The sequence below is a fragment of the Diceros bicornis genome, chromosome 7, assembly GCF_020826845.1.
Source record: "Diceros bicornis minor isolate mBicDic1 chromosome 7, mDicBic1.mat.cur, whole genome shotgun sequence".
NCBI classification, from domain to species: domain Eukaryota; kingdom Metazoa; phylum Chordata; class Mammalia; order Perissodactyla; family Rhinocerotidae; genus Diceros; species Diceros bicornis.
Genome location: NC_080746.1, coordinates 60,832,802 through 60,904,890, shown reverse-complemented (window position 1 = coordinate 60,904,890; position 72,089 = coordinate 60,832,802). Strand labels below are relative to the sequence as shown.

General features: G+C 35.3%; 4 protein-coding genes and 1 pseudogene across 4 annotated transcripts; 3 read left to right on the top strand and 2 right to left on the bottom strand.

Annotated features, from left to right (window-relative positions):
• Nucleotides 1–2,738: 2,738 nt before the first annotated feature.
• On the top strand, nucleotides 2,739–3,677 carry LOC131409046 (olfactory receptor 52K2-like). The gene has a single exon (XM_058546249.1). It carries the CDS (start codon nucleotides 2,739–2,741, stop codon nucleotides 3,675–3,677), a length of 939 nt encoding a protein of 312 aa, XP_058402232.1.
• Nucleotides 3,678–18,191: 14,514 nt separating this feature from the next.
• Nucleotides 18,192–19,141, top strand: LOC131409045 (olfactory receptor 52D1-like; annotated as a pseudogene).
• An 18,810-nt stretch (nucleotides 19,142–37,951) lies between these two features.
• Nucleotides 37,952–38,898, top strand: LOC131409044 (olfactory receptor 52E4-like). The gene is given in 2 exon segments (XM_058546248.1): nucleotides 37,952–38,228; nucleotides 38,231–38,898. Coding segments are annotated over 2 exon segments (945 nt in total).
• A 10,089-nt stretch (nucleotides 38,899–48,987) lies between these two features.
• On the bottom strand, nucleotides 48,988–49,932 carry LOC131408004 (olfactory receptor 52E4-like). Its single transcript, XM_058544580.1, has one exon. The coding sequence runs from the start codon at nucleotides 49,924–49,926 to the stop codon at nucleotides 48,988–48,990; it is 939 nt and encodes a 312-aa protein (XP_058400563.1). The 5' UTR covers nucleotides 49,927–49,932.
• A 14,752-nt stretch (nucleotides 49,933–64,684) lies between these two features.
• Nucleotides 64,685–65,784, bottom strand: LOC131408003 (olfactory receptor 52E1-like). Its single transcript, XM_058544579.1, has 2 exons — nucleotides 64,866–65,784; nucleotides 64,685–64,719 (listed from the first exon to the last, which is right to left on the bottom strand). Exons 1-2 carry the CDS (start codon nucleotides 65,782–65,784, stop codon nucleotides 64,685–64,687), a joined length of 954 nt encoding a protein of 317 aa, XP_058400562.1.
• Nucleotides 65,785–72,089: the final 6,305 nt, after the last annotated feature.

The window sequence follows — 72,089 nt, the reverse complement described above, 5'->3', positions numbered from 1 at the left end:
ACTTCCACTGTTATGTTGAATACAAGTAGTAAAAGTGGGTATTCTTACCTTGTTCCTGACCATAGGGAATAAAGCTTTCAGTATTTCACCATTGATTACAAAATTAGTTGTTGGTTTTTCATATATGGCCTTTATTGTGTTGAAGTTGCTGATATCTTTTGATTATTCCCTTCCTAATATTTTAAAAGAGATAACTAGGAAGATAATACTCTATCATTTCTTTTAAATCAACCAGTTACCAGAGCCATTAGCCCTATATTATTATGAAAGGTGTCTGTGTTAGTCAGAATATAACCAGGAAACAGAATCAATTGAGTATTTAGTACAAGACATCTTTAATATAGGTAATTATTTACACAAATTATAGAACTTCTCAGAAGCCAAACATTGACAGTGAAGACTCCCAGAAATTAGAAACTACAAGAAGCTACACCAACTCTAGGCCAGCAAAACAGAGAGGCACCAGTAGTTTAATCATATCTCAGAGATATGAATCTCCCTGTGGAAGCTGAGTCGTAGAAGTCCCCTCTGGCAGGATCTGGAGCCATGACGTAGATGCAGTTGAAGAGAGTGAGAAATAGGAAGAAATGTCTTGGCTTTTCTTTTCTCTTTCCTAATATTTTCCTGCCAGTGTCCCCATTGAACAAACCCTGCATAAATACAGATGATCTGTGATCCTGGGAAACATAACCTATAAAGTCCACCCTTCTTGAAATACAGAGAAGAAGAGAAGGATAAGGAGGAACATATCTGTAGGAAAATATATCCAATCTTTGCATAATGTCCCAATCAAAACACAAATAATGATGATCTCATACATGGGGATAAGGCATGCCCTGTACTTGATCAAACAGGTAAGTTCAGGGGGATGCAGGAATAGGAACATGACTGGGAAATGTCCTGGAACTTTAATTGATTTCCAGAACTAAATCTGATTCAAGTGAGTTACTGAAGAAGATCTGGAGGCATATGGGGATGTTAATATGATCACCCTGATTAATTCATAAACTTGTCCCTCCATGATATCTTACACTCATTCTAGCTCTGATCACATATGTTGTGAGAAAGCATTTAGTTCACAGCATCTGCATGTGCTTAAGCCGCCCAAGTACAATAAATCAAGTATCTCATGAGGCCTGGGGTGCAGAGGCCATCCCCTATTGATTTCTAAGCTCAGAGCTCAGGTGGCATGGACACCAAGACTGAGTCCCTCCAAGAGACTAAATTGTGCCTGGAGAGACTGGGAGAGATTAGTGAAACTGCCTACAATCAGACAGCATTCTCATGAGAGGCTGTATAGAGGATATTCCTTGCAGGCCTCTGGTCTCGAAGATAAGAAGTATAATAGCACCTGTTATAGTTATAGCCAATATTATTTTGAGTCTCAGGCTGAGCAGTGATACCATCTGGTTGTAGAGGTAAGATAACTAGGTTATAGGCAGGAGAATTGTGGTTAAGGTGGGAAGGGGGAATTCAGTGCTTCCATGAGAAGGGAATAGTGGAGCCTAGGATGGAGGTTCTAGGTCCAGTCCTAAGTAGTAAAGACTTAGCCATTGTACTTATTTGAAAGATGGCTCAACTTGTTGACGACAAAAAGTAATGTAGAAGAAGGAGATTAACTTAAATATTTAAGCTGAGATGTACATGTTGTTCATAAATTTTGTTAACCTAACCCTAGAATTTAGTCCTGAAATTACATTGATCAAAACCTTATTTTTTTATTAAACTTTGCTTTATTCAGACTAAAAAGATGCCTTATATTATATAAGCTTATCATATACTGATATTGGAACCAAAGTAATGATTGACCAATTTAAAATTTAGTATTGTTAGGATACCTTTCCAAAATAATTGTTCACAACTCCAAGGCACGTTCTCTGGTAATCTGATATCTGGAGCCAAAAGTTGTATTTAGATATTTACTTGGGAAGCAAATATAAGCGTCAAGTGTATTATATGACTGAGGAATATATTCTTCACACACACTTTCTGGAAGAGTTTAATTGATCATTTACAAAAGAGCACAAATATCTAGTAAACTGAGCATCAATGTTTTTAAGACATAGTCATTTTCTCTATTGGGTTGTCTTTGCAAAATGATGATTTCTTACCATTAAGTTTGGTTGATTTTATGAAGATAAGAGTCCTTCCTTTATTAACATAATGACTCACCCTTCAGTATAAGACCAGTTTTGTTCACACTTCTTCATTGCCACAATTGTTCTATAGTATCTCTCAAGTCTTCTTTTCCTTATATCTATAAGCCCTATCATTAGGAAAGAGTAAGAGGGGTTAAATATACAAATGGTTGATCTTATCCATAATATTCAGCTTTTACTTTTTTGATTGTTTCAGATGATAGAAAACTGTATCTCCATATTCAGCAATATATCGACTACTACCTCTGTAGTACTATATAATATTACCAAACTTTATCTAGCCAACTGGACAACACATCCTGAAAAATAGGCAAGGGGGAGAGAGAGAGAGAAAGAAAGAAAAAAAGAGAGAAAGAATACCTTTCTGTTGTTTTTCTTACCCAAAAATGCACAGTCTAATGTATTTGATGCATTGAAAGATTATGTTACTGAAGAAATCATTCAATAGCCACTTATACATTATTGGATGTCAACATCTCTCCCAGCCAGTAATAATGAGAAAAACATTGGTCTTCATATATTCATAATCTTTGTGATTTTTAATTTGGACAGGATCATGTCATATCCATCGTTTGGATAATGTTAGGTCACAACAAGACCGATATTCAACCTACCTTCTTCCTACTGCTTGGCATTCCAGGATTGGAGGCTGCCCACATATGGATTTCTATCCCTTTCTGCCTGGTCTACCTACTGTCACTGATGGGAAATGTTACCCTTTTATTAATTGTCAAGAGAGATTGCAAACTTCATGAACCTATGTACCTCTTTCTATGCATGCTCTCAGTGGCTGATTTGATGCTTACTTCTTCTACACTTCCCAAGATACTCAGTCTCTTCTGGTTCAATGGTAGGAAGATCTACTTTGAAGCCTGCCTCACTCAAATGTATCTTATCCATTCTCTGTCTACTATGGAATCTGGATTTATCTTGGCCATGGCTTTTGACCGCTATGTAGCCATCTGCCACTCACTGAGACATTCCACTATCTTAACACCTGATGTGATTGTAGGCTTGGGTTTGCTCATTGTCTTCAGGGGAGCTGTCCTCCTCAGTCCACACCCCTTCCTATTGAGGTGGCTTTCCTACTGCAAAACTAATGTTATTTCCCATACTTATTGTGAGTTTATGGCCCTGATAAAGCTGGTTTGCACTGAGACCGAGATTCGTAGAGCCTACAGCCTAATTGTGGCATTCTTGACAGGGGGACTGGATTTCATATTGATCATCTGTTCCTATGTCCTTATTCTTTTCACGGTCTTCAGTCTCCCATCCAAAGCTGCTCGCCTCAGGACCTTAAGTACCTGTGTCTCCCATGTATGGGTCATATTGGTGTTTTATACACCAGCTTTTTTCTCTTTTCTCACGCATAGATTTGGTCACCACATTGCTCCACATATCCACATTTTTATAGCAAATATATATCTTCTTATTCCACCTATGATGAATCCTATTATTTATGGTGTTAAAACTAAAAGAATCAGGGAAGGATTCTTTAAATTCTTAACAATCAGATGAGTTTGACTTTGCAAGGTTTGTAATTCACCAGATCATCAACAAAGATAAGGATTTTATTAAACAGGAAACGTTGAAAATGAATTAGCATTTCCTTGAAGTGGAAAACTTTTCAATTAAATTTTGGATTCATATAGGCTAATGAAGCTTGGTAAGTATACTGACTTCAGTGAGTAGAAACAATATAAAAGATACATAGGAAGTAAAAAAAAATTACATCAAAACTTTAATTATTATTCATCTTTCAAAACCCAGTATTTAGTATAGTATTTGGGACTTGTTAAGCCATGAGTAAATTTATATTGAAATAATTTTATTCTAGTGAAGTCTAATTTATCTTCTTTTCTTTTATGGATCATGCTTTTTGTGTCACATGTAAGAAATTTATTGCCTAACTTTGGGTTATGAAGATTTTCTCTTATAAATTCTTCTAAAATTTTATATTGTCTAAGGTGTGAGATTTATGTTGAGGTTCATCTATTAGATGGTAGTAATAATCCGTAATTCATGGTTGTTAATTTGAGTCTCAAATAAAATAATGTACATTAATAATTCTGAACATAATCAAATCTAATTTCCTCTTTAATCATAATCATAATATAGTAGATTTTTTAAAAACAACATAATACCCAAGTAGTAATATAAATGTAAAAATCGCAGCCTGTGTACTTGTGCGTGACAGCATTAGATGACATAATAAAGTGGTCAGGTCCTTGTGCCAATGCATAGAACAGTTGTGAATGTGAAAGTTACAAATGCCAATTAATCCTGGTGTATTTTATTGATTCTTCAAACGCCTTGAGAAATGTTATTGTTTCTGTTGCTGATGTAATTTTCAAAAATGTTGAATAACTTTAGGTAATATTTTTAACACAGCAGTATACAATATTCTCTCAACATCTATGATAGTTACATTTCTAGAATATCTGGTGCATGTTTGTCTGTTAAAACCATGCAAAGATAATTTCTTATTATAAGCAAAGTAAAAAATCTACATTCAGAACAATAGTTATAAAGCAAAGTAAAATGTTACATTCAGAACATTACAGTTTTCTTTTTCACTACACAGTGTCCATTGCATACCTGAAATTCCTCTGACATAGAACATTTTGTGGAGGGTAGAAGTTTGGGAAGAATTATTCTATGTATTGCAGGAGGTTTTTCTCTGGTTTATATCCCCTAAATCTATAGTGCCTCCCAAATATTGTGATGACAATAACAGAAACACACCAAGAAATTTCCAAAATGGTCCCTAAATATCAGCATCACCATGCTTAGGAAACACTGACACAATCATAGTGCTAATCACAGTATCTTACTCACAGTAAGCACATCATAAATGTTAGCTACTCTCATAATTTTTATTATTATTGAAAATAGAGTGGGTAAAGTGTAATAAGAGAATGTCAAATGACATACATCTTTGCTATCTTGCTTCTTATTAGGTTTGAAATAAAACGTTTTCTTTTTAAATAATAGGGAGAAAACCCACATCCTCTAACAAGTTGTGCTCATGTAGAGAGTTTAGGATATGGTGGAAAACTCAAGTGATTAAATTCGAAATGTGAGTCTGAATAATTCAATACCAAACCAAAAAATAAACCCATGGACTTAGCTGAAGTGGTTGAAATGCCATGTTCTTTGGGGCACTAGATATTTGACCTTTGACTTCTCTACATCTGTCTATTTGTTTCAGACCACCATGAGTAGCTTCTGGGCTTGGGAAGAGGGATTATAGAAATAGTCCTGACCTTTGTGCCCGAGTCTCAAAAGTTTCTGATTAGACTCAAGAATCATACAGTTAACTCTGATCTGTGCAATTAGGAGGGTATGAAGTGTAAGATCCTTTTTAGTCTAGCTCTGATATGCTTTAAAAATAATTACACCACAAATTTTCTAGGCACACAACACTGCCTATTTCTAGTTGTAGTGCATTGACAATTTCTTGTTTCAATTTTATTTTCTCTCATTATGGGCCATGAAATTCAAGAAGCAGTTAAAGATAAGCTCTCAGGTATAAATGATAATATTTTTATGTATTTTAATAAACTATATTTCCTATTGAAAGCATGGTGGCTTTATGACATAACCCTCATAAAAGATCTTAATAATTACCAATTTTATACCTAACTCTTGTAACTAAAGTGACAACTCTCAGTGACTTATGTTCTAGGATAAAACTGTTGGAAAGAATATGTACCTATTGGTATATCAGAGGAAATTCCAACATGATAATAAAGTTTGGAGGAAGTCCCTAAGATATTTGCGAAGCAACATATCTCAAGTCAAGATCATAGGGATGTAAAGTAGTTTCCTGTGTCTGTGAGCCAATAGTGCTGCTCCAGAATCCTTATTTTAAGAATAAAGACAAAATGGAAAATATCCAAGAAAGTGTTTGAGATGATTAGGGATACAGACAACATCTCTTAAAAAAATAAAGCCTGCATGGCCTAAGGATGTTTATCTGAACGAAGAGAGAAGACTGAGAGGAAGCCATATAAATGTCTTCATATATTTGCAGGACCATGATGAGGAGAAATACATCTTTCCTTGTATGACTTTAAAAGGAAGCCAGTGTATCTTTAAGCATATGTTAAAAGGACAGATTGCAAGAAAAAAAAAAAAAAGATAAGAAAAGAAATTTAACTCTAAAATAAAATTTCAAAATTTCCTGTTGTTCACTTTGGTGAACCAAGTGCAAATCTCAATTTGAAACCCAAGGGGAGGAAGAGAGGTAGTAGACTTGAAGAACACCAGCATCACTGATGGGAGTCTCTCTGATCCTTCTGTGTGGTCAATCCAGGTCCATCAGAACACTCAATACAGTGAGCTGTATCTGTATCTTTAATCTCCCATTTATTTCAAAGTTTGAATATCACTGAGAGGGTATTTATCCCGTATTATTTTATAAAAATATAAATTATTATAATAAAATAAATATTTAATATATAATAAGTAATATATAACATATAATGTATAACAATATAATAAAATAATGCAAATTATTATATAATGCTATATTATTATATGTAATATAAATTATCTCAGTCATATAAGTAAAAATGATCCATGATTGCTCCATTATTTACCATTTCTGTTGACTTTCAACACTTAAACATATTCAATTTTTCTTCAGTCTTTAAAATTCATACATCATTTTTTAATCTAAAATACAAAAAACAGAATCCTGTTTGTTTTTTTAATTATAACAGTCCTCACTGGCCTATTACACCATAAACATTGTGTAAATACTTCCACACGGAACAAATAGAGGCACATAAGGGTCAATTATCAGCTCTGGCCCTGAAGCTCTCCCTCCTTACTTTACGCCAAAGCAGGAGTGCCATCAGTTGTTGGTTACAGACTATATTCAGATTTTTTAAAATCATCTTTTCAGAGTTTGGTAATTAATTTAATTTCTTGTGCTCCCTCCACCTATTTACCTGGATGCTGTCTTTCGTCTGTCTTTAATCCATGCATTGTAAAAATGGGCCAGTCAACAGGATTTACTCTCTCAGCCTTGATTTCAAAAAAACACTGTAAAAACCCTTTCCCAAGAAGCAGGGTTTCCAGATAAAATACAGGATGTCATGTTAAAATGGAATTTCAAATAAACAACAAATATATTTTAATAAGATATTGTTAAATATTTTATGAGACACTCATGTTAAAATATTGTTTTAAAAAAGCTGTTTATTTTAATTTCAAATTTCACTGGGTGCTCAATTTTTTATTTGCTAAAGCTGACAACTCCTCCCACCAGGAGGGAGTTTGGACAATAATTCCCTAGGAAACACATTTGGTTTCTCCTCATTATCTCCCCCATAGACCCAGGGCCAGAGGAGAGGCCTGACACCACTCTGCCAAATATAGTCCATCAGGAGAAATAGAAAGATGGGAATTCTAGACACCCTTGAGTTATCAAACCTGAATCCCCTTCTCCCAGTTTAACCACCCAGGCCATTCAGTGGATTAGAGATTCTTTAGCTAATGGAAAATAGAATGGAGCCTGGTCCTCAATTGCAAGACTTTACCCTATTCTGTGCTCCAATGGCGGATACTTCAATGTCAGTTAGTAGACCCAAATCTTAACATAATCTAGAAACATCTACCAGAAGCCAGTTACAAAGTCCCGTTGTTTAATTCATTCCTAAAAATCCTGCTGCTAAATAAAAAGCTGTTCAATGAAAAAATGAAAAACTACTATTTTCAATAATTAAAATTATGATGTATTCCATCCAATCAAAATGTCTAAGTGATTTTCACAGTAAAAAAAAAAAAAAAAGCTGCAATAAATGACAATTTAAATGTAAACAAATACAGTTTGTGTATAAAATTGTAATACACTAAAAGTGTACAGTACTTTCCAAAATACTTCATAGTAGGTTGTTGGTGGAGGAGTGGTGAAAGGGAGCTATTCACGAAGGTAGTAAAGTCAGATGGTTGACTCTCAGGAGAACAATATCTTTGAGCTCTTACTTATCTTGTCATTGGATTGCACTTAAATAAAATGTCACACAGAAAAACATCTTTATGAATATTTTAAGGCTAAATATTTCAATATTTGGAAAAAAATATAGTACGTGTTTACAGCAGGCTAGACAGGATTGGAAGATACTGTTTTTCCATTTCCAGTTTAATTCAAATAAGACAAAATTCAAATGTCTTCCTCATAATATTCCCTTACTAGAAACTTATGTTTCCAGCTTTATTGAGGTATAATTGATCAGGGTGTAGGGAAAAGGAAACTTTTATACACTATTGGTGGGCATGTAAACTGGTACAGCCATTATGGAAAACAGTACGGAGGTTCCTCAAAAAATTAAAAATACAACTATATTGGGGCCAGCCCGGAGGCACAGTGATTAAAGTTGCACACTCTGCTTCATCAGCCCAGGGTTTGCAGGTTCGGATTCCAGGCATGGACCTACGCACCATTCGTCTAGCCATGCTGTAGCAGCATACCACATACAAAATAGAGGAAGATTGGCACAGATGTTAGCTCAGGGCTAATTTTCCTCAGCAAAAAGAGGAAGATTGGCAATGGATGTTAGCTCAGGGCACATCTCCCTCACCAAAAAAAAAAAGAAAGAAAAAGAATACAACTATATTATCCAGCAATCCCATTTCTGAGTTTATATCCAAAGAAAATGAAATCAATACCTTGAAGAAATACCTGCACTCCCATGTTCATTGCACTGTTATTCACAATAGCTAAGATATGAAAACAACCTAAGTGTCTGTCCACAATGAATGGATAAAGAAAATGTGATATGTCTCACTAGAACCTTTGGTTGAGTAAGTTGGTGAGTGTGTCATGACTTTGCTTTAAACCATAATGTAAAAATATAATTTCTCATAAAATTATTCATTTAGCATATTTATTTAGTGTTTCATTTCCTTTGAATATATACTTAGAAATAGGATTGATGCATCATATGGTAGTTATATTTTCAGTTTTATGAGCAAGCTCTATAGTGTTTTCCATGATGGCTGTACCAATTTACATTCCCACCAACAACATACAAGAGTTCTCTTTTCTCTGTACTTTCACCAGCATTTGTTTTTTGACTTTTTGATAGTAGTCATACTAAGAGGTATGAGTGATATCTTATGGTAGTTTTGATTTGCATTTCTCTGATGATTAGTGGTATTGAGCACCTTTTCCTAAGGCTGTTGTGCATTTCTATGTCATCTTGGAAAAATGTCTATTAAGGTTTTGACTTGGCACTGGTAAGGGTAGATGGAATCTTCAGTGAGGAATACTAGTGGGATCCTCCTGTTCTCCTTTTCCCCATGGAGGGAAATCCTAGTCTAAGGAGTCCTTCTTGGTGCCGGGTCTAGTGTGCAGGCACTCAAACAACCATGGTGGTGTCAGGTTCCTGAGAGCAGAGACACTAGTGGTGTTAGTGGTGTCAGTGTTTTTGTGCAGGTGCCCAGGGTGGCAGTGGAGTCAGGGTCTTGGTTTCAGAGGTGCATGGAATTACTATGGCACCTGGGTCTTGGGGTGCAGTCGCACTCGCTGTGGCAGTGGCACAAGTGTCTGAGGCACAGACGTGCAGATTACCCATGGATCCAGGGTCTGGGTCTCTGCAGCTCATCACAGTGGCTTAAGCCTGGGGGTAGTGTTTGTGGGGAGATAGCATGCATCAGTGGTGCCTTAGGTCCTGGGGATGATAGGGTGCAGCAGCAGCTTGGTCTTGGGAAGGAATGTAGAGGTGGTTCCTTCTCCAGGGGGAGCACTACAGCATGGACTTCAGGCAGCTCTGTCAGCCGGATTCAGCATTGCTGAAGACCGTGGGGATCTTTGGTGTTGAAGGCTGCAGGTATTCATGGAGATAAGGAGGGATTCTGAGGTTCTCCTTCTTTCCTTTTCCTTGTGGGAGGAAATTTCTCAGAGGGAATCCCTCCTAGCATAGAGCCACTCCAGACCGAGGGACATGGTGATGCAGGCAAAACATTTCTTATGCTTTTCTATGTGTCCATCCTCAGTTTTCATGTTCCACAGAGTTTCTGCTGCTTCCTCGTTGTACTCCAGAGCTCTCTGAGAGCTATAGTCATTGGTATGTAGTTGTTTATTCATTGTTTTTGTAGGGGAGAGCATTGGAATCTTCTAGTCCACTATCTTGCTGACATCACTTCCTATTCTCTCAATTCCTGCCTTCGGATTGAAGAATTTAGTCCATTTACATTTAATGTAAATACTGATGAAGGTTTTATGATTGCCACTTTGTTTTTCTCTGTATATCTTTTGTCCGTTTTATTATTCTGTACCTCCATCAATGCCTTCTTTTCTGTAAAATATATTTTCTAGTATACCATTTTAAGTTCTTTGTTTCTTTTACTATATTTTATAGTGTTATTTTCTTATTGGTTTCCCTGGAGATTACAATTAGCAGATTAACTTCAAACAATCTAGTTTGGATTTATACCAATTTAATATCCACAGTATCATTGGTACTATTATTGCCACATAAATTATAATTTTATATATTATAAACCCATCAATACATTTTTATAACCATTTTTTAGCTAGTGTATTTTAAATCAAAGTGTTATAAGCAAAAATACATTTATACTTTATTTCATTTTTACCTATGTATTAAACTTTGCTCTTTATTTCTTCATGTGGATTCAACTTATTGTTTAGTTTCTTTTCTTTCTCACCTAATGAACACTCTTAAGTAGTTTTTAAGGCAATTTTGCTAGAAACAATTTGTCTGATTTTGTTTATTGGAGAGTGTCTTAATTTTCCTTCATTTTTGAGATTGTTTTGCTGGATACAGACTTCTTGACTGATAATTTTTTTTTTTCTTTCATTATTTTTGATATGTTGTCCCCCTGCCTTCTGGCCACCATAGTTTCTGATGAGACGTTAGCTTTTAATCTCATTGTGTATTCATGGTATGTAGTGAATCACTCTTTTCTCGCTAGTTACAAGAGTTTATCTTTGTCTTTTTCTTTCTGAAGTTTGACTATGATATCCTAGGTAAGAATAGCTTTTTTTTTCTTTAACTTGGAGTTTGCTGAGCTTCTAGTATGTGAAGATTGAAGTTTTTTATGAGTTTTGGAAGTTTTTTTATCCATTTTTTTTTAAATATTATTTCTGTCTCCCTCTCCTCTCATTCTGGGATTTCTTTTATAGATATATTGGTACGTTCATCGGTATGGCTGGTATTCTGCAAGTCTCTGAGGCTCTATACATTTTTCCTCATTTTTTTTTTTCTCCTCTGGTTGGATAGTCTCAATTGATTTATCTTGAAATTTTCTTATTCATTTTTTCTGCCAGTCCAAATCTGCTTTTGAGCACCCCTAGTGAGTTTTACATTTCATTCATTATACTTTTCCTTTTCAGAGTTTCTATTTGGTTCTTTTTTAATAATTCCTGCCTCTTTATTTATATTCTCTATTTGACTTGTATTTCTCAAGTTTTCTTATTATTCTTTAGATATGCTTTCTTTTGGTTCTGAGAATATATTTATAACAGCTGATATCAAGTCTTTGTCTAGTAAGTATGGCAGGGATGTTTCTATTGGTGTTTTTTTTTTAATCCTGTGTATATGCTGTGCACATAGGAGTGTGGCATTCTAGATTCCCAGAAATATGTTGGAACTTTTCAAATATCCCTCTGAAAATTTCATTCCCTGATTTTTCCTTTTAAGTTTTACGGTCAGCCTTTTGTTAGCCCAATCGGTAACACTGCCTCAGGACACTTTGGTGTTAAATAGTTGCCACTGAAAATGCCTTGTTCTCACAGACTGACTTCTGAATCAGATCAAATAAAAGCAACCCTCATGAACAGAATATTTTAGTGAGCTGCCAGAGGTATTCAATAGTGACAGTTTATTTCACTGGTGAATTTCGAAGCTCCAACCAATTATTTCCCTTCCTGTGGATACTAGGATGTTGGTTTCTAAAGAGACAGAATGCATTTATAATAACTGTTTAAACATCCTAGTTTATTAATTCTTGTATCTATGTCATTTCTGGGTCAGTTTCAATTGATTAATTTGTCTCCTCACTCAAAATTTATGAACTTTGTGTTCCTAGTTCTGACTGACAAGTTGGATTTTTCTTTCATATATCTTATAAGTATTTTAAAGCATTATTCTAGGACTTTATGAAGTTATTTGGAAATGGAGTTGATCTTTTGAGGTCTTGTTTTGAGGCTTTATTATGTGAAACCAGAACAATATTTTATCTAGAACTTATATTGCCTCACTATTTAGTCTTCCTTAGTAATCTCCATCCCCATAAATTGTGAAAAATTTCTGTATGGCTGATCAAAAAAGACTAGACTTCAAGTATTGTTCCCTCTAATCCTTTTGTGTGGTTCTTCCTCCAGTTTTGGGTAGGTTAGTTTACACACGTTTTGGGTAGAGTAGTTCACACTAATCTATAACTAATTAGTTTACACATGAAATAATCATACTGAAGTGAGTACTCAATGCAGACCTTTTGAACATCAATGGAGTTCCCTCTCTTTGCAGATTTCTTCTCTCTGGTACTCTGATTAGTCATTAAAATTGTTTTATTCTCCCTTGAATCCCAGATCTAGTTCCTGAACTTAGGAAATAAGCTGGGCTCTGCCTGGGTTCTACCTATCTCTAATTCACTGTGCAGGAACGTTGGGAAATTATAAGGATAACCTCGTCTGTTTCTAATATCTCAGGCTCTACTGTCTTTATTGCCTGGTGTCCAAAATCTTGAGAGTCTTGCTTCGTATTTGTGGTGGTATTTTCATTGTTTCATACAGGTCCTTGTTACTCTGACTTGTCCAGAAGTGAATGTGCCCACTCAATCCTTTAAATTCAGATTTTAGAAATCCTTAACTATCTGAACTCTTACATCTGAGTCTTCACTATGCAACTTGCAAACATTTTCCTAACCTATTCACTAGTTTAATGAAAACACACACACATACACAGTATATATCTCTATAGACGGCCATAAAATATTTAAATTGAGGATAGGTCTATACAAAAGGATGCAGAGTGGGCTGTAGACTTCTCTCTTTAAGGTATTATCCTTTCCTTGTATTCTTTAAGTGAATTTTGTTTTATAATCATCACTTTCCTTGCATTATTAAGTGAAAATATCTTCTAGGGAAGTGGAAAAGACCAAAGAGTGTTTATCAGGCTAAGAAAACTGGAAAGGCCCACACATTCTCATTCTCCTTACCCATTACTGAACAATCATAGTGACCAGAGCCCTATCTCTCTCTTATTGACACTAAACCTTATCCAGGTAATCTCAATAGGTAATTTATCATTTTAATTTGTCCTAATTATTCCATTTAATTTGTTAATGAAGTTAATAAAATTCATTGTGAGTTTTTTCATTGTTTAGTTATGAAACAATGTATGTTATTTATGACAAAGAAGGGTAGAATATTTATTGCCATTGAAATAAAGAAAAATCCATATTTAATATCAGATTTTGCTCATCCTTCTTGCATGCATATGCTAACTTACGAGTAATGAGGCAAATGTAAATAATTAGGTAATTGATGTTTAACATATCTATACTGAATAGAAATAATTGGTGTAACATTACATGGTTGTTTTAGGGTGTTTAGTGATGTCTAGGGAAATCTGGGAGAGTTTTTAAATGGGCTAGGAACAGGTTATTTTTTTTTTCATATAAATAATGAGATAGGGTATGATACTATTCTAAACTTTATTACCTACCATATTTTCAGTAACATATCATTTAATGATAAATGAATTTATCATTCAATTTTTCATGCAATTGTTTTCTTTGTCCTCGGAAAATAAAAGCCTACTACATGGAAGACTTGTTGTCAGGTATGAGACATAACATAGTGATAATATTTTCATCCTGCTTTCAGGAAATTCCAGTTTATTTAGAAGATTAAAAATTATACACTCTATATATACATAACATAGTACAAAAATTTCAATTGCTTGATGGTTTGTTCTGTGAGTGCAAATGAGGGTCAAATAACCTAGGCTTTATCGCCAGAGTCATTCAGAGATGGTTTCTTGGGGAGTTAAAATTAACTTCAATTGCTGAAATGAGTGAGGATGGGGATTTTCTTGATAGTGGGTGTTCTGGAAGAAATATGAATAAACAATAACTCATACAGAGGATCATAAATAATTCTAGATAATTATTATCTAGGAGTTCTAATTCTAATTATTAGATACCTGCATACCTGCCAAAAATAGGGTTTCCAATTTTCCTCCATAAATAAACCTGACAATTAAACCTCCCAGAAAATATGGGAGAGTATTCTGCATATCAAGGACCACTTTCAAATTTGTAAATATTTTTATCACATTTTGTCCTGTGGAAAGATGCCTATCCCTCCATCTTTTACCCAATACTCAATGCTAAACTCCTGAGAAGTTTTCTGGCAGATGTTACAGGCTTACAATGGAGTGAAAAGAAGAGAAAGGGACAACCTCACTACTTGAGAGTGGAGATGTGGGGCAAGGGGCACCATGACACCAATGTTTGCCCTATCTGCATATTGGGTCAACTGAGAGATAAGGACATTTCAGGCAGGCAATTTTGTTTTAAATTCACCTTTATTGAGTAGAGCCGGTTCTGGAGGATGATGCCTTTATCTGCATGAACTTTGGCTTTATTGTAATTTGTAATGAAATGCAAACTAGACATAATTACCCAATCAGTGACAATTAGGGCTTTATTGCTATTGATCTTTGCACAGGTGTTTGCCACTGTCAAATTTACAGCACATTAGTGCTGGCAGAATTTCATCCTCCTGAGGGCAGCTGGCTGCTGGGTGTAGGATTAGATTTCCCTTTCCAATAAGGAAATCTTTAATCCAACATATCCTCAAACAAGGAAAATCCACATACCATTCTGTTTAGAGATCCTGCTTCCCTCTACTAAAAGTAAAACAAAACCAAAAAATCTAAAAGCAAAATAAACAAACAAAAAACTCACTTGTGTTGTTCTAATTTTCATGCTAATGAATGAGGCATAACAGTTAAGAGTTATCCTCCCATAAAAACAAAGAGTATTAACACCACCACAACTCCCATCATCATTAATCACCACTACCACTTATCAATGTGGTTGTTATATGTTATTCATTTTATTTAATGATATAACCATGTTAATTTATTTAAGTTTCATTTGGAAATTCAAGATTGTAAAGATTAAATTATATTAAATAGGTTGCATTACTAATAAGGGGCAAAGCCAAGCCTGAAACCCGATGTTCCTTTGCAACATGAGGTTCATCACATACCTAAGGATGTTCATGTTGGAGTTAACAGCAAAAGGAAGCTTTATCCATTTAGAAGCCTTAGCCGTTTAGTTCCCCAGGGCAACAGATGAAGACTAAGAGCCTTTCATTCAAGGCATTATATGTTATTTTAATGATCTCAGAGATATATAAATACCGTATGCATATCTATCTATCTACATATCAATATATCTACATCTGTCTATTTAAATGTTTTAGAAAAAGAAGAGATAGAGTATAGAATTCCTGATATTTAACACATTTGTCTTATAATTTGACCTTCTATGGAATAGACTCCTGACATTAATGAGACTATGTTTTACTCACACTTTACAGAACAGGTAAGGGCTTTTTAAACTATACTAACTGAGAAAAAGGAAATAGGGGCATTTATCTTTGAGAAGGAGAACTCAGATGCTAAGTTATGGAGCATACGTAATGCTATACACAGTGTCTACACATTGTAGATGGTTATTTTTTTCCCGTTGACATATTTAATTCCTCATTAAATGTTTTCCTTTGAGACATCCTCAATTACTCTTTGTTTGATTTGGACAAATCACTTTGCCTGTGAAGTGATTAGTGAAGATATCTTGATGGATTAATTGTAAACATTATATTTAAAATAAATGATACTGTTAAAGGTTCAGGGAAGTCTGTAACTGGAGATTGGTCAGAAAAGACTAAAAGACTAATGACTAATGTGGTAGAAAAGGGGATGAATGATTCATTATACTTTCTGTTTTGACTTGTGTCTAGTACAACATCTCCTTCCTTGGTCATCAATGATCATCAGTGCTAATTTCACAGATTCTTTCCAAGGCTATCAATCAAAGAGCAACAGGGAATTTAATTACTCTGCTTGACATTATTTTGTGGTCCCTCATGTTCACTTGGAAATGGAAATGCCAGGCTTGCATTTTAACCACAATATTAAAATAACAACGGTGATAATAAATATAACTTTTTACTTGACAAACAGTATACAGGAAATTTTATTCTATATATTATTAAAGTATCACAAAACTTTTAAAAAGTAAATATTATTATCCTCCTTTTTAAGATAAGTAAATAACATCAGATAGGGAGATGTAACTGATATAATATGTGGAAATATGAAATTTTAGGGAATATCTTGGGAAATATAACCATTTTGGGTGATTTCAAGGCAGATATTACATGGATATTTTGTTGGCATTGCTCTAAATCATACTGATTCATAATTCTATTGTTCGAAAATGTGGGGCTATGGAAAGCTTAATCAATTTTATGCTGTGAAGACAAATGTTTCCCCTGTATCATCTGTACATGTTTAGTCCCACAGAAGTGCAATTGCACAGACCCTAATACTCCCAGACTCCTTAATTATTGGTTCCTGAGGCTAGTATTCCAGTGACTGCAAAATTCTCCAAGGATGTCATCTTCCCAATCAGTACGAATCCTCTAGAGGAACAAAGAGAGATTCATGATCATTGATAGCCATTCCCATGAGGCACTAATTTTGTATAACCCTCCTGAAAGACCTGTGGGCACTAGAGCAAGAAGTGGGAAGCAGCTGGTTTGCCTTATAGCCTTCTGAAAAATGATTGCAAACCAAGGCAAAAAGACCAGCCAGATGAAGAGGTAGGAGGACTACCTGAGACAGTGGGATTTCCACTTGAGAGAAAAACAGGAGAGGAATTAAAAATATTTAACAGTCAATGCAGCACGAATAGTCAAAGTTGAATGGACTCCAGCCATAGACCTGAAGCAGGGTGAGAAAGGTCTCTGCTGTGCCAGCCTTGACTACTTTAGTGGCGAAATCATAGGGGCAACTACAGGGTCTCCAATATAGGCTATGGTGGGTAAAAGAAAGGCAGCACTTAGGAAATTCAAAATGCAGGCTATTTATCAACATGAACAGAATTATTTAAACATGATAATTTTTTAGGGACTTACTGTTGCATGCAACTGAACAAAATATTTTGGAAATTTAAAGATATTTAAGACAAAGAATACTGATAAACGAAGTTAGTTATACTCTGAAATAGTGCACATTTGGCCACCCCTATGGAGATGTGTCTGAGAGATATGGCTGGATGCTTAGTTTGCACTTTATAAATGGTAGTAACATAGAGATCGAGCAAACTAAAATTCAAGCTCTTTTTAAATGGTCCAAATATTCAGATTTGTCCTTGCATATCAATCTGATCATATTCACAAAAACTGACTTATACTGGGTTCGGTTAAGTATTTTTAATCTAAAAAAGTAATTTGTTTTTAGTATAATTGGTTTATATGTAAATGACAATTTTCCAATGAAGAGAAAAAAAATGAGCCTCATAGGTGACAACATGTTTTAGAGACATAATCAGAGCAATAAGTTTCTAATTTTCACTTGATTTCAGCCTCTTTTGTTCTTATTTTTTTGCTTAATAAAAATGTAAGTGAAATAAGCATATGCTATATTCTAAGCACTTACTAGGTGGAATTTATATGGTGGAGGATAAAGGAGATGTGGAGCAAAACATATCCCAACTTTATGTTCCATTCTTTCTTTTCCCTAGAGTAGAGTCCACTTTCTCTTTTCCCTTTTCAATTTTGAGATTAAAATAAATATTACTGGCTAATTCCACATCTGCTCCCCCATACCTGAACCTGGCACAAAGTTTCCTACCACTGGTGGTCATAAAATATGTGTCCTATATTTTAAGTACAAACAGAAAGTATTTTTTTAAGCTCAATATATTGAAAATAATTTTGACAACACTTAGGCTAGAACGGGTTTAGTGACTCTCAAAATGTTAGTTCCAAATAGAACCAGTTTATACCCAACTACTTTCCTCCTCCTTGGAATCCCAGGGCTGGAAGGGCTGCTCATGTCTGGATCTCCATCCCCTTTTGCCTGGTCTATCTACTGGCACTGATGGGGAATTGTGTCCTTGTGTTCATCATCAAGACAGACCCTAGGCTTCGTGAACCCATGTATCTCTTCCTCTGCATGCTCTCTGTGAATGACCTGATGCTTTGCACCACTGCCCTTCCCAAGATCCTCAGACTTTTCTGGTTCAATGACAGTGAAATCGACTTTAAAGCTTGCCTCACCCAGATATTCTTCATCCACTCTCTCTCCACCATGGAGTCAGGATTCCTGTTGGCCATGGCCTTTGACCGATATGTGGCCATCTGCAACCCTCTGAGGCACTCCACCATCCTGACACATGGAGTGATCATGGCTTTGTGTTTAGCCATCATTCTACGTGGAGTAATCCTACTGACTCCTCATCCTTTCTTACTGATGAGGCTTCCCTACTGCAAAACCAATGTCATCGCCCACACCTACTGTGAATTTATAGCCTTGATCAAACTGGCCTGTGCCAATACCAGGATCCACAGACTCTATGGCTTAATTCTTGCCTTCCCTACTGGTGGGCTGGACTAAATATTGATAATTTGCTCTTATATTCTCATTCTTCATGCTGTGTTTCATCTCCCATCAAAGGAGGCCAGACTCAAGACCTTGAGCACATGTGGCTCTCACGTTTGGGTCATCTTAGTGTTTTACACACCTGCCTTTTTCTCCTTTATTACCCACAGATTTGGTCATAACGTAGCTCCACACGTCCACATCTTTATAGCCATCATTTATCTTCTTATCCCTCCTATGTTGAACCCTATCATCTATGGCGTCAAAACCAAAAATATTTGGGAGAGATTTCTTAAAGTTTTCACAAGTACATATGTTTGAGTTTGTAAGGTTTTTTAACTAACCAGCAAGACAGGTGATACCATGGAACTATGGTCTTGTTTATATTCAGGTAATTCTACATTATCTAAGAAGACAGAAACTACCCAGGTGTATATTGGGTCATATTTACTAGAAAAAAAGGATGGTTGATATATGGAATAGAATAGTTCATGCCGATCATACACTATTTTGTGAGAGACATTTCTATTTTCAGTACAGGGTAATTTATTAATTTGTGTCTGTCTAGCACCTAGAATCACGTTCAAGGTACATAAGTCATTTAGTATATTTTTTTAATGACAAATGTTCACTCATTCCATCATTTCTTGGCACAGGTACACGCACATTGACCTAGAGTGACTAATATGCAGGAGTCATACCAATTTATAGAGAGGCAGCATTTTCTCTCTTGTTTGTAACTGTTAAGGATCTAGGAACTGAAAGTAGAAAAATAACCAGAGGCAAAGTACATAACTGAGAATTGTATTCGTTTTAGAGAAACTGGGACTATGACTGAGGTTTAGCTTATCATATGTTCTTCGATATTTTCATTTTTTTTTTTTAGCTTATAATATAGGCTGATTCTGTGTAACTAATGTAAAATTTTATATAATGTCAGCGTGTGCCACAGCTAAAATTTAGGAGATGTTTTGCCTCAAGAATAGTATGTACCTTAGAAAATCTTAGCTGGAAAAAATATATAAAATGAAGAGAAAAGAACAAAAAAAGAAAATTATGGTGGTAGAAAAAAGATGGCGGCGTAGGCAGACTCTGAACTCACCTCTTCCCGTGGACACAGCCAATTTACAACTACTCGTGGAAAAATTACCCCTGAGACAGAACTGAAAACTGGATAAGAGGAACTCCTGCAACAACGGACAATCCTAACTGAGGTAGAAGAGGCAGAGACCCCCTTCTGGAGAGGAAAAACACCGCCTTCACAAGCCGCCAGCTTCACGGCTGCCGGGAGCAGCTCACAGGTACGCACCCTCCCTGGAGGCGCGGGGCTCTGAGCCGGGGAGCGCCCCCGTTGTGGGCATTTTGTGGACCCAGCAAAATCGAGACCAGCGGCATAATATCTGACTTTGCCTGCTACTAAAGCAGTGGGGAGGACCCCCAAAAACCCGGTTCACAAAGAAACTAAAACTGGCTCTTAAAGGGCCCGCGCACAAACTCACCCATTCCAGAAAGCATCCTAAAATCACCAGAAAGAAAGGTGCACAGTGCTTTGGTGACAAGAGACTCACATAATAGGCCCTGAGTGCATCTCGGTGAGGGGTGAGACCTCTCCAGGGACTGGGACATTGGTGGCGGCCATTGTTGTGGCCTGGTGTGAGCGTGCTGACACAGACGCCATCAGAGTTCTCCCTGAGGCCTGCTAGCCCAGGGTCTGCTCCACCCACTAGTGCACCGATTTAATCCAGCTCAGCAAGGGCAGACAGCCCACTCTAGAGACTGGCCCCACCCAACAACAAGCCCTCAAGCAACTTGTGGGCCTGCATAGATTGGTGACTGGATTCTCTGCAGCCTGGCAACTGAGCCAACTTGAGCGGGCAGGGTGTGCACAAGGAGCGGGTAGAGAGTGTGGGGCGGTGACGGAGTGTGTGGGGCTCCCGCCGTGGTGAGACTGGGTCCGCTTGGGGAGGTCGGGGCGCTCACACGGGGCAGGACTGTGTTGGCAGTGGTGTGGACCTGTGGGCAACAGGGCTTGTCAGCTGCAGAAGACTTGTGCTTCTCAAAGACCCACATAGGAGGTTTGCCCCACCTTCCAAAGCCTGAAACAGTTTGGTGCTCCTGTGCCTGAGGCCAGCCCCACCCAGCTGCAATCCTCAGAGAGCTGACAAGAGACCTAATAGGCTAGAAGCTTACAGCAATTGTAAGGCCCTGAGCCTAACAACCTGCCACGCTGGGGGCCTACTCACTTAAAAGAAATACTGCAACACAAATGTGGTATTAGAACTTACAGCCAACCGTGCTGGGGCGCCCCATACCTGATAAAGAGACGGAAGGGCCCACAACAACTACAAGCAGCTGAGCATAACAACAGCTGGCCAGGAGCATAACTCAGCCTCCCTGGGCGCCTATAGGGAGAGCAAACAGGCCACAATAGAAGGACACACGTAGCCCACATAGGGGTCACCCCTGGAACATTGAGAACTGAGGGAAGCACACTGGAAGCCTCCTAAGGCATCACTTACATAAGGTCACCTATCCAAGAGCAGGAGACGTAGCTGACCTACCTAATACGTAGACACAAGCACAGGGAAAGAGGGAAAATGAGGAGGCAAAAGAATACATTCCAAGTAAGGGAAGAGGACAAAACCCCAGAAAAGGAACTAAGTGAAACAGAAATGAGCAACCTACCTGACAGAGAGTTCAAACTAAGAGTGTTAAGGATGCTCACTGATCTGGGGAGGAGAATAGATGAACTCAGTGAGAATGTCAACAAAGAAACGGAAGATATAAAAAAGAACCAATCAGAAATGACAAATACAATACTGGAAATGAAAATTTCATTAGAGGGACTCAAAAGCAGAGTAGAGGATACAGAAGAACGGATCTGTGAGCTAGAAGAAAGACTAGAAGAAATTACCCAAGGTGAACAGGTAAAAGAGAAAAGAATTAAAAAGAGTGAGGACAGTCTAAGGGACCTCTGGGACAACATCAAGCGCACTAACATCCGTGTTATAGGTGTCCCGGAAGGAGAAGAGCGAGACAAGGGGGCAGAGAATCTATTTCAAGAAATAATAGATGAAAACTTCCCTAACCTAAGGAAGGAAACAGAGAGAATCCTAAAAGCCGCAAGAGAATGTCAAGTTATACATAAAGGAAACCCCATAAGTCTATCAGCTGACTTCTCAGCAGAAACCTTACAGGCTAGAAGAGAATGGCATGATATATTTAAAGTGTTAAAAGGAAAAAACATACAGCCAAGAATACTCTACCCAGCAAGGTTATCCTTCAAAATGGAAGGAGAGATCAAAATTTTCCCAGATAAGCAAAAATTAAAGGAGTTTGTCACCAAGAAACCAGTGCTACAAGAAATGTTCAAGGGACTGATTTAAGGGGAAAAGAGAAGACCACAAATAGGAAAAATTATTTATTTCCATGATTAGAACGTAATGGATACAAATGTACAAAAAGGTGTTAGATATGATATCAAAAACATAAAAGGAGGGAGGAACGGAGTTAAAGAGCAGAGCTTTCAGACAGAGGTCAAACTAAATGACCATCAATTCTGTATAGAAGAAGTAAGGAACAGAGAAGGACTACTAAAACACTGAGAAAAAAAAAAGTTAAAAAATGGCAGTAAGTACATACTTATCAATAGCGACTTTAAACGTCAATGGACTAAATGCACCAATTAAAAGGCATAGGGTGGCTGACTGGATAAAAAAACAAGACCCATATATACGCTGCATACAACAAGAGACACACTTCAGACCTAAAGACACTCACAAACTGAAAGTGAAGGGATGGAAAAAGATACTCCACACAAATGGCAATGAAAAGAAAGCTGGGGTAGCAGTACTCATATCAGACAAAATAGACTTTAAAACAAACACTGTAAAAAGAGACAAAGAAGGGCATTACATAATGATCAAGGGAACAATCCAACAAGAGGATATAACACTTGTAAATATCTACGCACCCAATGTAGGTGCACCTAAATATATAAAGCAATTATTAACAGACATAAAAACAGAAATAGACAGTAACACAATAATAGTAGGGGACTTTAACACTCCACTTACACCAACGGATAGATCATCCAAACAGAAGATCAACAAGGAAACATTGGCCTTAAACGACACACTAGAACAGATGGACCTAGTAGATATATACAGAGCATTCCATCCAAAAACCGAAGAATACACGTTCTTTTCAAATGCACATGGGACATTCTCCAGGATTGATCACATATTAGGCCACAAAACTAGTCTCCATAAATTTAAGAAGATTGAAATAATACCAACCATCTTTTCTGACCACAACGGTATGAAACTAGAAATCAACTATAGGAATAAAATCAGAAAAGCCACAAATACGTGGAGATTAAACAAAATGCTACTGAACAACGACTGGGTTAACGAAGAAATCAAAGAAGAAATCAAAAAATACCTGGAGACAAATGAAAATGAAAATACGACATGCCAGAATTTATGGGATACAACAAAAGCAGTTCTAAGAGGGAAGTTTATAGCGATACAGGCCTATCTCAACAAACAAGAAAATTCTCAAATAAACAATCTAACAATGCACCTAAATGAACTGGAAAAAGAAGAACAAACAAAGCCCAAAATCAGTAGAAGAAGGGAAATATTAAAAATCAAAGCAGAAATTAATGAAATAGAGACTAAAAAAACAATAGAAAAAATTAATAAAACCAAGAGCTGGTTCTTTGAAAAGATCAACAAAATTGACAAACCTTTAGCTAGACTCACCAAGAAAAAAAGAGAGAAGGCACAAATAAGTAAAATCAGAAATGAAAGAGGAGAGGTTACAAAAGACACCCCAGAAATACAAAAGATTATAAGAGAATACTATGAAAAGCTATATGCCAACCAATTCGACAATCTGGAAGAAATGGATAAATTCTTAGAATCATACAACCTTCCAAAACTGGATCAAGAAGAAGTAGAGAATTTGAATAAACCAATCACCAGTAAGGAGATCGAAACAGTAATGAAAAACCTCCCCAAAAATAAAAGTCCAGGACCAGACGGCTTCCCTGGTGAATTCTACCAAACGTTCAAAGAAGACTTAATACCTATCCTTCTCAAACTCTTCCAAAAAATTGAGGAGGGTGGGGGGCTCCCTAACTCATTCTACAAAGCTGACATTACCCTGATACCAAAACCAGACAAGGACAACACAAAAAAAAAGAAAATTACAGGCCAATATCACTGATGAACATCGATGCGAAAATCCTCAACAAAATACTAGCAAATCGCATACAACAATACATTAAAAAGATTATACACCATGATCAAGTGGGATTTATTCCAGGTATGCAGGGATGGTTTAACATGCGCAAATCAATCAACATAATACACCACATTAATAAAATGAAAAATAAAAATCACATGATCATCTCAATAGATGCAGAGAAAGCATTTGACAAGATACAGCATCCATTTATGATAAAAACTCTGAATAAAATGGGTATAGAAGGAAAGTACCTCAACATAATAAAGACCATATATGAGAAACCCACAGCTAATATCATCCTCAATGGTGAAAAACTGAAAGCTATCCCTCTACGAACAGGAACCAGACAAGGATGCCCACTCTCACCACTCCTATTTAACATAGTATTGGAAGTCCTAGCCAGAGCAATCAGGCAAGAGAAAGAAATAAAAGGGATCCAAATTGGAAAGGAAGAAGTGAAACACTCACTATTTGCAGATGACATGATTTTATATATAGAAAACCCTAAAGAATCCACCAGAAAACTTTTAGAAGTAATAAACGAATATGGTAAAGTTGCAGGATACAAAATCAACATACAAAAATCAGTTGCGTTTCTGTACACTAACAACGAAGTAGCAGAAAGAGAAATTAAGAATACCATCCCATTTACAATTGCAACAAAAAGAATAAAATACCTAGGAATAAACTTAACCAAAGAGGTGAAAGATCTCTACACCGAAAACTATAAAACATTTCTGAAAGAAATTGAAGAAGACACAAAGAAATGGAAAGATATTCCGTGCTCTTGGATTGGAAGAATTAACATAGTTAAGATGTCCATACTTCCTAAAGCCATCTATAGATTCAATGCAATCCCTATCAAAGTTCCAACAACATTTTTCACAGAAATAGAACAAAGAATCCTAAAATTTATATGAAACAACAAAAGACCCCGAATAGCTAAAGGAATCCTGAGAAAAAAGAACAAAGCTGGAGGTATCACACTCCCTGATTTCAAAATATACTACAAAGCTATAGTAACCAAAACAGCATGGTACTGGCACAAAAACAGACACACAGATCAATGGAGTAGAATCGAAAGCCCAGAAATAAACCCACACATCTATGGACAGCTAATCTTTGACAAAGGAGCCAAGAACATACAATGGGGAAAAGAAAGTCTCTTCAACAAATGATGTTGGGAAAACTGGATAGCCATATGCAAAAAAATGAAAGTAGACCCTTACCTTACACCATGCACAAAAATTAACTCCAAATGGATTAAAGACTTGAATGTAAGACCTGAAACTATGAAACTTCTAGAAGAAAACATAGGCAGTACGCTCTTCCACATCGGTCTTAGCAACATCTTTTCAAACACCACATCTGACCGGGCAAGAGAAACAATAGAAAAAATAAACAAATGGGACTACATCAAACTAAAAAGCTTCTGCACAGCAAAGGAAACCATCAACAAAACGAAAAGACAACCTAACAATTGGGAGAAGATATTTGCAAACCATACATCTGATAAGGGCTTAATCTCCAAAATATATAAAGAACTCATGCATCTCAACAACAAAAAAACTACCAACCCAATTAAAAAATGGGCAAAAGACCTGAACAGACATTTCTCCAAAGAAGATATACAGATGGCCAACAGACACATGAAAAGATGTTCAAAATCATTAACTATCAGGAAACGCAAATCAAAACTACAATGAGATATCACCTCACGCCCGTCAGAATGGCTATAATTAACAAGACAGGAAACAACATGTGTTGGAGAGGATGTGGAGAGAAGGGAACTCTCATACACTGCTGGTCGGAGTGCAAACCGGTGCAGCCACTATGGAAAACAGTATGGAGATTCCTCAAAAAATCAAGGATAGAACTACCATATGATCCAGCTATTCCACTGTTGGGTATTTATCCAAAGAACTTGAAAACACCAATTTGCAAAGGTACATGCACCCCTGTGTTCATTGCAGCGTTATTCACAATAGCCAAGACTTGGAAGCAACCTAAGTGCCCATCAAGGGACGAATGGATAAAGATGTGGTATATATACACAATGGAATACTACTCAGCCATAAGAAACGATGAAATCCAGGCATTTGTGACAACATGGATGGACATTGAGGGTATAATGCAAAGTGAAATAAGTCAGAGGGAGAAGGTCAAATACCGTATGATTTCCTTCATTAAGTAGTAGATAATAACAACAATAAACAAACACATAGGGACAGAGATTGGATTGGTGGTTACCAGAGGGGAAGGGGGGAGAGAGGAGGTGAAAGGGATAATTCGGTACATGTGTGTGGTGATGGGTTGTAATTAGTATTTTGGTGGTGAACATGATGTAGTCCATGCAGAAATAGAAGTACAATGATGTACACCTGAAATTTTTATAATGTTATAAACCAATAAAAAAAAAAAAAAAGAAAATTATGGTGGTAAGCTGAAAATTTACAACATGGATGAACTTTCAGGACTTTATGCTAGGTGCAAAGGTCAGTCACAAATGGACACATACTATACGTAAATCCATGTTGTAATATATGTCAAAATTTCCTTCTTTTTGTTCTAAGATTGAATTATATTCCGTTGTATGTATAAACCACATTTTGCTTATCCATATACCTGTCAATGGACACTTGTGCTGCTTCCACATTTTAGGTATAGTGAGTAATGCTGCTATTAACACAGATAGGCAAATATCTCCTTGAGACTCTGCCTAAATTATTTTAGGTATATACCCAGAAATGTAATTGCTGGATTATACGGCAAGTCTATTTTTAATTTTTTGAGCAATCATCATACATTTTTTATCATAGTATCATTTTACATTCCCACAAAGTACACAAGTGTTCCACTTTTTCCACATCATCACCAACACTTGTTATTTTCTGTTTTTTTATAGCATCATTCCTAAAGAATATGAAGTGGCATCTCGTTGTAGTTTTGATTTGCATTTCCCTAATGATAGTGATGTTCAGCATCTTTTCATGTTCTTAATGGCCATTTGTATATCTTCTTTAGTAAAATGACTATTCAAGTCCTTTACCTAGTTTTGAATCATGTTGATTGTTTTTTTGTGGTTGAGTTTTAGGAGATCTTTATGTATTCCAAGGTTTTCATCTCTTATCAGACATACGATTTCCAAATATTGTCTCTCATTTGGTGGGTTGCATTTTTACTCTGTTGATATTTTCTTTTGATGTAAAAATTTTTTTGTCTATTTTTTTCTCTGGTTATCTGTGCCTTTGGTTTCTTATCCAATAAACCATTGCCAAATCCAATGTTGTGAAATTTTTTCCCAATATTTTCTTTTAAGAGTTTTTTAAGTCTTAGATTTAGGTCTTTGATCTATTTTGAGTTCACTTTTGCATACGGTGTTAGTTAAGGGTTCAACTTCATTCTTTTGCACATGCATATCCAGTATTCTCAGCACCATTTGTTGAAAAGACAATCCTTTCCCCATTGACTAGTGTTAGCACTACTCTATGTTTGTGAAATGATAAGAAATATATTTTCTAGATTTGTGAAACAATGAGAAATATATATATTGGTCTCTACCCCCATTTCCTGACACAGAGCTCCTAAAACCCTTATAATTCCTGATTGATAAGAATACTAGGAGCATCTTTTGTTCTAATGAGACAACTCTGAGTGGGCTCTTGGATGGCTACTGGATATGGGCTGGCCACCAGGAAGACCAAGCCATGATTAGAAGCTTGGAATTTCCAGTCCCCTTGCCCCACTTCTCCAGAGAGAGGAGAGGGACTGGAAATGGAGTTAGTAATTGATCATGCCTACATGAGGAAGCCTCCATAAAAATCCCAATAGTATGGGGTTCAAAAAGCTTCCAGGGTGGTGAACACATCCACACACCAGGAGAGTGATGCGCCCCAACTCCATGGGGACAGAAGCTCCTGTGCTCAGGGCCCTCCCAGACTTTGTCCTATGTATCTTTTCATCTAGCTATACATCTGTATCCTTAATTATATCCTTTAATAAACTGGTATACATGAGTAATTGTTTTCCTTAGTTCTGTGAACCACTCTAGCAAGAAATTGAACCAGAGAAGGGAGTTGTAGGAACCCGTGATTTGTAGTCAGTTAATCAGAAGCATGCATGGCAAACTGGACTTTCGATTGGTACCTGAAGTGGGGTGGGAGCAGTCTTACAGGACTGAGCCCTTAACCTGTAGGATATGATGCTGTTTCCAAGTGGATAGTGTCAGAGTTGAGTTAAATTGTGTTGCAGAATTGCTCATTAGGGGAAACCCTCCCCTGACTTGTGTCATAAGTGCTCTGAGTGCAGTAGTAGTATACAAGTAAAGGAGAAACACAGGAGAGACTGAGTTTTTCCTAACACTAGAGTTAAACCCCACTTAGCCATGGTGGATAGTCCTTTAAATATGCTGTTGAATTTGGTTTGCAAGTATTGTTGAGGGTTTGTGCATCAATGTTCATAAGGGAAATTGGCCTATAGTTTTCTTTTCTTGTAGTGTCTTTGTCTGGCTTTTGTAACAAGGTAATGCTGGCCTTGTAGAATGAGTTAAGAATTGTTCCTTTCTCTTCAATATTTTGGAAAAGTTTGCGAGAGGTAGGTATCAATTCTTTTAATGTTTAATAGAACTCACCAGTGAAGCCATCAGGTTCAGGATTATTCTTTGTTGGGACATTTTTTTATTACTGATTCAATCTCCTTGCTAGTTATATGTCTATTTGGATTTTCTATTTCTTCATGATTTATTCTTGGTAGGTTTTTTTTCCTAGAATCTGTCCATCTCATCTAAGTTTACTAATTTTTTGGCATACTATTGTTCATAGTACTCTCTTATAATTCTTTTTATTTCTGTAGAATCAGTAGTGATGTCCCACTTGTGTTTCTGATTTTAGTAATTTTTTTTTGTGTGTGAGGCGGATTGGTCCTGAGCTAACCTCTGTCAATCTTTCTCTTTTTGATGAGGAAGATTAGCTGTGAGCTAACATCTGTGCCCATCTACCTATATTTTGTATGTGGGATGCTGCCACAGCAGGGCTTGATGAGTGGTGGGTCGGTCTGCGCCCAGAATCCGAACCTGTGAACCCCAGACTGCCGAAGCAGAGTGCACGAACTTAACCACTATGCCACAGGGCTGGCCCCTGATTTTAGTAATTTGAGTTCTCTTTTTTTACTTAGTTCATCTAACTAAAAGTTTTTCTTTTGTGTTGATCCTTCAGAGGCAACTTTTGATTTCATTGATTTTTCTCTATTATTTTTCTGTTCTCTATTTCATTTATCTCTGTCATAATCTTCATTATTTCTATCTGTCTACTAGTTTTGGATTTAGTTTGGTTTTCCTTTCCAAGACTTAAGTTGTAATGTTAGGTTGTTGTTTTGATAACTTTTTTGTTATTTTTTATTTATTTATTTTTTTTGAGGAAGATTGACCCTGAGCTAATATTTGTTGCCAATCTCCCTCTTTTTTTTCTTTTTTCTCCCCAATGCTCCAGTACATAGTTGTATAGCCTAGTTGTAGGTCCTTCTAGTTCTTCTATGTGGGATGCCCCCCCCAGCATGACTTGACGAGTGGTAAGTAGGTCTATGCCCAGGATCTGAACCAGTGAACCTCTGGCCGCCAAAGCAGAATGTGCAAACTTAACTGCTATGCCACCGGGCTGGCCCCCAACTTTTTTGTTATTTTAATGTAAGCATTTATAGTTATAAATTTCTCCCTTAGTACTGCTTTCACTGTGACCCATAAGTTTTGTTATACTGTGCTTTCATTTTCATTCATCTCTAATTTCTAATTTCCCTTCTGATTTCTTCTGTGATCCATTGGTTATTTATTTAAGACTATATTGTTTAATTTCCACAGTTTTGTGAATTTTCCAGTTTTACTTCTGTTATTGATTTCTAACTCCATCTTGTTGTAGTCAGAGAAGATATTTTGTATGAGATCTATCTTTTTAAATTTGTTGTGATTTAATTTATGGCCTAACATACAGCCTATCCTGGAAAAAACTCCAGGTGCACTGGAGAAGAATGTGTATGCTGTTGTTGTTGGGTAGAATGTTCTGTGGTATGTGTTAGATCTAGATCATTTATTGTATTATTTAAGTCTTCTCATTCCTTACTTATCTTTCGTCTGGTTGTTCTACCCATTATGAAAGAGGAATATTGAAGTTTCCAACTATTATTGTAGAACTGTTTATTCTTCCCTTCAGTTCTATCAGTTTTTGCTTTGTGTATTTGGATAGTCTGTTATTAGGTACGTACATGTTTATAATTGTTATATCATCTTGGTGTATTAAAAATCTTATTAATAACAAATGTCCTTTATAATAAATGTTCTTCATTGTATCTTTTAATCTTTCTTGATTTTAAGTCTACTTTATTTGATATTAGTATAGCCACCCCTACTTTCTTTGATTACTAATTGTATGGAATATTTTTTTCTATCCTTTCACTCTCAATCTGTTTGTCTTTGGATCTAAAATGAGTCTCTTATAAATAGCATAGAGTTGAATCATGTGTTTTTATCCAATCTGTCAATCTTTATCATTTGATTGGAGAGTTTGCTCTATATTCATTTAAAGTAATTACTGATAGGGAGGGACTTCTGTCATTTTGCTGTTTATTTTCTATATGCCTTATAGATTTTTTGTCCTTAATTTCCTGCATTATTGCCTGTTTTTGTGTTTAGTCTATATTTTTATAATGAAACATTTAAATTACTTTCTCATTTCCTTTTGTATGCTTTCTATTGGTATTTTATTGTGGCTACCATGGGGATTACATTTGACATTTTAAAGTTATAACGTTCTAAAATGAACTTATACCAGCTTAACTTCAATGGTATATGCAAACTCTACACCATTAATAGCAATGTCCCCACTCCTTTCAATTGTTGATGTAACAAAACTACATCTTTAAGCATGTGTGACCCAAAGCATAAACTAATAATACTTTTAAATACATTTGTGTCTTAAATTGTGTAGAAAACACAATGTGAAGTTACAAACCAAAGTTACAACGATACTAGCTTTTAGACTAATAATTGTTTTTTTAAATAAATTAGTCTCTTCAGTCATGTAGGAAACAAAAAATAGTATTACAAATCATTGTTACAATAATATTGAATATTATAATTGTCCACGTGTTTACCTTTCTTGATATTTTATTTCTTCATACAGCTTTTACTTAATGTCTAGTATCCTTTCATTTCACCCTACAGGACTCTCTTGAACATTTTTTGCAGGGTATTTCTAGTGGTAACAAAATCCATCAGTATTTGTTTATCTAGGAATACCTTAATTCCTCCTTCACTTTTGAAAGACATTTTGGCTGGATATAGGATTCTTAGTTGACAGTTTTTTTCTTTTACCACATTGAATATACTGGTCCATTGGCCTGCAAAGTTTCTAATTAGAAATCTCCTCAATATCTTATTGAGGATCCCTTGCATGTGATGAGTCACTTCTCTCTGCTTTCAAGATTCTATATTTGTCTTTAGTTGTTGAGATTTTTATTATAATATGTTTCAGTGGTATCTCTTTCAGTTCTTCTTACTTGGAGTTTGTTGATAATCTTGGATATTTATATTTATGTGTTTCACTAAATCGTGGAAATTTTTAGCCAGTAGTTTTTCAAATATTTTCTCTGCCCCTTTCTCTCTCTCTTCTGCTTCTGAGACTCCTGTAGTGTGTATGTTGGTCTACTTGATGGTGTCCCACAGGTCCCTTTGGCTCTGTTAACTTTTCTTCAATCTTTTTCTCCTTATGTTCTTCAGACTTGATAATATCCTTTGTGCTGTCTTCAAGTTCACTAATCCTTTCTACTGCCTGCTCAAATCTGCATCTGAATTCCTCTAGTGTATTTTTCATTTCATTTATTGTACTTTTCAGATCCAGGTTTTCTTTTTGGTTTCTTTTTAGGTTTTCTCTCTCTTTATTGATATTTCCATTTTATTCATACACTATTTTATTGACTTTCTCCACATCTTTCTTCAGTTCTTTGAGCATCTTTAATACAATTGTTTTAAAGTTTTTGTCTAGTAGATCTATCAGGTCTTTTTTAGAAATAGTTTTTGTTTGTTTTTTTTTTCCTTTGAATGAGTCATACTTTCCTCTTTCTTTGTATGCCTTGTGATTTTTTTGTTGTTTTTGATAATCAGACATTTGAATCTAATCATGTGGCAACTCTGGAAATCAATTTTACCCCTTTCCTAGGGTTTACTGCTTTTCTGTTGTTTGGTTTTTGTTTTTGTTTTGTGAATTGTTGTGGGTTGTCGCTGTGCCAAGGATCAGCTGAGGGTAAACTTAAAATCCTCTCGGGTCTTTTATGAGGTTGTGTCTTTCCCTGGGCATGTACAATCACTTTTTAATTTTCCTTGTATATGATAATAGGGAGGATAGGTAGCTGCTAATGTGTTAAGAGCTGAAATTGACTAAATTTAACTTCAATTTACTGTCCAAACCTTCCTTTGGAAGTTGCAAGCCATCAATAGACTCTAGAGTTCCAAAATAGTTATGTCAGACAGATTCTGCTAGAGCAGTTGTCTAGATGGAGAGACAGAATCCTGATACTTCCTACTCCACCATCTTACCAGAATCCTTTCTCCACACATGCCTCCCTTTTGACTTTATTCTGTTTCATTGATCTGTTTTTCTGTTTCTGAACTGATACAACAATGTCTTAATTCTCCAAGCTTACAGCTTATAAATAATTTTCTAGTATCTTGTATTGTAAGCCCTCTAGGAAACTCAGGGGGGAAAATTCGAAACATTTTCTGTTAGTATGAAGCTTACTTTAGGTGTACTTGTTTATATTTTGAATATATTTTCTTGGATTAAAGATGTCTTATTTTATACCTAACTTCTTTTCCATTTTAAGATATTTTATTTTTAGTCATGAATGGCTATTGAATTTTATCAAATACTTTTTCTGAATATATTAAGATAATTATATGGTTGTTCTTTTTCTATTACACTTATTGATTATGAGATGTAAAATCAAACTTGCATTTCTGGGATAAACTTACTTGACAATGTTTTATTTGAATGTAATTAGGGTCTATAAACAACTCTAGGTTGATATTGTACTCTATTGTCTTTGGTGAGATTATTTTACTACCTTTTAGAACATATCATTAATGTCGAGACTCCATTGATTTTTTTAAATTTATCTTTATTGATGTATAATTGACATATAACGCTGTACAAGTTTAAGATATACAACATGTTGATTTGTTACGTTTATGTATTACAATATAATCATCACCATGGTGTTACCTAACACTTCTATCATGTCACATAATTATGATTTCTTTTTTGTTGTGGGAACAATTAAGATCTAGTCTTTTAGCAATTTTAAAGTTTATAATAACAGCATTGTTGTCAATAATCACTATGTTGTGCATTAACTTTCTGGGACTTATTTATCTTCTAGTTGCCAGTTTATATTGACTTTTTGTTGCAAGTTTTTATTCAGGCATATTACATCTTCTAATTTTTCCTACACATTCTATCTTCTTATTTTTCTGTACTGCAATGTCAGAATTTCTTCAGCTCTATTTTTCAGTCTATAATTATTATATCTTCTAATATTTATCAATTGTTAAACTCACCTATTGTATTTTTAATTTCCATAGTAATCTTAATTTCTAGAAGTTATTTCTGATTTTTTATTATTCATTTTAAGGTGCATTTTTATAGCTTATGGTTTCTTGTTACTAGCTGAATTCATAGGTTCTTTTTTATTATTTTTATTAATCTTTTAAACATAGTTATTTAATATTCAGTTGCTCATTATTACGATATTTGAATTTTTTGACAAATTATAATTATTAAAGTTTGTTTCGATTGACTTGATTTCAGCAATGATAAAAGCTCTTATGTTTTCTTTTTTTTTTGACTCATGGGCCTTGGCCAATAGCTTGGCTGGTGGTCAGGGAGATGGGCAGTTGAAAACTGGACTATTGAAGGGATGCCCGTATGGGGGGTGACCTTATGGAAAGCATTCTGAGAATTTAAGGGGGCCATTAAAGTAGGACATACCAATACCCATAAAAAGAACATCTCCCAGGTTTGGCAGATGATTGGAACCACCAGGTGGACCTTTTGGTGTGCTCCCTTGAGGTGACCATCTGGGTCCAAGAAGTGAGTGAACATGAAGGCGGGCTGCAGTAATGCAGAGCTGGGCTGAATGTAGACATATTCCTCTTGCATCTTGCGAGACACAAAATGCCAACAACTGTTCTGTCTGAGAACAAGTGAGACAGAGACTGTAGCCAGCTAGTGTCCAGGAATTGCTTGTGGGTATGGTAAAACCCCCCTATCCACACATCAGAATGGTATCAGAACCTTTATCTTCACATACTTCTGGTTATTTAGGTCTCTATTAATAATCACCTCTTCAAAAGGGCTTTCTTTGACTAATCAACTTAAGGCAGTCACTCCAATCATTTATTAAAATGTTATCCTATTTAATTTCTCTGTACCATATTATTTAAAAAGTTAATTATATTAATCCCCTCACTAGTGGATAAGATTTTTTTATTTATCTTTTTGATGAAGAAGACTGGCCCTGAGCTAACATCTATTGCCAATCTTCCTCCTTTTATTTTTTCCCCCTTTTTCTCCCCAAAGCCCCAGTAGATAGTTGTATGTCATAGTTGCACATCCTTCTAGTTGCTCTATGTGGGACATTGCCTCAGCATGGCCTGACAAGTGGTGCATCAGTGAACACCCGGGATCCGAACCCGGGCAGCCAGTAGCAGAGCGCATGCTAACTGCTAAACCACGGGGCTGGCCCCGTGGATAAGATTCTTGAGAGGAGGTATGGTGTTGGTTTTTTCCACTGCTGTTTTCCAAAGTATTTAATGTAGACTCTATACGTAGGAGGTATTTAATAAAATTTTTGTTGCTGTTGTAGCCCTTGAGTCAATTCTGATTCCTAGGAATGCTGCCAACAGAAGAGTGGAACCCTGCAATTCATTTTGTGCCATCCCCTCATCTTTCTGCACTATGTCAGACAATGCTCTACTGTATTCCTAGAGTTTTCATGGGCAATTTATTTGGAAGTGGGTAGCTGGGTCTTTCTTCCTAGTCTGTCTTAGTGTGGAAGCTCTGCTGAAACCTGTCTGTCTGTGAAACCTGTAAAAGAAATATTTACTGAATATCAAATTGTTATAATCACACGTATATACAAATACACACGTGTGTGTGTATATCCGTATTTTGTTTGGAATATATAATATCACCATGCTTCTTATAGGTGCAGGAATTTTTATAAAAATGTATGTATGTGTATGCATATGTATTTACACATCTGTATGTGAATGTGTGTACATATGTGGATGTGTATATAGGACTACATATATATGTATGCATTTATACATATATACAAATATTGTATACATATTCATGAGACCTGCGTGTTAAGTCTGACAGTATCACAGAGATCCAGTTTTCTACTTTATGCCTGTGTTACCTTCTCAGTTAAGAACTCTATATGACTATATTCTTAATTTTAACTGAACTAGTGTGGTCAGAGACATCAAACTCGAGTAAACAAACTATTTCCTTAAAAAGCTCCTTTGGTCTCACTCAAATCAAATTTCATTATCAAACAGACATCATATGATTGAGAAAATGTGAACTCCCTCAGGCATCACCTATACGTCCCAGAGGTTGAAAACCCATTTGTTGCAGAGTTTGAGCCCCTGGGACTGCCTTAAGTGGGGCTATAAAACCTGCAATGAGCCTTCCTTACAAGGAATGATTCAACTCTCTGAGTTCCTGGTTTTGATTCAACACAACGCGATTAATCTGGAGGGATAGACAACTCATTTCTCTTTACTCAAGCCTAAGAAGTGAGAGAGGCAATGATGAGGGGACTGTAACATAGTGGTGTGAGGAAGAGCTTCCTAGAGCTAAAGAATAAATCTTCAAAATTACTGTGGCTTGTTGAGACTCAGCTGTGCTGAAAATAGGCTGAGAGCAAGCAACAGAGGAAGACAATGTGGTCCCTCTGAAGATTAGTTAGAAACTTCTCTGGACTGTCTCATTATTCGCAGGTAAATCAGGGTAGTCCCACCACATGGAACAAGCCACTTTAAGGTTAGATCAGGATGCTCTTGAGGTTTTCCTCAACCATCGTTTAGAATTTTTAGTCCACCAGTCAACTGCTACCAACTTTGGAAAAGAAAGAGTGTGCAGGCATATTCTCTGGGCTTACGAATAATTTATTAACTATTAAGGAATCTTAATATTAAGAAATAAGACACTGACCACTAGTTTCACAATGAACATCTTGGCATCAACTGAGATGTTGAAAGGAAAGAGTTTAGGATTATTTTATGGATTTTCTATAAACCGTGTTAATCCATAAAACCACGTTTAAAAAGCAAAATAAATAAGAACATCTGTCTCTATTGCTTCTGAGTACTCTATGAGAATCACTCATGATAGGAGTTATGAAAAAACTTAACATTAGTTTTCTCTTTATTTTAATTGCATATTGTAGAGGAAAAAATATGAAGTTTTACATTGAAAACAGGGTGTATTTTCTCCTTCTGGGACATACTGATTGTGTGACTTTGGAAGAGTATCTAGCATATGTAAAGTATAAGTTTCTTCTTTCATAAATTATATAATTTATAATTATAAATTTATAAATTATTAATGATAATTCTTAAATTCTTATAAAAACTTCATCAGTTTTTATACAAATCAGCAATCAGGCACTTGTTAGCAACACTTAGCATTTTGGAGGGTGCATATTATAACACAGAAAGTGGCAACTGTTCCTAATTCCAAAGCTTGATGATAGATTGATTTAGAGCTCTCCGCTCCTTCTTTCTCAGAGTGTATTCTAAATTCTTAGATGTGATAAGAAGCTCATGTACCCTGGTAAGCATCTCAACATAAATATGACAAAAAGAAAGATTTAATGGTTACTCCTTTGGGGATATATATGTTCACAGTATATATATACACATGTATAAATATATATAAATATATATATTTGTATGTTTGTATATATATACATATACATATACAAAATCTGAAATCTTCTGAGACACTCATACAGAATATATAAGTGCATATATATATATATATCCCCAAATATATATACACTGAATATATAATATATATACACTGAAGATTTACTATGAAAATATAGACAATCTGTGCAAGTCACATTTTTCTAGAGATACTAGAAAATCCAGGGAGCATACTTTTTGTGTGTCTCAATGGCTTTGTTGCTATCTTAGAGCTGTTATGCATTTAATTTATTAGATACTATTTCTTTTATCTCCAAAAATTCACCAGGGAGGCAAATTTCAAAAATTATCATCATTAAAAGTATTGTAGGTGCGGAAAGTTTATTCTTCCTTCATGTGTTGCTTTCATAAATACTTATTTATAATTTTTCTAATACAAAAATTTTCCAAGACCATAATTATTTTGGAGTGAGGGGGTATTTCTCAATGAGGGTAATATTATAGGTTTTTTTCCCCATTGCCTTGTTAGGATGTGAGGAACTTGTGTTGTTTATCAGGACTTTTGCTTCAACTGGCTAACAGACAGAAAGAGAATACCTAGTATCAGGCTCAATACTTGAGATTCTGAGCCTAAAGAAGAGTCGTAAGCAGTTAGAGAAGATAGTGTTCACTCCAACTAGTCCTAATTGAGATTAAGAGCTTGTGCTGAGGGATGTAATACTTCTAATTTGAGAGAGGCTTGCCAAGGGGAACTTAAAATGTGCATAAATTTCCATGGTTGTATTTCCATACTGAATGATTCTAGTATATTTATCAGGATATATGTGCATTTGACTATTCTAGGAACTAAGGAAGGAAAGAGAGCAACAGTATGTACTCATGTAGCCAGAATCAACATGCTTGACTTTAACTCCACTGCATTCACCTATCCCAGTACCTTCATCCTGATGGGCATACCTGGTCTAGAAGACTTGCACATTTGGATATCCAGCCCTTTCGGCTCAATGTACGTTGCTGCCCTCATGGGAAACATGCTCATCCTTTTCATCATCAAAGCTGAAACTGTTCTCCATGAACCCATGTTCTATTTTCTTTCCATGTTGGCCATCACAGACCTCATCTTGTCAACCTCCACTTTTCCCAAGATGTTGGGTATATTCTGGTTCAATTATCATAAATCAACTTCCATGCCTGCCTCACTCAGATGTTTTTCATCCATGCTTTTTCTGGGGTAGAGTCAGGGCTTCTTGTGGCCATGGCACTCGACCGATATGTGGCAATCTGCAATCCTCTGAGACACTCATCCATTATTACAAAGTCTGTGGTGGGTCAGGCTGGCATAGTGGCACTTTTATGTGGGTTAATGCTGATGATACCACATCCCTTCTTGGTAAGGAGGTGGTCATATTGCCAGACCAATATAGTCCCCCACACATACTGTGAGCACATGGCTGTGGTGAAATTGGCTTGTGCTGACATTTCCATCAATAGTCTTTATAGTTTGGCAGTCATTGTCTTAATTGTTGGGACTGATGTGACATGCATCTCTCTGCCCTATGTACAGATACTCCATACTGTATTCAATCTCCCTTCTAAAGATGCCAGGGTGAAGACCCTCAGCACTTGTGGGTCCTGTGTTTGTGTCATCCTCACCTTCTACATCCCTGCTCTTTTCTCCTTCCTTACCCATCGTTTTAGTAAGCATATGCCATGCCACACCCACATCCTGCTGGCCAACATGTACTTGTTGGTACCCCCTGTGCTGAACCCTATAATCTATGGAGTAAGGACCAAACAGATCCGAGAACGTGTTCTACAATTATTCGTGACTAAAATCATTTGAGAATTCTGGGCCATACTTTTCTACTTATTCCCATCCTCCTATAATTCTTTGATATTAATTTCTTGGATTCCAGCATCAGCAAGACCAGGAATTAGAATCTCAATTCTTCCACTTACTACCTCTCTAAGTGGAAATTATATACAATTGATCTAACGTATCTGAACATCTGTAAAACACATATAATAATACTATGTCATAAATTAATGATTACAAAGTGTTTAGTACTGTTTCTAGTATATTGAAGCACTTAATAAAAGTAAGATTATTTCAGTATCATTCCTTCCCTGTATATGTACTTGCTCAGCATCTTTAGGAAACATGTTTATTAGTTTATCTTTTAAGAATAACCAAATATGAACGTTCTTCTGACAGTAGCTTTTTTTTCTAAACTGGAAGAACTTAACAGTAGATAATCTAGATGACAATTAGAGTTTGGTTAATTTGCACTCTTAGTATAATCATAAGGGAAAGCTGATGAGAAGTGGGTAAAAGAGAAAATTACGTCGTAAGCCATCTGGCTTTCCACTTGCAACTGATGAGGAGGGTGCATTTCAGGAACTCTATTGAGAATGAATATGGATTGTAAACTGAGTTATTTACACTGCTGATGCAAACAATTGGTATATTTCAAATGTGTGGAAAATTCCATATTATTAGAACTGGTATTCCTAAAATAAGTAAAATAAAATGATGACATTGACTTTTGCATTTCTCTATTCACTCGATAAATATTTAGTAAGCATCTATTATGTGCCAGGCACTTAACTAGGAATAAAAAATATGACAGTAAACAAAAGCAAAATTACTTCTCTTAGTGGAGTTTATAACCAATAAAGAATTATGGTAAATAAAAGTAAGTAATGTATATTTCTTATTATCATATAGCCTTTTCTAGTAGTATTCAATGTTATAAATTTTAGTCTAATCCATTTTTTAGCTCCATGCCATATCTTTTGATTGTTGATTTTCTCTCTCCTTGTTCTACTGAGAAATTTGAATTCTCCGAATGTAATTGTGGATTTGGCTATACAGTAGTCCCCCCTTATCCGCGGTTTTGCTTTCCTCGTTATTCACGGTTTCACTTCCCAGAGATCCTTGAAACCTGGGATAAGGGGGGATGGTTGTATTTCCTTTTAAGTCTATCGGTTTTCCTTCATGTAATTTGAAGCTCTTCAGTTAAGTGCATATGCATTTAGTATATTTATGTCTTCTTGGAGAATTGTTTATCATTACATAGTATCCATCTTTATGTTTGACAATATTCTTTATTCTGAATTCTACTTTGACTTATATATTATATAATATAACCACTTCAGATTATTTTAAATACTGTTTACATGAGGTATATTTTCCATCTTTTTAACTTATATATGTATTTATATTTAAAGTAAATTTTTGCACACGACATAGAGTTGCATCTTGCTTTTTTTCTGATCTCACGATCTCTACTTCAATTGGTGTATTTAGACCATTTCCATTTAATCTAATTGGTGATATGGTTAATCAAAGTCTACCATTTTGATGTTTGCTTTCTGTAAGTCTCATCTGTTTGTTGTTCTTCATCTTTCCCACCCCCTACCACCCACTTTTGGATTTGAATAGTTTAATATTTAATTTTGATTTATCTATTGGCTTTTGGCTATATCTATTTTATATTTTTAGCGATTGCTCTGGAGCATGGTTTCCCAACTTTGGCACTATTACTGATTTCCACTAGATATTACTTTGTTGTGAGTGTTTGCCTGTGCAAAGTTGCATCTCTGGTCTATGCCTATAGATAGCAAAAACAGCAAACAATGTCTCTAGAAATTGCCAAATGTCCTTAGGAAGCAAAATTGCCCCTGATAGAAAACCGTTGATCTAGAGATTACAATATATGTAACTAACCTTTCACAATCTACTTAGAGTTAATATTTTACCACTTCGAGTGAAATGTAAGAACCTTATAATTATAGGATTCTTGTTCTCCTCTATGTTGCAGTTGTCATAAGTACATCTGCCTGTATAAAAACCCCATAAAGGCACTGTTATAATATTTGATTTCGAGAGTTATTAATATGTTAGGTAACTGGAAAAAATGAATCCCTTCTATTTAATCATATAATTATAATTTGTGTTGCTCTTTCTTTACTACTGATCTTCTAATTGTCTCACCTGTTTCTCTCTTCAACCAGAACCCCTTTTAGGATTTCATTTTGAGAAGGTCTGCTGGTGATGGATTCTCTCAGATTTTTCTCATCTAATAATGCCTTTATTTTACCTGCATTACTGAAATATATTTTTTTTGTATGTAGAAATCTGAGTTAATAATTTTGTAAATTTCAGTACTTTAAAAATATTGTTCTACTGTCTTCCTTCAAGCTTTATTTATGAGATATTGCAGTCTTTCTAATTGCTGTTCCCCTGTATATAACGCAAAATAATTTTTTTACTCTTTTCAATAAGTTTTCTTTATCTTTGATTTTTGGCAATATGATGTGATAATTCTAGATATGCTATTCTTTAAATTTCCCTGTTTGGGGATCATGGAATTTTTTAAATCTGTAAATTTATGTCTTTTACCAAGTTTGAGAATGCTTTCTCATTGTTTCATTAAATAGATTTCTCTTAGTCAATAATTTTTTCCTCTCCTTCTGGAGAGGAAAAGTCACTCTCCCAGTGACTTGAATATTAGAGATTTTTTATATGTCCTCCAATTCTCTGAGACTCTGTTAATTTTCTTAATATTTTCTCTATACTTCACATTGTATAATTTTTATTAATCTATTTTCAAGTTCACTTTTTCATCTGTCATCTTCATTCTGCCATTGAGCTCGTCCAATGGAGTTCAGCGGTTAAGACTTTCAGTTCCGACATTATGACATTGTTCTTTTTTTATACTTTCTATTTTTTTGCTGAAAACTTCTACCTCTCACACATTTCAAGATTGTTTACATTGAAGTCATGGAGAATAATTGTAATAACTACTTTAAAATATTTATATGATAATTCCAATACCTGAGTGATCTTAGAGTTGAAATCTGTTGATCATCCTTTCCCATGATAGTCACATATTTCTATTTTCTTCATAAATTGAATAATTTTTTTCTAATTTTACCCTGGACTTTTTTTTTTTTCCTGAGGATTATTTGCCCTGAGCTAACATCTGTTGCCAACCTTCCTCTATTTCATACGTGGGTCTCTGCCACAGCATGGCCGCTGACAAGTGGTATAGGTCTGCATCTGGTAATGTAACCTTGGCCACTGAAGTAGAGCACACCAAAATTAACCACTAGGCCATGGGGCCAGCCCCTGGACATTTTGAATATAGATCTTGTTAAAATCCTCTGTAGGAGGTTGATTTTGTTTTTCTAGCTTTTGTTTTGTTTTACCAGGCAATCAATTTGATTCAATTCAAACCACAGATTCTATCCTGCTTTCTGTGGTGGTTCTAGTGGGTGCTTTGAGTCTGTTCAATGTTTGTGTCACTCATTCTGAGATTTGGAGACGGTTACTGTTGTAGCACAATTGTCAATTGTCAATGCCTTTGTTCTGTTTTATTGGGTCTGTCCTATGCATGTGCAGCTCAGGAGAAAGTTCATGACTTGTGTCAGTTCATATATAGAGTTAAAGGATCCACTTATCCAGCTCTCTCCTCTCGAGGATTCTTCTCATATTCTCTACTTATCACGGGACACCTCTCACATCACCATAATCATAAAGACAGGGATTCTGGCAGAATTTTAGCTGCATGCATCACCACGTCATCTGAGGTTTCTGAGGTTTCCTAGGGAAGGGTTCAGCTAGGAAAAAGAAATAAAGAGAAAAATGGAGAAAAGAAGGAAGGGAGGATTGAAGGAAAGAAGGAAGGAAGGAAGGAAGAAAAAGAAAACGAAAGAAAGAAAGGGAGAAGGAAGGCAGGAAGGAAGAATTGGCCAAAAAGATTAACCCTCTTGGACTTTTAGTTGCTTGTATTGTTCTGTGACTGGAACATAACATTCATTCAGATATAATGGAAAAACAAAAGAGAAATAGTGGGATCCCCCTCTTGCTCTCTGGCTCACAGGAACCTTTTCCTGATTCTCTGGCCGGAAAGAGATGGGGTATATCTTGCATTTTTTGTTACCTGTATAAGTGCTATATCTCTGCTGGATGCTTGCTATCTAATCAATGGGAGGAAAGAATATATGGGAAAATTTTTTGAGTGACTACGTGATACAAGTCACTGCTTCAAATTTTGACTCAACTTGTTTCAACTTGCCTAGTTTGCTAACTTTATAGAATCCCAAGATTACTGTTTTTGTATTTGACCAGATGTAAGTTTTAATCTATAGGAGAGATTAGTTGTAGTACACTCATTGCCTCTTGGCCACACTGGAATATCTTATTCATAAAAAGTTTTAAGTATAAATATAGTAACAGTTAAAGATAAGTGTTATGGAAAAAACTAAAGGAAGGGGAATGAGATGGTGCTGTGTATTTAGTGGAAAGTATATTTATATTGAAGATTGTCAGGAGAAGTATCACTTAGCAGATGGTATGTGAGGAAATGTTTAAAGACAATGAAGGATTCAACAAGGCAATCCGTGATAAAAGAGTATTTGGGGCTGTGGAAATAGGAAGGCAAAATAATTGAATTTTGCACTGTTCATGAATTCTAAAAGAAATGAGGAAGCTAATGTAGTTTGAGAATAACGTGCAAAGGAGAGAATAACAGGAAAAAAAGTTCAAGGATATTTCAGACACCCAACATGCAGAATACTCAGGTGACATTAATGTCTTTGGCTTATATTATGAATAAGAATGGCAGTCATTGAAGATGCCAAAAAAAAAAAAAAACATTTTTACAACTATACTGATGTCTAACATACAAAAAAATGAACATATTTAGAGTGTATTTATTTTATTTATTTAATTTAATTTATTTTGCCCTATGTATTCAACTATGAAACAAATACCATAATAAAGAGAATGAACATATCTTTCATCATCTCAAATTTCCTCATGTGCCTGTGAAATACATATCCATTGTCCTTCACTGAAGCTCATCCTTCTTTCCCTGTAAAGGAATGCTTATGTCTATAGATTAGGTTGATTTTTTTTTTTTGAATTTTATGTAGATATAATTATATAGTATGCTTCTTTTCTTCTGGGCATATGTGTTTTTCACTAAGCATAATTATTTTAAGATTCATCCATATGTGGCATATATAATCAGTTTATTTTTCTAGAATGCTCAATTGTATTATATGATGTGGATATGCCTGAATTTGTCTATCAAGTCATTGGTGATAGATATTTTAATTGACCTCTGCTTTTGGATATTATGAATACAAGAGCTCTGAATATTTGTGTACAGGATTTTGTGTGAACATCAGCCTACATTTATCACAGGTAAAATTCTCTAGGAGTAATAAGCAATTATAGCAAGGTTACATAATGCAAGGTTAGTATACAAAAATCAGTCTTTTTCCTATATAGTAACAACGAAAAAGTGGAATTTGAAATTAAAAACACAACACAATTTACATTAGCAACTAAAAAATAAACACTGAAGTATATATCTTTAAAAATATATACAATATCTATACAAGGAAAATTCAAAACTCTGAAGAAAAATATCAAAGAAATAAACAGATAGAGAAATATCACATGTTCATGGATAGGAAGACATTATTGTCAAGGTGCCCGTTCTTCCCCAATCAGTATAATCCCAAATTCAGTAAAATCCCAGTCAAAATCTCAGGAAATTATTTGTGGATATTTAAAAACTTATTTTAAGGTTTACAGGCATACCTTGAAGATACCGAGGGTTTGGTTCCAGACTGCTGCAGTAAAGAGAATATTGCAATGAATGAGTCACACAAATTTTTTGTTTTCTCAGTGCATATAAAAGTTATGTTTACACTATACTTTAGTCTATTAAGTGTGAAATAGCATTAGTCTAAAAAAACAATGTATATATCTTAATTTAAAAAATACTTATTGCTAAATAATGTTAACCATCATCTGAGTCATCGGTGAGTCATAATCTTTTTGTTGGTGGAGGGTTTTGTAAAAAATTCAGTATCTGTGAAGTGCAGTAAAGTGAAACAGAATAAAAGGAGGTATGTCTATATTTGGAGAGGGAAAAGACCCAGAATAGACCACACAATATTTGGGAGAAGAATAAAGTTGGAGAACTGACATTAACAGACTTCAAGACTTACTATAAAACTACAGTGATTAAGACAGTATGATACTGGCAAAAGAATAGGCCAACAGACCAATGAAATAGAATAGAGGGCCCAGAAATAGACCCATGTAAATATAGTCAATGATCTTTGACAAAGAAGCAAGGGCAATACAATGGAGCAAAGATGGTCTTTTCAACAAATGGTGCTGGAATAGTTGGACATGTGCATGCAAAAAAGTGAATCTAGACATAGACCTTATGTCCTTCACAAAAATTAACTCAAAACAGATCACAGATCTAAATACAAAATACAAAACTATGAAACTCCTAGAAGGTAATATAGGAGAAAGCTTAGATGATCTTGGGTATGGTGATGACTTTTAGATACAATATTGAAGGCACAGTCCATAATAGAAATAATTGATAAGCAGGACTTCGTTAAAAGTAAAAACTTTTGCTCTGCAAAGACAATGTTGAGAGAATGAGAAGGCGAGCCATAGACAGGGAGAAAATGTTTGCAAAATACACATCTGATAAAGGGCTGTTATCCAAAATATACGAGAACTCTTAAAACTCAACGATAAGAAAACAAACAACCTGCTTTAAAAATGGGCCAAAGACCTTAAAAGACACCTCACCAAAGAAGATATACAGACAACAAATAAACAAATGTAAAGAGGCTCCACGTGATACGTCATCAGGAAAATGGAAATTAAAGCAATAATAAGATACATTACACACCTGTTAGAATGGCCAAAATCTGGAACACTGACATCATCAAATGCTGGTGAGGATGTGGAGCAATAGGAACTCTCACTCATTGCTGGTAGAAATACAAAATCATACAGCCACTTTGGAAAACAGTTTGGTGGTTTCTTACAAACTAAATATACTCTTACCGTATGACCTAGCAATCACACTCTTTGGTATTTACCCGAAGGAGTTGAAAACTTACGTCCACGCAAAACTTGCACATGGATATTTATATCAGCTTTATTCATAATTGCCAAAACTGGGAAGAAACCAATATGTCCTTGAGTAAGTGAATGGCTGAATAGACTGTGGTACATCTAGACAGTGGAATATTTTTCAACACCAAAAAGAAATGAGCTATCAAACTATGAAAAGACTTGGAGGAAGCTTAGATGCATACTACTAAGTGAAAGAAGCTTATCTGAAGAGTCTGCATACAGTGTGATTCCAACTATCTAATATTCTGGAAAACTGTGGAGCCAATAAACATAGCTGGGGTTGAGGTGGAGGGCAGGGAGGATTTTTAGGGCAATGAAAATACTCTATGATACTTTCATGATCGACATCTATCATTTTACATTTGTCCAAATCCATGCAATGTACAACACCAAAAGTGAACACAAAGATAAATAACGGACATTAGGTGATTATGGTGTGTCAATGTAGGGTCATCAATTATTACAAATATACCACTCGGGGAGGTGATATTGATAATGGAGGAGGCTATGTATGTGTGGGGGTGGGGGTACATGGGAAGTCTCTGTACCTCCCTCTTAATTTGGCTGTGAACCTGAAACTTCTGTATAAAAATAGTTGTGAAAAAATTACATAGGATCGAAACAGCTTTGCTATGTGCAGGTGTAAATTTAGAGTTAAAAAATCGTCATTTTTCTTTTCCAAAATGATTGTACATTTAAATTTCACAACAGCAATGTTTGAGAGTACCACTTGCTCCACACTCTCACTAACTCTTGTTATGTTTTTGTATTTTTTTAAATTTTTGGACATCATAATAGTGTGTCTTTTTTTCTCTCATTGAGACTAACTTACATTTCCTAATTATTAATGACATTGAAAATGTTTCATGTGCTTATTTTCAATGTGTACATATCTTTTGGTAAAAACTTTCTTAAAATATTTTGCACATTTCTATGGGACAGTTAATCTCCTTTTTTATCTAATTAAAAAATTCTTTATGCATGTTCATTATCAGATGTTTAATTTGCAGTATTTTCTTATGGTCTGAAACTTGTGTTTTCATTCTCTTAATAGTGCTTTGGAAGAGGAGAAGCCTTTAAATTTTATGAAATTTACTGTGCTAATTTTAAAAATATGTCTGGTTATTTCTCTTCTAATATAATTTTTCCCAGAAGTTTTATAACTCTAGGTTGTACTTTTGAGTTTACGATCCATTTTTACTTAATTTTTTTATAGGATGTGAGGTCTAGATTGAAGTGCATACTTTTGCATGTGATTACCCAAGTGTTCCAAATCTATCCCTTCTACATTGAATTATCTTAGGAATTTGTTGAAAATCAATTAACTATGCATGCGTGTCTATTTTGAGGCTTCCAATCCTAGTACATTGATCAGTTTGCATATTTTTATGACACTACTACACTGCCTTTATTAATGTAAGTCCTCTAATTTTGTTATATTTTTTAAAAGTTGTTTTGGTTATTCTAGTTACTTTGGATTACTATCTAAATTTTAGAATCAGCTTTTAAATTTCTACAAAAAAACCATGCTTGAAATGTGATTGGAACATGGTTAAATCTATATATCAAATTTGAGAAAATATATATTTACAGTATAAAGAGTTTGCATATATGGCAACTGTATATCTCTCCATTTATGAACGCCTTCTTTTATTTCTCTCAGCAAAGATTTTTAGTTTTTTCCGTGCGAGTCTTTTATGTTTTTATAAAATGTGTACCAAAATATTTTGTTTAAAGCTATTTTAAATGATATCTTTATTTAATTTTGTAATGGAATTCCATTAGTATAAGAAATCCAACTGTTTGTATAGTGACCCTGTAATCTGTAAACTTGCTAAACTCACATATTGGTTTAGTAGGTTTTAGTAGGTTGTATAAGATTTTTCTACATAGAAAAATCATGTCATCAGTAAATGGAGTTTAATTTTTTCCTTCAATAATTTTTATTTCCTTTTATTTGTCTTAATGCATTGGCTAGAACCCCAAGTACAATAGTGAATAGATGTGATAAGAGCAAACAGTTGTGCATTTTTTCTGATAGTAGAGAGAAAGCATTCAGTCTTTCATCATTAAGTTTTATGTAACCTATCAGTTTCTTTATATGTTTCCTCTGTCTGGTTGGAGAAGTTCTCTTCTCTTCTTAGTTTTCTGAAATTTTCACCAGAAGTTCATGACGGATTTTGTCAAATGCTTTCTCTGCATTTATTAAGATGATCATATGTATTTTCTTTCGAGAGTATGGTGAGATACACTGACTGATTTTCAGATGCAAGAATTACTCTTATATTTCTGAGATAAGTGATACTGGGTCATGATACATGATCATGTTATATACCATTGAATTCAATTTGCATAATTTTTGTTAATAACATATTTGCAAATGAGTTTATGAAGGAATATGATAACTAATTTTATTTTCATGTCCTTTTCTGGTTTTGATATCATTGTAGAGCTGGCAACATAGAATGAGTTTGACTCTTTTAGAGACAGAATTTACAGATAAATAACATACAGATAGCAATAATCCTCTGAGTGAAATTAAGAAATCACTTATGTGAAAATAATATTGGTAGAAAAATGAGTAGGTGAAGGACAGATTCCAAAAATTCACCCATGGGCCAAAACCTAAAGAATTGCATGCCAACACAATCTTCCTTTTTATCAAACATGTACATAAATTTTACTACTAACATCAAGATCATCATTGTTCTCACACATTCAAAAACTTCATTGCATCTTTTCCTTGGCCCCACAATCTTCTCTTACCTTCAATGAGAAAAAGCAATATAATATATTGAAATTTAAATTAGATAAAGGAACCATTGAGTGTGAGTTTAGAAGATTCCAGTAAAGCCTGAAGTAATGACTGAGTTGCCTTTGCATAGTCTCGATTTTGAGCAGCGTGAGAGATATATAAGATGAAGGTTAGCCTGAAAGAATTACCAACTTCTGAATACATTTGCGTCATTCTCTCTTTACAAATATTCTTACAACGCGATTCTGAATTTGCTTTGTCATGACTCCATAAACGACCGGATTTAAACAAGGAGGAACAACAACATACAGATTGGCCAAGAGTATGTGAATATAACGAGGCACATTTCTACCAAACCGATGAGTCATAAAGGAGAAAAATGAGGGTGTGTAAAAGGCTAAGATAACACAGACATGGGAACCACACGTGCTAAGCGCTTTCAGTCTGGCATCCCTGGAAGGAAGGCAGAAAACTGCTCGTATGATCTGAACATAGGAGAGGGCAATGAGGATCAAGTCCAAGATCAGGGTAGCTATGGTAAATAAGCCATAGATGATATTGACTCTTATGCTAGCACAGGCAAGACAAGCAATTCCCATATGCTCACAATAGGTATGAGGGATAATGTAGTGTCCACAGAAGGGCAATCGTTTGAGAAGAGGGCAGAAGGGGATGACAAGGAGGACTGGCTTCCCCACTATAACAATGGCCATAATTGCTACCACTTTGTTCGTGAGAATAGTTGTATATCTCAGTGGATAACAGATGGCGACATAGCGGTCAATTGCCATGGCCAGGAGTACAGCAGATTCCATACCAGTGTAGCTGTGGATAAAGAACATTTGGATGAGGCAGCCTTCAAAGCTTATCTTCCTTAAGTTGAACCAGAGGATTACCAGCATCTTGGGGATGGTAGAAGTGGAGAGGCCTAGATCAACAAAGGAGAGAAGTGCCAGAAAGTAGAACATAGGTTGATGAAGACTCTGCTCAGTCTTGATCACAAACAGGATTGTGACATTTGCAACAAGTGCTGTCAGGTAAACAACAAAGAAAGGGAAGGCAATCCACATATGGAAAACTTCCAGACCAGGTATACCCAGCAGAAGGAAGGCAGAGGGATGTGATGCAGTGTCATTGACAGAGGACATCTTGCTGAGGACTCTTGGAAAATACGCTATTGTCCTCTTCAATATTTCTGGGGAGACATAAGGGAATATATGGTGGTTGGATATCCCTATATATAAGAGCATACCAACTAATCTCTTAAGAGCATAATGGAAGGGAATTTGAGGATTTAGGGGTGGAAAACTTCCTTTCTTCCCTTGTAGGTTCTTTGCTTGGTCCAATAATTAAATTGACATAAAACAGATTAACAGGAGAAAAACAAGTTTAATTACGTACATATGGAAGCTCACAGAAATACAAGACTCAAAGAAGTGACCAAAGCAGGAATGTTTTATTCCTTTTAAGCAAAGAATCAATAAATTTATGAAGAATTGACAAGACAAAGGAGTTTGGGCTTGGGGGTAATAAATTAATAAAGAAGTAACCATCTTTTTCTTCTTCTTTTTTTTTTTGTAGTGAAGAAGATTAGCCCCAAGCTAACATCTGTTGCCAGTACTCCTCTTTTTCTGAGGAAGATTGGCCCTGGGCTGCTAACACCCATACCCACCTTCTTCTACTTTATATGTGGGACGTTGCCTCAACATGGCTTGATAAGCAGTGTGTAGGTCTGCACCCAGGATCTGAACCTGTGAACCTTGGGCCACAAAAGCAGAGTGCACGAACTTAACCACTATGCTGTTGTAGGGCCGGCCCCTACAACAAGGTTTGTTTTTACAACCTTCTTGGTCCTGAATTTCTTATCTCTTGTGATGAAGACATCTTTTTACCTCCTAGTATGGGGAGGGTACCTTTTACATGGGAGATTTATTTCCTGCTTTTAGGAGGACAAAAGAGAGTCAGAGTGTACTTCTTGCGTTGAGTATTCCTTTAGCAACTTTAGTTCAAAGTAATCAATATGCCAAAGTGGCATGTTTTGGGGTGGCTTGCCCTGAACCCCATCAGCTCTCTCACCTGAAACTTCCCTGGAAGTTCCACATATTAAAAGCTGAGCTTATGGCTATGGAGAGCAGAACTGAATTAGTAACAATGATAGATTGTTTTTATTGAACTGGCTTCTTATTCCTGAGAATAAGTCATTTCAGTTAAAACTCATTTCATCAGGTGGGCTCCCAAAATTAAGACTATATTGCTCAAACAATCAGGTTTTTAATAAGAAGCATTTCTATGGAAACAAAAGAAAAAATCATATTTAATGATTAAGAAGAGACTATACTTCTAGTTTCTGAGTTTTGAAGGTAGCCAGCGGAGATTTCTGGATGTTGGGCTCAAAGCATCTTCAGATGGAGTGAAGGCAGGCAGTGACAATCTGACAGATTTTTCTGGTTTGTAGTTTGAATGTCTCCAGTGATCTTCCTGAGTGGCCACACAGCAACAAGAATGAAAATTGCCCATATGGAAGCTGTTACGATTCCTCTAAAGATTATATCAAGTTATCTAAATTAATTTGTATAGCTTTGGAAAAAGGATAGTTTTAGTTCTTAATGCTTCCAAGTCAGAAGGGTGGGAGAAAATTGGAAATGTTAGTTTAGAGAGTTGTAGCCAGATATTAGAGGAAACTAGAAGAATTCAGAGTTTAGTCCAGTTTACAGGTAGAAAAAAAACCTCAAAGACAATTAACAGTATTAGAATCTAATATCCACAAGTGTGCATTAGAGTTTCTGTTGTTAGTGTCACTGTGTCAATTCCAACTCCTAGTGACCCTGTGTACAGCAGAGTGGAACCCAGCCTGGTCTTTTGCGCCATCCTTTCATCTTTTCAGAAAACGTTACATCAGAAAATGCTCTGTGGCTATTCATAGGGTTTTCATCGCCAATTTTTGTGGAAGTGAGTGGCTAGGTCTTTCTTCTTAGTCTGTCTAGTCTGGAAGCTCTGCTGAAGCCTGCCCACCATGGACGATCCTGTAGGTAGTTGAAATATCAATAGCATAGCTTTCAGCATCATAGCAACATGTAGCTGCCACAGAATGACAACCAAAGGACAGGTGGTTTTGTTCCCTGACCAGGAAATCAACCTAGGCATGTGAGTGAGAGCACTGAGTCTTAACTACTAGACCTCCAGGGCTGGCTATCACAGTTTCTATGACACATAATTTTTTTCTCTGCAATTACCCATATTTTTGTCAAAGATAATCATAGTAAGAATAATTTGTTTTCAAATTAAATCTAAGTTTCAAAAAATGTGCATGATTCTCTACATAATTGCAGCAAGAATAGCAATTGATCATACAGAATCTTTTAATCTGCTTTGCTGGAACTTTTCATAAGGAATCTAAGCTTGGACTTTTAAAAGCTCTTTGAGGCTAAGAAGCCAAGCCAAAGACTTGACATCAGAATTTGCTGTAATACCTATAGATTTGGGTTAATTCTTCTCTTTTCAAGGTCCCCAAAATACCGGCGGTTCTTGGGCCTGCAAGGAAATGACTTTCCTTATTTACCTGGTGAGGCTGCTGGGAACCCTGTAAGCAAAGTACTAGGCTAATATTTCCAAGGGGCTTTATTGGTTCCATAAAGTCAATCTTAGTTCCTTAAAGCTGTCTGGTCATATCTATGTCTGTGTACATCTCTCTCAAATACGATATTCCAATCAAAGCCATGGCAGTACAACCAATGCCTCCAATTTTGTCCTGTTACAAGAAGAACAGATTCTTACTGAATTTTTGTAAACAACTATATTGCCATCAAAATAAAAATACTCACTGAGAGTATCTCAATTCCAAAGGGATCAGGTAGAGAGAAAAAGATAAATGTTTCATATTTATTCACAAATGTATATCCTACCAAATTGCTCTAACTCATCAGTAGCTTAAGAGAAAAGAGAAAAAGGTTTTCTTAAGTCTAGAAAAAAAAAAAAACAGTAAAAAAATCAGCAATGTTTCAAACAAAAAAAAGTCATAAAAGTTTTAATTATCCTCCTCACTTCATTTAGTTTCATGTAATTAGTATTTGTTGTGCTTGGATCCAGTTTTTCCATTAGTTCTAGAAATTCTTACTTAGTTCAGCTTGATGACCTAAGTTTATCAGAAATTTGTATTCTAGAGTACTTGTCAGTGTCCTTTCTATGAATTTCTCTGAAGATGAAACACTTTTGCAGGAACATTTTTGCACACAATTACTGTGTATAAATGACATTAGACTTAAAAATGGCAAAGTTTAAAGACCAGGTGAGAGTTCCTTATAATGCAATTGATAAGGAGATTTGGTTATTTCTGTTACATACATCATTTAAGACAATAACTAGAATTACAAGTGATAACATTATACCAGAATATATCAGATTTTCAGGAATTTCATATAATTTCTAGAACACTTACATACCTATACAAATACAACATAAAGAAAGCTTAGCATCACTTATTTCATAATGCTTCCCATGTAATTTAACATATCAAATAAGCCTAATTAGTTTAATATCTCCGCTTCTTTACAATAGAGAGAACAATCTGTTGAGATGTTCCAGAGGCCCTTTGGAAAATCCCAAAGTTAGTTCAAGGTTAAAAAGACTTCATGTAGAATTTGAATTGAGGAAATTTGTCAAAAATATCAAATGGTTTTGGACACTTGACTAAACAGTATCACGGATAATTTTGAAACAATATTTAATTACCCATTTAACCAAGTAACGATAAAAGATTTTACAGGCAAATATAGAAGTTTATATAGTTTTGAGCAAAATTAAGCTCCTGATATTGAGAAGACTAGGTCGACTTAAGTAATTAAAGATCTGATGATAAAGATAACATGAAGCACAGGAACTTATTTTGATGAAAGGTGTTACCTCTGTTTTCTAGGCAAATTACTTAAAAGGTAAAGAAAAACTTTTTATGCTTTATTAAGTGCAGACTAATAATCTAAGAAAAATTTATCCTTGGGCCAGCCCCGTGGCTTAGCGGTTGAGTGCACGCGCTTTGCTGCTGGCGGCCCGGGTTCGGATCCTGGGCGTGCACCGCTTCTCCTGCCATGCTGAGGCCGCGTCCCACATGCAGCAACTAGAATGATGTGCAACTATGACATACAACTATCTACTGGGGCTTTGGGGGAAAAAATAAATAAAATAAAATTATTATAAAAAAAAATTGTCCTTTTTACAGAGAGAAAGTCAAATTCTAATTTTACATCAGCTTACTTTTGATGTTAAAATGATTTTTTTACTCAAATAAATTCATTTTAATTTTAATCCACTTCACTACACATTAAATTTCTTTCCCAAGATTCCTTTTTTTAATAAACCTACTCTACCATTGTTTTTTTTTTACTTTTAGATATTTTCTTATGTTTTCCTCACTTTAGGACAAAATTATTATGTTTTTTACCTAAATAACATGCATGTCACTTACTCATATATTCTCTTACTGAAAATATATATCCTTCTTTCCTTTCATACAGAGACTTTTCCCTTATTAATTCTGGTAGGTTTAAACAATTGTGAATAGTCTGTTATTGACAAATTTATGAATGCATTTCATAATTCTTAAAAGTATATTTTCCTCAAAATAAATTTTCTATTTTAGATTTAATTTGTAATTCTATTCATTAGACATTAGACAAAGATAGTCATCACCCTAAGTTATTTTTATGGCACACAAATTTTGTAGCAGAGATATCATGAACTTATTTGATTGGTAAACCTAGGTAGAATAAAAGTATTATGTTTAATGCTGATAACTTCAAAAAGCATGTCTATTTTAATTAAACCAACAACCTTAAGCTACCTTTTATTTATTAGACATTAGTCTTAGATCATGTAACCTTGAAAAACGTTTGGGTTAGTTCCCATTCTATTTCTGAGACTTGGAAATACTTCATTCAAAAGTGCTTATTTTAAGCCAATTAAATAGAGCACTTTTACAAAATAATTTTGGTAATACCATCTGGAGGTAGAAAACTTTCACACATATAACATTAAACATGCAGACAGACAAAAACAGAGATCTCATAGCTTTCATTTCAAAACTTTAGCCATTAATCAAATATAATACAAAATCACTAGTTTAAAATAATTGTGTCTTTGGAAGATAGAACAAGTTAATGTTACCTCTTTAAAAGCTTTTTGCTAATATTTGTCGAGAAGATCTTCAAGATTTGTATTTGTCCTTGACAAGTAATCTTAAGGAGGCTGCGGTCTCGAGTTTGGGCAAGAGAGCTTTTTTTAGCAGTTTTTATTTTAAAAAGACCTCTTTCCTCTTTTTTTGCTCTTTAGTCTCTGGTGACTGTGGGCTGTGTTTTAGTTACCTCCTGGGGTATTTACATTTCAAAGACATAGTAAGATTTACATCTGCAAGGGAGAGAAAAAGAACGCAAGTTTTCTCCTAAGAGTTTTGGGAGTTAAGAGAATTTGCTGAGAAGCTGGGGCTGGATTTTCAAAAGGAGAATTTATGTTGGATATGGACTTTAATTTTGTTCCAAGTTTAATTTTGATTCCTTAATTTTGTTAAGGGAGTCCCTAAGGTTAGCCATTATACTTTGTACCTACTTTTTAATTTTGTCTTGCCATAGGTACCAATAAGACAATTGTTTGAGAGGAAAACTCTTTAAAATTTTATTTTCAAATATAGAAGTTTTCCCAGTTCAAAAGATCCATCATCTGGCCATTGACAAGTAGGATCTATTAATCCCAATAGCAACTCAAAGCAATAAGCCTTTTCATGGCTTAACGAAGGATGTATTCAAGAAGAGAGTGCAAAAGATGTAGCCCTCATAAGATTCAGAAAGTTTATTCCAAGAATTAGGCTAAGAAAGCAAATGCTTTTGTTATCATAGGTATTAAGAATTGTGTAGTGAAAATGATGTCTCTTGTCTCTCACGGGAACATGAGATGCCTCCAGTCATACACCCACTAATCTGTGACACCGGGTAGGTGCTACTGAAATGAGACTCTTCTAGCATTACAAGGCAACGAAGGTTGAGATGACAAAGGCACTTCATGAACTGGGATCACTTATGACAAATTCCCCTGAGAGTTGGTGTGGCCAAGAGAATAATGCTTGTGACTTTGTGTCATGAAGTCCTAGTCTATTTGGCCATTAGGTGCATGCCGTTATGTGTTCCTTCTAGATGGCAGAGGCCAGAGAGAATATTCTCATTGGTCATAAACCTAAGATCTCAGGACATAGAACAAGATGAAAGGAAAATCTTATCTAGTTTTTACATAGGAGACCCACAGCAAACTTTGTCTACGTGAATGCTGGTCTGGTAAGAACTGTGAATTCAGCAGTCTATGAGGCCAATTTGAACAACAGACTTAAATGACCTATGCCTGCATTTTACTGTATGGTTTTTCTCCTTATAACATATGCACAAAACATAAAGACAAAAGAAAATAATGACCATCTCTGGGAGGAAAAGGATCAATAGTAAGCAAAAGTACTCACAAAAATCTTTACCATAGTCATTATACCCCCAAAATTAATTCATATAAATATTTTCTCCTGTTAATCTAAATTTAGAAAAAGAAAAGGATTCTCACCACTCTCACGTTCAACAGACCCTGCAAGCAGAGATATGGAGACTGATGTGGTAAGAATTCTTACCTTCTGCTGGCACTTATCAGAAGTCCCAGACTCTCTCAGCCTCAGTAGCCCTGGACTGAGCAGTGTCCGGCCAATGAAGTCTCCTGGCTGGCTCACCAAAACTGTAGGAGAGGAAAACTTTTCCTTTCATTTCTTCTAGGTTCCTTGGCTGGTCTAATAATTAAGTTGACATAAGACGGCTTAACAGGAGAAAAACAAGTTCAATTACATACATAGGCGAGTTCTTAGAAATATGAGGCTCAAAGAAGTGACCAAAGCAGGAAGCTTTTATACCTTCTAGACAAAGAAATAATAAATTTATGACGAATTGACAAGATAAAGAAGCTTGGGCTTGGGGTAGTAAACTAGTAAAGAAGTAACAAGTTTTGTTTATATAGCCTTCTCAGCCCTGAATCCCCTATCTCTGGTGATAAGGATGTCTTTTTACCTCCTGGTATAGGGAGGATACCTTTCACATGGGAGTTTTATTTCCTGCTTTAAGGGGAACAAACGAGGGTCAGAGTGTCCTTCTTGCAGTGACTATTTCTTGAGTAACTTTAGTTCAAAATAATCAATATGCAAGGGTGACATATTTTGGGGCAGCCTGCTCAGAACCCAGTCAAGGACAATTAAATATCAGAGTTATTCAAACAACATCTTATCTCATTTAATATTCCATTGGGATTGTGGAAGTCAGAAACAGTCTTTTCTGGTGGTAGTGTGGTGGAGTGGTTCATGATCATCTTTAGCCCATTCTTTCGTAAAATGCTCATCTATTTATGCTAGTATCAACTGAAAACCCTTCCAGCAACCAGAACTTGTATAACATTTTCAAGTTACCATGGTTACTTAGTTGATAAGATACATAAGAGAAAAATCCCCAAAATTTCCAGAAAAAAAAAATGGTTAAGAATTGGAACGAGAAGAAACTTTGGATATGGTGGGCAAGAGTACAGCCACTTATGAGGCTCATCTGCATGACATAGTTCCCTCTCTCTAGCTGTTGCTTTTCCCTTTATTTGATTTAACAAGACTCTCTTATGTTTATCTTTTAACAAAACTGTGTTTTTATGCTAAGGATGATGAATTGATTATTACAATTTTTCTATTTTACAGTCAAAATTTTTTTTCTACTTTTACAGTTGTGATTCACCACATAAATCAATAATGCAGAGGACATGATAATCTTAAGAGAGGTAGAAAAAGTATTCATTAAATTCAGCATCCATGTGTGATATTTTTAAAAAAACTTTCAGCAAATTAGGTAAAAAATAAAACTTGTTCAATTTGGTGAAAGGAATCTACAAAATACCTACAGCTAATATCACACTGAATGGTGAAACACTGAAAGGTTTGTCCTAGGGATTGAGAATAAAGCAAAAATATCAACTAGCATCTATTATATTTAATATTTTACTGGAGGTTCTAATGAGGTCAATATGTCAAGAAAAAAGAAATAAGAAGACATCCCGCTTGGAACGAAAGAAGTAAACTTTCCTAATTGTAAATAATATGAGCATTTACATAAAAATCAAAGAATTTAGAACCAGCCATTTAACTTATTAAATACTCAAGTATAAGAATCAATGCTTTTCCTGTATACTAATAGCAAAGAATTGGAAATTAAAATATTGTAAAAAGTCACAATACCTCTTGCAATGGCATCAAAAACATGGAGCACTTAATGATAAGCACTGAAATTTATAAAACATGACAGAAATGAAGAAGACCTGAAGTAATTTAAAAAGTATATAACATATGCATAATTTGGAACTGAAATATGGTAAGATGTCAATTCTTCCTAAATTGATGGATAAATTTAAAACAGCTTCAATCAATGTCAAGAATTTTAAACTTATTCTAAAATAATTATAGGAATACCCTAAATACATTGGAAAAAGAAGAACAAAACAAGGGGACTTACATTAAAGGACTTCAGACTTATAAAACTGGAGTAATCAAGACAGAGTGGCATTTGCACAACGATAGACAACTAGATAAGTAAGCATAATAGAAAGGACAGAGATAGACACATTTTGCGTGCTCAATTAAATTTTATAAAGTGACCAATGTAGTCATTCAATGAAGATAGGAGAGTCATTTTTCCCAATGTGGTGCAACTGAATATACTTATGAAAAAAAAGAACCTCGATTCCAACTTCATAACATATACAAATGTTAATTACATTTCTAGAATAGACCTAGGTATTTAAAAAAGCTTAAATTCTAACATCTATAGAATCAAAGGAGGGAGAATATATTTGCATCCCAGTGGAAAGTACAGGCATGCCTCACAGATATTGCTAGTTTTGTTGCAGACCACTGCGACTACGGCAATAAAACAAGTCACATGAATTTTTTGGTTTTGCAGTGCATATAAAAGCTATATTTACACTGTACTGTAGTCTGTTAAGTGTGCAATAGCATTGTCTAAAAAAAATGTACATACATTAATTAAAAAATACTTTGTTGATAAAAAATGCTAATCATTATCTGAGCCTTCAGCAAGTCGTAATCAGTGTGATCACTGACCACAGACCACCAAAGCAAATATAATAATAATGAAAAAGTAGAAAATATTGTAAGAATTATGAAAATATGACACAGAGACACGAAGTTGAGCAAATGCTATTGGAAAAATAGCGCCGATAGACATGCTCAATTCAGGGTCGTCACAAACCATCAATTTGTAAAAAATGCAATATCTGCGAAACGCAATGAATTGAAGCACAATAAAACGAGGTGTGCCTTTAGTGGTTTCTCAGAACACAAAGCAATAGTCAAAAAACAGTCTGTTACATGTTACCGAATTTTAAAATTTACTGTTAAGAAAGTGATTTTAGAGAGCAAAGACTTGGAGAAAATATTCACAATCCCTTATTTCTGAAAAAGAATTTGTGTCAAGAACATGCATGTATATATACTTGGCAAAGGAAAATATGCAAATGGCATTACAATTCTAAAAATCATTAGGCATCATGAACCGTACGTTAAAACACTTATGACATATTACCACACATCCATTAGAAAGCCCAAAATTGAAAAGCATGACAGCACCAAATTTTGGCAAGGATGTAGAGAAATAGATTCTTCTAAATTACCCACAACAATGGAAATACTAGGTGCTTACTTGAGACAAATGAAAGCATATGTCCACACAAAGACTTGTACAAGAATGTTCATAGAAGCTTTATTCATATTTGCCCTGAAGTGGAAACAGCACAAGTACTCACCAACAAGTGGAGAGACAAATCAATGTTAGAATGTTTCCATAATGAAATTCTATTCTGCGATAAAGATGGATTGACTACCAAAATGTGCAACAGCAGGTGAATTTAAAATCATTACACTGAGCTACCGATTGCTACTAGTTACCCAAGAATATGAACTACGTAATTTCATTTACACGGAGTTCTAGAGCATAGAAAAATAAAAGCGGGTGCTGAAAATATCTGTTCAGTGGTTGCCAAGGGGTTGAGAAGGGTCAGGGATGGCCTGGGAAGGAACACAAAAGGATTTTTTGAGATTATAGAAAAATTCCAGATCTTTACAGGGCTATAGAATATATAGGTATACACATTTGTCAAAAGTGTACAGATAAGATTTGTGAATTTAAACTTATGTAAATTTGTGCTAAAAATCAAATCTGAGCCTAGAGAAAATATAAGGTTTATGGTTGTTGAAATTGAATGATAAAAGTACTATGCTTCTCTGATTAGTTTGTATATGTTTGAAATGCTCCATAATGAAATGGTATAAAATATAAATCGAGTCAAAATAAGTGTCATCCTTAACATTTTCTAATCTAGGGTACAATACCATTTGCTTTAATAAAATACTCAATTTTAAAGCTTATTTTAGAGATGGAATATTTTATTGGAATAGAATGCTAATTTTCCTCACTCAATTAATACAGAAGGCTAAAAATTCTAACATCTAACTACAATATTTCACAATGACACCCAAAGATCATGAAATAAACAAATTATGTAAAGTTTAAGTATTCTGTAATGATTTCTGTTTCGAATGGAATTTAGCTTTTATTCCTGATGTTTTCCTTCTTATTCATACTCATCAGCATAGTATATTCTTCATGATTGTCTGCAATACGTTCATTGATGATTGAAATTACTCTGACCAATGACAAATTAGATGGAATGTACACAGTCACACAGCTCGCCAACATTGTAATTGAGGATGTGCTTTAACATTCCCTCCGAGATTTCTTAAATTTATCATTTATTTTGCAGGTAGGACAGTGTTTTTATGCCCAACTAAAATTTCTCAAACATATTCATCAACACATTCAACCAAATTTCACATTACTCTATTATTAAAATTCAAAATGTGATTCAGGAAACCAGAGGCCTAGTCAACTGGGAATGTACCAGATGAAATGGCCTTCAGGATATATATTTTTATGCAATTCAGATGTGTTCATGCTATTTTTCTGATTTATGTGACTGCTGGTTTATGCCAGCAAAAGACCAATTAAAGAAAAAAATGTGTAGCAAAAACCGCACTAACTGCTTTATAAGTATCCTCACTCAAATTTCAAAACAACTCTGTAGGGGAGACGCTATTACCACACTAGATTCACCGGCAAACAAAGCTAAAGTTAAGAGACTGTAAGGAATTTGTCTTAGATAACTCATAAACATAAGTTGTACAATTAGAATTTGAACATGTGTCTCTATCCCTAGTAATTTGGTAATTTCCCTGTTACCAAATTTCCTTTGGGCAATAGTGCATTTGCTAAAGTAAATATAGAAGTAGGGAGTAATTATAAGTTAAAAAGAAAAAAGAATCTTCTATTCAAAATTGTACAGTTATTTAAACCCTACTAACCCAGCAAAATTTTGGAAATAATTTTACATAGTAAAATATTCATTTTTTAAAAAATAATTTTTTACTGTCTGATTCCTTTTTGTGTGTAGCAGTAAGACCCTAAAATAAAAAAGATATGTGTATGTTCTTCAAGAATAAGAAGGAAGAGGTTATCGGTTTAGATCATAAATCACCTGATCTAGAATTAGTGGTTTTCTAGGGGTCATCCCAGGGCCAAGAAGGGGTGAGACTCAAAGAAGGAAAAAAAACCCTGATGATTTGAGTGGGTCCTGGCAACTAGAGCAATGAAAATATGCTTACTTTTTGGGAAGTACACAAAGTAAAGGTGAATATATTAGAGAGAGATATTTTTGGCTAGGAAAAATTCTTAGAGTTAAAAGGCAAAAAATATAACCTGACTTTCTCTCAGACCATGTTTCAACTCTATTTCCTATTGTGCTGATGATGCTATCTGATAAGCAGATGTTCATTAGAGACTCACAGGTATTACATGCATGTAAATGGAAATTTTAATGATTTAAAGTTTAATCAAAGAGTGTTATAAACGTGGAGAAATTTAGACTTTTGACGCTCCTTGGTCAAAGCTTCTCTCTTCACATCCAGAGGGAAAGTCAATCATCTCCTTTGTATCTGTGGTTCTGCCACCATTAGGGGACAGTAACTTGTTTCAATATTTTCATTATAGTAGCTCAAATTCTGGTTTATAAAAATTTGGTGTATATAGAAATAACAACATCATACATCTAATATTTAAAGCAGACACAAATAATACATCACTATATTATTTTTTATTGAGCCTAGATAGGTTCAGTGCCAGAACTTCCCGAAAGAGTACTCCTGACATTCACTATCCATTGATAGATGTTAGCCTTACAGATGACCCAGCACTCCCACCCCCACCCTTTCTAAAAAGTTGTAAAGGTATGGATTTATTTGAAGGCCTCGTGATTTACGTGGTTTCAGATCTTGACTAGCAGATATATCCTATTACTAGATTGTTCTTGCCAAATACTGCCCATTCAGTGTCAAATTCACCATGACTTCTTTCTGTCCGTATCAGAACCCACCTGCCTATTGTGGTCGATCAAGAATTGGTTAGTCTGGTGTTCAGGAACACTCAGTTTCAACCCAGGCAAGCACAGCGCTATGTCTTCACTCTCTCACTTACTAATCACCTTAGGAAAATCATTCCCTGAGCCTTAGTTTATTTATCTGTAGAGGTTGAGATAACCACAGTATCAACTTTGTACAGCTCTAGTACTAATAAAATAAGAAGTTGCAGATGCAGCACCTAACAAAATGTCTTGACACTGGATCCTTAGTAACATTAGCTGCAATAATTTGTCTTTTTTATTATCCATGGGTCTGACTCTTGGTGCTAATGTTTGATTTTCTAAATAAAACATAACAGCTTACTAATAGCATAAACATGGTCCCAGAAGGAACCATGTAAACTGAGTCTCCACCATTTACTCTAAGTTGAAAGTTAAGACTCTAATCTAACTAGGTTAGAAACTGTGTTTTAAAGCAGCTTCATAACATTCCAGGAATACATTGCACAGTTTAGTTAGAGAACAAGCAGTAAAACTTTTAGGACTCGTTCATTGATACTAGTTTATGGAAGACTTTCTTCCTGAGATAAATATGCAAATTACTTGAATTTTATCCTGAAATATGGAATATGTAGGTTAGATTCAACTTAATCAGAACAAAATTATCCTTTTTTTAATCACTCAAACTGTGAAAAACGTTGTCCCCTTTACAGGATATGATCCTTCAACACAGTTAATACACAGGTAGAACAAGCATTGGCATCCCTGTTTTGCAGCTCAGAGTACAAAGCTCATCCCAAAGGCCTCACAGCTAGTAAGATAGAGCAACTCTTTCACAGAGGTTACTCTACTGACTACCACTGTGATTTCCATGGTTCTGGACTCTGATGATTCACCCAGGCTCGTATCTGCTCTTGAAAGTGCACTATACAGTGTCTGAGTGCTCCCTCTCTGTGGGGGTAGCTGAAATAAAGGAGCCTGGCATTTTCATCAGTAATGTATCCGTAAGTGGTAGTACCTGATGTGACTTCCTGAAGCTCTCCTCACTGTCCATTGTGCTGAGCTGCCCACGCTGTCGGAGCCTTTTTGTTGGAGACTCCCAGAAGTATAAAATATGACCTGGGCTACCTTCCCAAGGACAACATTCTGCCTCTTCTTGTGGCATCAGGCTGGCATCCTGCTCAGGATCCTCAAGAGAACTGTTAATCAGAGGATGTAGCTCCCCTGAGAAGGACATCCTTAGTCAGAGTCCTCAGGGCCTGACAGTATCTGAGAGCTTGAGTCAAACTTTCTGAAATGTCTTGGTTTGTACCTGCATCTAGGGAGCCAGGAGTCCCTTTGTATTTTGTCTCCTAGGCACCCTAGTTTTTTGTGTGTGGTTTACCTTCATTTCCATCGTTTTCATCCATTAATTATATCTAATCATTTTAATCATGGTCTCTTCATATTTGAGGTGTATATATAATATACATATATATTCTGTATAATTCAGAAATGTGAATTAATGATGAGAATATATAGATATCAGTGAATTAATAGTTTGCTCATTTCTTTATACACATAATTCCATTTTAAGTTGTCTAATAATATCTTGACCTCTAAAAGTTTTCTTAATCTTTAATCACCTCTTTCATAGTCTGTTTCTATAGCAGAAAGGTAAAGAAACTGTCCTAAAACTAAATAACTCATTTAAATTCTGTTACAAAATAGTTGAGTGACTATGTGTAAGTTACTTAACTTCTGAATCTCTACTCACTTCTTGTAAAATGTGAACTACCGAAAGAATCAAATGTAGTTCCTAGAACATTGTAAGAAGTAAGAAATGTTATATGCCATTACTAGTAGTCATATTACCTCTTGTTTCACAGTGTTTATATGATTCTAAATTATATGGAATTGTGGAATGTCTCTTCCCATCCATATGCTCTATAAGCAATCAATTTTTCTTACTAATGGTGTTTTGTACCTATTTAAATGTAAAATTGATGTACTTATTTTTGTTCTGTGGTTTTTGAATATATTCATGTTGTATATTTTGAGAAACAAGACAGTTTCCATTCTAATTTTGAAAATGCTACTTACCCCAATATAATTTAATATGTAATATTTTTATTGCCACAGTTTCCTCATTTATAGAAAGGGAATAATAAGTAGTAACTACTTCTTATTGTAGTTATAAGAATTTAAATAGCAATACTTAGAAAGTTATGAAAACTGTGCCTGGCTCATAATATGTGTCTACTTTTTGTTATTATTATGCTGCTAGTCAATTTTTATCAACTTCTTGTGCTTTTTCCTGCATATGTTGTTTCACTTGTCATATAATTGCTGATATTTTTGATTTGCATTTGGAAATATGCTTATATTAAATGTTTATTATTGTTTCTCTTGTCTTATTTTTTCTAACATGAAGGAAAGTCTTTATAAATATACACGTAGAATACCATCTTCCCCAGACATCGATGTTGCAGTTTTGAGAATAGAGAACAAGTTCCATTTTCTTCAACGCAAGCCTCTTAATATCTGAAGACCAAATTTCATAATTTATTTCTGAAAGTTCTAATTATCCTTTCTCTTATCTGCTTAGTTCTGACCCCATAAATAACAGGGTTGAGAGCAGGTGGGATGACAACATAAAAGTTGGCAAGAAGAATGTGGATGTACTGAGGAACATTTTGGCCAAACCGGTGGGTGATGAAGGAGAAAAATGCTGGAGTATAGAAGGCCAACATGACACAGACATGGGAGCCACAAGTGCTGAGTGCCTTCAGTTGGGCATCCCTAGAAGGTAGGTTGAAAACAACATGGAGAATCTGTATATAGGAGATGATAATGGCTATGATGTCAAACACCAGGATAGAAATGGCACATAAGCCGTAGATGATGTTGACCTTTATGCTGGCACAGGACAGGCGAGCAATGCCCATGTGCTCACAGTATGTGTGGGGGATGATTTGGTGTCCACAGAAAGGTAATCTTAGGATGAGCAGAACAAAGGGGATTGTAATGCCTAAGGGTCTCAGGAGGATGATCAATGCTATAACTGATACCACCTTCTTTGTCAGCACCAACGTGTAGCGAAGAGGGTTACAGATGGCCACATAACGATCACAGGCCATGGCCACGAGCACAGCCGACTCCATGCCAGTGCATAGGTGGATGAAGAACATCTGGATGAGGCAGCCCTCAAAAGTGATTTCTCTCAGATTGAACCAAAAGATGCCAAGCATCTTGGGGATGGTGGATGTGGACAGGCCAAGGTCAATAGATGACAGAATGGCCAGGAAGTAGAACATGGGATGATGGAGACTACGTTCAGTCTGAATCACATAAAGAATTACAATATTTCCCAATATGGCAGTCAAATATACAACACAAAATGGAAAACCAATCCACATATGCACATCTTCTAGCCCTGGAATTCCCAGCAGGAGAAAACAGTAGGGATGGAACTGTGTGTCATTAGGAGGGACCATGCTTCTGTGGCACTTTTACAGCTGCACATATCATAGACTAGATGTCTCATTCACTGACAGGCTCCAGCTCTTCTTGTCCAATGTTATTAAATTCTACAGGATTATAGAAAAATATATTTAATCTTTTCTAATCACCAAGCCCATCATGAAATAACTGCATGACTTTTTTGAAATCTGAAGTACCTGCTTTTTTGTTTGATTTCTATCAAGCTAATCAGATTTATTATATTTATTTGCATTCACTTCTATAACACAATTAAATGAACTTTTATCAAGGACCAATAGAATTTCAGGCAAATAGCTAGCTATTTGGTGTACAGAGATGACGTACACATTGTTACTTTTCTTAAGGAATTTCTGTTATAGATTAGGAATTAAAATAATAATAAAAGGTATGATTTCTCTGGCATTTTAACAAATACCTTTCCTTTTTATCCTGGGCGACAACCACCTCATAGTCAATTTCTATAGTCTGTGGAGGTAGAATTTGCACAAAATCCTTTTAAAAGTACCAAACCTAGAGGAGAAAGCCACTAAGACAACTCCTGTATCTTTTTCATCAGAAACAACATCAATGTAATTAGGGTAGGCTATATTAAATGCAGGAAATCCAGACTCATGGTGAATATAGTTGATATAGTTGATATGGCCTCTCCATTAGATTTTTACAATTGATTGTTGAAAACAGCAGAAAACATAATGACGAAATTATAAGAAGTTTGGTTCATAGCAGCGGTAGCAGGACCATCTAGGTTAACTTTGGTTACCATGTAAAGAACTGACATTTGAGTATTTTATAAGGAATATTTCATGAAGGTGTGGTGGGAGCTATTTTTAATACTTGTGTAGAAAGATCAAAGTAGAAATACTTGTGTAGAAAGATCAAAACAATAATAGTGCTAAGTGAAATAGTGCTAAGCTGCATTAAAATAAAGTAACTCTAGTATCTGTGCACCATTAGCTTTGTTTCTATTTCACATCATATGACAAAAATGTCTGACTAAATTTCTGACTGGCTTCAACTGCTGTTCATGGCCGCTCATCTTCTGCTGTTTTCCCCACAGATTCTCATCTATTAGCATATATAACTGACCAGATTTGAATTATTAAACTCTAACTCCCTGTCAGAGCACACCTCACATTTTTCCAGTCCTCTCAAGGATTTTTCTTGTCACCTCTGTTGTCAGGTCACATCAAGGTCTGTAGCCCTTGGTTCATTTTTTTTCTTCAAAATTATTTATTCCCTAACAGCTTCACTTGTTCAGCTTTTCAAAATAGATACCTTGCCATATGTGTACATTTTTCTTTCACTGACTCTACTGTCTACTGTCAATACATCTGCCCCGAATTCAGTCCTGAACCTCTGTAAACACTTCTCTTCCAACAGCTCTGGTTGCTGAGAGTTATTAAAGAAAACTTACAGAATTATGCAACTGAAGCCTCTTCAAGTGGGGATTCTAAGCTACGTGAAAATCCTTTCCTATGTCCTTTAGTTAGTTTCCTTTCACATGTGCTTTAGTAGATTAGCTAAACGTGCACTTTTCTCACATTACGTCTTATATATACATTTATTCTTTTACTCTCAGCACTTTCTCTTGTCTCCCTTGGAAATTAAGATGATCAAGCAAGTGATATTTCCATCTTTTTCACTCTTCTCTTACTTAGTTGTCTAAGTGTTTTTACTCCAGCCTGAAGCTCCTATTTCCACCTGTGTTTTGGATCTCATCTCCTTTCAAGTCTGCCTGTACCACACTTTATTGTCTCTCTCTCTTCCCATCTCCATCTCTTATATTTTCACCTTCTCTACCTCTTCAGTATTTTCCCCTATATTCTTGACCCAAGCTTAACCATATTTGAAAAAAGCAAGATGTTTGATAATTTTACATTATTTCTTTTTCCTCCAATTTCATTCACTACACAGTGGGCTATAAAAACTATAAACCAACTTTTACTTGAAAATAATTTCTTTTGTGAGTATCATAAATTATGTCCTTATTTCCAAAGACCTTAAAATTAATTTGAACTCATGCTATTTATATCCTCCAAGAATCATTATTGGTCACTTTCCTTCCTTAATACCCCACCAATCTTATAGTCATTTTAACAGTCTTGCATCATTCCAGTAACACTTTCAGTGTATGAAGTTATTCTTTTATAAGTATTAAATGCCTCATTTCTTGTTTCCTATGATGCTAACATTTGCTTACATCATCATTTTTTCTTTCTTGTTTATATTTTCAGCCATTGCTGATGCCACTTCCTCTCTTTCTTCTATGTTAAAATAGCCCTAAAGAATGTTGTAAAATGAATTCCATGGAACACCATGTGTCTCTGAGAAGTTAATGTGTTTCATACTGCTGCTTTGCTCAAAAGTATGTTTTCTCATAGCCAAATCAAGTTGGAAATTTCAACAGATTCTTTTCTTCTTCTTAGATGTTTACAATGTATATCAGTATTATAAGATCCTCTCCCAAAGCAACTTTATTTATGTGGTGATTTCCCAAATGTATTTGACTGGCAAAAGCCTTTATGGAACATCTATGAAAACACAAGGTGATAATGATTTAGGACCTTGAGTTTTGAAAGTGATATTTTGGTATGTTAGATAAAAAACAGTTTTTCTACGGTGTCTGTTAAGCGAGCATTAAGTGTTTTGCCTTTGTCACAAAGGAATAAATTATACATCAGGTATACTTATCTTTCTAGGAAAGAAAAACAGTAAAAGGACACTCTAGTCTTTGTTCTCAATACGATGTCTAACAAATTTTTATAGCTTATTCCGTTTTCTAAATTTTCACCAGCATGTACCAGATACAGCTTGTGCCAGACAATTTGCTTACATTATTTTATTTCATCTTCATAAAAATCCAGATAGGTAGTAATTATTGACACAATTATAATGAAGAGGAGAGTAAGGCTCAGGTGAGTCACAAACCTACTTAGTGACCCACCTAGAAAGTATCAGAATGAGGATCTTGGATTCAAAGTCCACTCTTGTGACAACATGTCATGCTGCTCCCTAAGTACTTACCAAACTTATTCAAAGAGCTATTTAAGAAATAATAATGGAAATGTCATCAGAGTAGTGTATGTGAAATTAATTTAGAGAAATAGAGGCAATGTGATAGAACTTTGGGGACAGAAGAGGGAAGGTCCAGATATTAAAGACTGATAGTTAAGAAGGGCATAGTAACTGGATTTTTCTAAATCACTTGGCAATATGGTGACATTTCACTATTGTCTTTATCCTTTTCCCTTCTCTTTTATGTCCACACTCTATCTCACTTTCCTATGTCATGTTCTGACCACCCTTCAAAAATACATGTTACATTCCATTAATACATAACATCCTTTTTCTCATATTTTCTACCAAATTTTTACTTAGCATGGTGTTTAGAAATTGAGAGAAGAGGCTTCACAGATGTGTCAAGCACCTCATGTTTGGCTGCAGTCTGCCAGGCAGTTATATGTACAACAATTGAACTGCTCTTCAAAACTGTCACAAGTTAATGCAGTCAGAGAGTTAGCCACAACTCTCCACAGAGTTCCTATAAATACACCAATAAAGAGGGGTTCACGGCAATGGTTTCTAACTTTGACTTTATATAATACCTGTGGAGAAGTAGATAAAACTATAGATTCTCAGTCCTGACTCTGGAAATTCTGAATCATTAGGTATGAGAGAGTACCTCATGATTTCTACAAAGCTCTCCAATTTAATCTCACCCAACTTATTTGACATTTGGGAACTGTTGCAGGAAAAGATAATGTACATAAGCAATTATGAGTTAGAATGTGTTGAAAATATAAGGATGAATTTAAGAAAACAATGTGTAATTAAATATTTCAAAGTCCTGACTTTATATGTCCTTTTCCCTTCTTTGAATCCTCAAAACAGAGTATGGACAGTGATTCTCCCCATACTATGACACTCTCATGTTTGTAGTGTTTTATCCCTTCCCTTAAATGGAGCTACTTGTGAGAAAACTTTTGCTTTATTACAATTATACGTTCCAAGCACTAAAAAAAAGGTACATATTTGTGGCTCTCAAAAGAAATATGTTAAGTTAGAATGACTGGTATATGGTAAATATAATAATAATAACAATAATAAATATAATAATACTAACAATCAGCTATTAAAGTTTATCTCAGGACTTTCCTGGGCCCGTGCTATCCTGTTACAGGGGAAAGGATAAGCTAAACATAAATCAAATGGATTGACCTAGGCTAGACGTTTTCTATCTTTTGGAGACTCTTGAAGTTCAGAGATTCTTGGAACCCTACTTATTCTCCAACTCTCATGCAAATGATTTTCATGAATCTCACAATTATTGTGCAAAACTACTAGCTGATATGAGAAGGAATATTTTACTTTGTTTAACTTATCCATAGGGAGAATAGTAAGTTAGAGAATCAAAGCCTTTTCAGTTGACTAGATCATGGTCATTTTTGGGACAAGGAGAAAAAATGAATTTGGATAGAAGAGAAGTTGATTGATATTGGTGGTACACACTCAAAGGCCATCATTGGGAGGCAGAAATCTATCGGTGGCTTTCATTGACTGTAACTTGGGCTAAAGTAGCCAAAACTGACTTTTTGATATGTGATATGGGTGGAGTTTAGGATCTGCAATTAAAAACTTTTGCTTAAATGATAGTTCTGTTTCTTTCAAACTGTTTGGCAATATTCTATAGACCTTATTTCTTTAAAAAACATAATTTCCACACTTAATATTGAAATAATAACACATGTCTTGCAAGTTTAATTCAGGAATTACAAGCAAATACAGATAATTGGAGACCAACATAAATTAGGAAATTCTATAAATATAAGTGCTAAATTATTTGAATTCTTCTACTTGTTGGTGTTACATTACTATTGCAACATTTGTATTAACCTCCAGTTAGGAAAAAAATTAAAGCAGATTATAGAAATGAAATTTAGATAGACTATTGCTTAATCATCCTTGGTATATATGGATCAGGAAATGTTCGGAAAACTTTGGAATTGGTTTTGTAAATGATGAGTCAAGCCTTTAAATTTTTTTCTTTTTACAGTAGCTTTGGAAATTTAAAGATTCTTGATCTGGTATCTTTTACCACCATGTTACATGAAGGCATGACTTGTGAAGTATTTACTTGGATTGCTGAATGGAGGACAGAGAGATATACAAAGTTAGGTAAAGTTCTGCAAGATAGATATAGAAGGATGACAGCTAAGAGAAGGCAAGGGAGACAAGAGTGAAAGTAAAGATACAACAATGATAGGCAAGGAAAAAGTGAGTTGAATGACAAATAAAGCCTTAGAAAAAGATAGAAAACACAGAAAGAAAGTTGAAAAGGGTTTTGCATATGCACGCACACACACACACATCACTTATCCAAATATTTAAGAAAAAAATTAGTAAAATCTTTGTTGGAGTACACACCCGAATCTATGTAAATTATTATCTTGTTACACTCTAGGCTCACTGACAGCTTCCATATTTGGTTAGTTTTCCTTATTTCTATATTTCTGTCATTTATCTCTTCAACCAAAATCTCAGTGAAATGGCCACAGTAAAGTGGTTCCTGTTTTAGCGGATCCTTTCTGACCCTAAGGCCAGACTTACCAACAAAGCTTCCTGGATTAGCTAGTTCATCTGGCCCAGAATGTCTCCATTTTCACCCCTCTGACTGAAGTCTGAGCTTTACACTGTAAACACTTCTTAAAATGGAGTGTCTCCAAACAGTGGTGTTCCCTGGAGAACAGACATGTCCAGAGGCACTTGGCTAAATGCTTCATGAATATGAAACATAACATCATTGGTGATTAAAAAAAAAAAAATCCTGGTTCTGGATGCTAATTCTCAAGCTTGGGATGACTCATGATGAATTGGCTTATTTCTAGGCAGGAGAATCTCTGAAGAGGGCTTACCTCACACTCTTTCTCTTCAAGATCCCTCTAGTTCCAGATTCCCTCCCATGGGCTCCATGTACAAGTCCAGGTCACAGAATATCTGGGGTGATTTTATATAAGCATTTGGCAAGTTATCTGGCTTTTTTTTTTTTCATTATTCTGTTGTTTACCTTGCTCTTATCTGGTCAATTTCTACAAAACTTACTTACCTCTTTTATCCCATCCCAGTTCTAAACACAATTCAATCTTAAATACTATCATGAAAGAATTGAAGCCCAACTAGTATCCATCACATCATGGAACAGAGTATTCATTAGAACTAGGTGGAGGGGGCCGGCCCTGTGGCTTAGCGGTTAAGTGCGCATGCTCCGCTACTGGCAGCCCAGGTTCGGATCCTGGCGCCC

What these genes read in the sequence shown, in the direction of transcription:
- LOC131409046 (XM_058546249.1), top strand. Translation starts at nt 2,739, where the DNA reads ATGTTAGGTCACAACAAGACCGATATTCAACCTACCTTCTTCCTACTG.
- LOC131408004 (XM_058544580.1), bottom strand. Translation starts at nt 49,926, where the DNA reads ATGTCCTCTGTCAATGACACTGCATCACATCCCTCTGCCTTCCTTCTG.
- LOC131408003 (XM_058544579.1), bottom strand. Translation starts at nt 65,784, where the DNA reads ATGGTCCCTCCTAATGACACACAGTTCCATCCCTACTGTTTTCTCCTG. An exon ending in AAGAGAAAGGATAATTAGAA is followed by an intron (nt 64,720 to 64,865) that starts CTTTCAGAAATA and finishes AAAGACTTTCCT; the next exon opens with TCATGTTAGAAAAAATAAGA.